Source organism: Hemisphaericaspora subhashii, assembly GCF_019202705.1.
Source record: "Hemisphaericaspora subhashii strain CBS 10753 chromosome Unknown scaffold21, whole genome shotgun sequence".
Lineage (NCBI taxonomy): Eukaryota > Fungi > Ascomycota > Pichiomycetes > Serinales > Debaryomycetaceae > Hemisphaericaspora > Hemisphaericaspora subhashii.
Genome location: NW_026057348.1, coordinates 1 through 70,663, shown reverse-complemented (window position 1 = coordinate 70,663; position 70,663 = coordinate 1). Strand labels below are relative to the sequence as shown.

Here is a 70,663-nt window from a genome sequence, read left to right as displayed (position 1 = left end):
TCTATTCTACCAAAAGATGCCATTACTACTTCTTCATCTAGATTACCATTGGCGATTGCCTTTTTCAAGGAGTCAACTGCTTCATTTTGTAGAGCAAGGTCATGACAAACCATAACCAAGTCACATCCAGCCGAAAGTGCCAATATAACACCCTGACCTAATCCAATTGAATGGTATAAAGCTTCCATTTCTAAACATTCGCTAATGACAAATCCATTAAATTTCAATTCTTGTCTTAATAATTGATTAATTACAACTGGCGATAAACATGCGTGAGTTTCGTCAGGACTGATGTTAGGAACACCACACCCAGCAGCACTAATACCATCTAAAACCCCTTCTTCTATCAACTTGGCAAATGGGACAGTATTAAAATGTTTGATTTGTTCTAATGAATCTCCAATCATGGGCAACTCCAATAAGGAATCCACTGTTGCATTACCAATACCAGGGAAATGTTTACCAACAGTGAAAAGCCCACCATCTTGTAAACCTCTTGCGCACATTAACCCATATTTTGTGACATCTTCAACTGTGGTTCCAAAACTTCTAACCCCGACTAATTGATGTGATAATTTGGTAACGACATCTAATACAGGACCCAATATTATTGAAAATCCAACTTTTTTTAGTTCGATGGCTATTGCTTTTGATATTTCATATACTAATTGTGGATCTCCAGTGGCCGATAAAGCCATTGCACCAGGATATTGAGTTAAAAAATCTGGGTCAAATAATGAATTCATCATTCCACCTTCTTCATCAATGGCAAACAAGATTGGATATTTGTAATTCCCCTGACTGAAAGCAATGTATTGTAAATCTTTAATCAATTTAGACATCTGCTCTGCACTAACTGCATTCTTACGAGATAATATCATTGATGATACCTTATGTTCCACTATCAAATGATAAGCTTGTGGAGTTACAGTTGTACCTTGGAATCCTCCACATAATAATTGGCCAACATGAAATGGCGGTGAGTTTTGTCCGGAGTTCATTTGAATCGATTGTTGCTATTTTGATTCCTTGTGTTAAATGAATCTTATATGTTAATTCGATATTCGTTGTATGTTTGACTGTTGCTTCTTCTGTCGACTTGCTATTGATGTTAAAACCTTTTTACAACCATCAATTGTTGTCAAAAAAAAAAACAACAATAAATGTCTCTTCTCACTTTTGCAAAAATGTCAAACTGATACAAAAATGGGGATTGTCGCGACATTTAGTAGTTCACGACATTCCAAATAATCACCGTTTTTACTTGCTACTTCTCATTCTCAGTTCTTGTAAGTGCTTCTTCAAGAGAGACAAAGGGCGGAGTAAATTCAAGCAACTACAACCGAACCTGAACCCTTCTTTGATTTTACTTGCTTCAGCAGTTTTAGTCAGTACTACCCTCTTGAAGTACATAAATAGTTATAGGTAAAACCCAGGGCATGAATGGGTATTCCAGCATTATGGGACGTTCTAAAACCAGGTTTTGATCAACGAATCTCCATAGATCAACTAGTAGATCATTACCTAAACCAGTATGACAGAACACCACGTATAGCTGTGGATGCTTATATGTTTATCTATGAATCTGGAAATAGCAACATTGTTAATGTTGATGATGTGGAGGGAATCATGATTCTGAATTTTATGTCCAAGATATTAGCATTGATTAGTTTGAATATTTCGGTGATTGTTGTCTTTGATGGGACATTGAAACCCAAGAAGACAAGAAATGGAGACGTGCCTACAAATGGGGCAGATTATGAACAGGAAATATCAAAATTGGAGACGTGTACTAATTTCGATGAGAGGAACCCTAAGATTTATGAATTAAAGAGAATTCTATTGGCGAATAGGATTGATTATGTTCAAGCTGCAGGCGAAGCAGAAGCACAATGTGCATTTTTACAGAATTTGGGTATAGTCGACTATGTTATATCTAACGATGTTGATACCTTAGTATTTGGTGCTACCAAGGTTTTACGAAACTTTAGTAGAATAGAACAAGAAGAGTTTCAATCACCTAAAAGGAGGAGTACTGCTAAAGCAGCAACATCTTATTATGTAACCCCAGTAGATATGAGCAAAGTAGAGAAACTAACTGGAATGACACGCGCTAGATTAGTGTTTTTGGCTACCATTAGAGGAGGTGATTATTCAACTGGTCTTGATCGAATTGGAATTAAAATGGCAACTTCCTTAGCATTATGTGGGACAAAGTTTTCAAAATATCATACCAGAACGATATATAAGCAAGAAATCAAGGAACAAAAGAAGAATGGAGGAATTGTAGTTATTCAAGAACCACCACCAGATTTTGCCAATGAATTAATTCGATGTTTTGTTTCCGAAAACACTTGTTCATTAATCAAATCATGGGAACTGAGAATTGAATCTAGCATACGACGAAATAAACTAAAAGCATTTTCACATTCCCTTAACGAAATTGTTCGTGAACAACCTCGTGATGTATTTGGAACTGCGCATAAGTTTGATTCCAACTTTATCTTTGATGAATATATTACCATGCTTTATTTGTTTCCTTTAGTCAATACAAATTGTCATATATTTCTTCCCAATACTTTGAATTTTGGTGAGTTTACCCTGGATCCGATTCTTAAGGTCCCGTCAAACGCATTTTTCAAAACTATTGTTGGCTCAGAATGTGTAAGGCGACAGAGCAATATAGAAAATCTAGATTATTTTCAAGAATTGTTCTTTTCCAACACTACTCCTATTGCGATAAGTGATATTATGAGTTGCGGGGAATTACCCAAATCCCCCGTGGAAAGTTTGCCAGTTCCCGAAACCTACCGTTTTAATATCAAACATATAATCTGCCGATTAATTGCAAATTATGCATTCGATACCAAATCCTCGTTCCTAATCAAAATTACTAATATCAAAGATGAAGATGGTATGGAAAAATGTATGTTAAAATATGATCTTAAAGCGGTCTGTGGATTATTCCCTCAATCCATCGAAGCTAAAAAGTTAAATGATCCAGAGTGTCAATCTCCCATCAAGGAAAAGGAATTGCCATATATATGGATCCCGAAATCTATTATATCGCATTATGCACCGAAAATGATTGATTCATTTATCCGTTCAAGAGAAGAATACGAATATACCAAGAAACATAAAGCGTCTCCGCAAAAGAACAAACTTGACTCGTATTTCACAATATCTCCCACCAAGCCTATTGCGCCGCCGGTACTAAAGAAGGGATCCATCCCTTATAGTATATCCAAAGGATTACCCTCACCCAAGAGGAAGAAATCAAGGCCAATTCCTCCCGGACAGAAACAGCTTGATTTTTTTATCGCAAAAACTTCTGAAGTTAAGAATAGAAAGAAGGAACTGGAGAATCCGTTTTTGGAGAAACCTGAAGTTCCGAAAATTAACTTGATCATGACGGCTCCTGATTTGCGTCATGTGGAACTGCCGAAGAAACAACAGAAAGTTATCAAACCAATCGAAGTTATTGAAATTGACAGTTGTTCTGATTTATCAGAGATAATTGAGTGATGCGCGCAATTGCTTATGTTATGAGATTGCGCTTTTCAAATCTACAACGGAAAAAAAAGACTCTGACCTCGAAGATCTAGACATTACTTTACACCTATCATCTATTCTTTCTTTCTCTTTATCTATAACTATAGACTATCTAAGTACACTATATATGGAAAATACAACAATGAAGCTTCAATGGAAGACACCTACTAAAAAGATTTATGATTCTTCAGATTTAAAGAATCTTCATAAATCAATTGCCATTCATAAATTACAAAGTCATTTAGATTTCATATGTGAAAGAGTACAAGGATGCAAGATACCCAATGATATATTGAATATGGACATTGTAACAAGACATCCTAGGAATATACTGTACATTGCTCCTCCCCCATTAGTTGAGAGCTTCGACAAAGAATCTTCACTTGAACTTAGCAATAACGTACGTGGAATAACCAAAATATTTGATAGTTTGAATAAATTGATTGATGAAACTCCTCCAGTAGTTGGACCAACTAGATTTGGAAATATTGCATGTAGATCATGGCATGATAAAATAGAACCACAACTAAACACCTTAATAAAGCAAAGCCTCCAATTCCCGAAGTCATTAGATACCGATGGCTTCTTATCTGAATCAACTTACTATCTTCAAAACGCATTTGGATCCAAGATTAGGCTAGACTATGGTACTGGCCACGAATTATCATTCCTCGCATTTGTGGGATCCTTGCTCGAGTTCAAAATCATCGTTGACCCCAAAGGTCAAGAGGTCTTGATAATGTTTGCGAAATACTACGATCTAGTCCGGAGATTAATCGTCGAATATAACCTAGAACCAGCCGGGTCTCATGGCGTTTGGGGATTAGATGATCATTTTCATTTAATATATATTCTTGGAGCATCACAGTTCGTCACAGATAAATTAGCCCCCGTTGTTTCAAGGGCCCTATCTCATCAAGTAATCAATTCTCATAAGATGGATAATTTATATATCAATGCTGTATCATTTATATTCAAATTGAAGAAAGGACCCTTTAATGAACATTCCCCGATTATTTATGATATCCACAACAGCGTGTTGCTGTGGGTGAAAGTAAGACAAGGATTGTTAAAGATGTATCAAGTGGAAGTATTAAATAAATTCCCCGTGGTTCAACATTTCTGGTTTGGTGAAGTGTTGTACCCTTGGAAAGACGCCAAGACTAACGAACCCCTACCAGTATTTCAAAAAGAAGAAACGCACACTGCCCTGGAGATTCCAACAAAGATTCCAAGTCGATCTACAGGTACCGCAGCATCATCGAGAGCAGGTATCCCGATGACAGCGGCTCCTTGGGCTAATCAATCGAGAGGACTTCCCCCAAATATTCCTCAAACTGGTTGGCCATCACGCAAATAGTGATTGTATTTAGATAAATAATAAGAAAATAGTCTAACTGTGATTACTACCTATACATGTAAATATTGTCTACGATCTAGAAACTCTGAAATTGAATGCAGAACGACAAAGTGGACAAGTACTACTACCTGAACTCTTAAACCATTTATAAAGACATGCAGCATGGAACTTATTATTACAAGTAGAACATGTCTTTGACGGCAATGATAAATCAGAATGTAAAATTGAGTAACAAATTGCACAATCTTCAAAACCGGAGAAATGCAATTTGACATTCTTACAAAACAATTCAATCGATTCGATAATGGATCCATTTGTCAATGATATGATTCGTTGAGAAGCCAATAGCCATGATTTCCATTGGGTTTCTTTGACACCTAGACGGAGAGGACCTTCTACTGATACATTTTCCAATGGGTAGTTTTTGGGGATCTTGATTATCATTTCCATTTTCTGGTCGTCAATTACAAATGAAGTTTTAATCTCAGACGTAATCGTGTTGATTTTGATATTCATGTTTTCTTCTTGGTTTTGGATTTTATCTTTTTGATCAGTGACTTGGGTGAGAATTTTGGTTATTAAAATAGGTGAAATGTACGTTGAAGTTAATTTTTCAATTTTAGTTTTGAGCTGTTTATCTCTAATTTCTTTAAACCAATACTGAACCTGAGATCCACAATAACGTAAACATTTATAATAAGTATGAACACATAAAAACCTAATTTCATAATCCAAATCTTCCTTCTTTGGCAATTCAACTAAATCATAATCGGGAATAGTATTAGTTTTAATATCATCATTAGTTATTAAAGTCTTGAAAAATTTGTCCGAAAGTTGTTCAATATGTTCAAATATAAATTCAAATAATCCATTCAATTCATTCTTGTCGGTTGTAATTTGTGAAACATATTCTCCACGCATTTTGAATGTTATATCTTCAAAATAAGTGAAAATCAAATACCAACTCCATAAATACTTGACAATATCCGCTTCCTTTTCAACATGGGTAGTATGATACTTCGAATCACGAGCAACCCGTAATAATTCATCAGGTAAGATTGCACGAATCACATCATCTTCTTGTTCATCTTCACTCAACTTGGATTTTTGTAATTGATAATCCACCACGAAATCTTCTTGCTGTCTTAATATAATATTTCTTAAATAAAAACTCGAAATTCGCAATATCGGTACCAAATCAGTCTCGACAAACACCAGCAACAATTTCTCTTTTTCTTGAATGATATTTCCTGTAGATATCTTAGTCTGTTCAAGTGCTCTTGATAAAACTTGTTGATTCAATACTGAAGCTTGGTTCTCAATCCCAACACTAACATTATCATCACTCAAGAAAATCTCAAGCAATTCCTCATCATAGTTCTCCAATAATTGTTGCTCTAGTCTATGCAATAAGCCATAAACCTTCAAGGAATAATATTTCAAATCAATACGATCAGAAGTTCCAACCATGCCTAAGTTATCACGTAAAATAGTATTCGTCACTTCCCAGAAATTATCAGGAATTGTTGCCTGGTGTTGGGCGAGCAATCCCAAGAATCTCCCTGCTTGGATTCTAACATCGGTGAACTCAGGATCATAGGCTATAGAAGATTCAAACCAGGACGATATTTGATTTAATGCCATGGTTAATTTGTGTACCGGGAAGAGGTCTTTTCGTTGTTCAGCATCGTCGAAATTCAAGAATAAGATCGTGAATGTCACCCATTTTAATCCGGCCAGTATGATATCGGATTCTTTTCTGACTCCTAAGATTTCTGAAAAGACATAATTCCTAATCCGGTCAAGTGTCTTTGAATGAAGGAATTTGGATAAACCAGAAATTACACCTATGAATAATAATGGGGTCTTGACTAATTTGGTATAATTGATATTGTGTGCTTCAAAGGATTGGAAACTTTCTTGTTCGATTGAAGTCTCGATCAACTTTTTGATAATTCTAGAAGCATAGAATGCAACCGTATCATTCCCGTTAGACAATTCAACTAATTTCGTAAATACTGGAGAAGTAGCGGTTCCATTAATACAACTTGCAATAGTATCAAAATCTATCCTCAATCTAGCGGAAATACTGCTCTCTAATTCAGAAAGAGCATTGGAAACTTTCTCAAAATCGAACTTCTGAGAGTCTTGAACAAAGACGTAGTCGGAAACATATTCCCTTATTAATGCCGCTTGGACAATTATATCCTCATCAATATCTACATTCAGATTTTGGATTAATTCCAGTAAGAATTTCGCGAATATTGGACCGATTGGAAATACTTCTGGCGTTGATCTTGCTGTGCATAAATATGCTGCCAGTTCTAATGGATTTGACATTGATATGGAGTATATATCCATATGATTCACAATGTGTTTAACTCTTTCGGACAAAGCCGCCGAAATTGGAGTTCCCTTGGCGATGTTGGAAACTTGGGTGAAATTATCATCAATATTTGCTTCTCCTAAATATTCAATCAATGACTCTATAAATACATCTTGTTTCTCGTTCTTAATAAACTGCAAAAACTCACCGCAGGACGATCTCGATTCCACATTCTTCCAAGCACTTACTAAGAACTTCTTCAATTGTATCTCAGAACATCCTTCTCCGTTTATTAAACGATCCGCACATCCATCAGTCATACAAAGCTCAATGAAATCCAATCTAGATGTCTCATTCTTAGCAGCTGTTCCAATCACATTTGTTAAGATTTCTGAAGAATCAGTCAACCCTAATAACAATTCAATTTCACTCTTTGATACCTCCGGTTTTGTTGAAATGGTCAATAAATGGGCATAAATATCTCCAAAATGAGTTTGATCGATTTTAACTACTCCCTTTAAAGTTTCGAGGAATTTGTTGATGCTTGTTGGCTTGACCATTGAGAGTTTCAAGTAGACGTCGTTTATGACTTCCAGAGGATCTTCAACGATGCTCTTGGCAACAGCGGTCGATAAAAGATTGATGGGTTGGGAAACGAAGTCAGGTTCAATGTAGCTTGGTAATTCAGAAATAAACTCGGCAAGCTCTGGAATTGGAGTAGTAGTTGAATCTAAATAGATAGATATGATCTTGAATGGGAGTTCTGCCAGTGCTGGGTCGAATAACTGTTGAAGATTGACGATCGTTTCCTTGACGATATGTTCTATCAATTTGACAAGGTCTAGCTTTTGAAGTAGTTGGAAGTAGGATTGAATGAATTTCTCTTCCGGAACTTTAAGTTCAAGACTTGTTTTTAAAGTTGAAATAGTGATATATTCCAAAATGTCATCATTTACCTTTTCAAACACTTCATGGGAAACGCCAGCTTTATGTATAGTTGCCACAATGTCATCGGATATGCTCTTAATTCTACTTGCCAGTATTTCTTTCAACACGTCTATCACAACTCCTTCCATTGTTGACTCTTTGACAGTACTATCCACTTGGAAATATATCGTTATTGAGAATAAGCAATCTAAACAAGCTGGTTTGAATCGTCCCTGGTTTGAATTGAATTGTTTTAAGAACAAGTTGGTAATATATTTATATTCCTCGTCACTTGAAAAATCAACTAAATTTGATTCTGGATCTTGGTTGTCTTTAGATAACCTGAATAAAACTTGGAAAAAACTGGAGATGATATTATAATAACTTGGATCCAGATTACAATGACCAATCTTCAAATATTCATAAAACCTAGATTGAGCTTTATTTCCCGCCAATTCCCAAAAGTTTTTCTTTGTCTTTAAACCGGAACTACCTGCTTGTTGACTAAAATCAGTCAAGACGATAATGGTGCTCCAGAATTGTAAGACAACGTTTGAATATACGATACTCCCAACTGATGATTTTGAACTTTGTTTTAATTTTGTCTTCATGAATTTTTTAGATATGGTTTTGTATAATCCATTTGGATCTTCAAGTTGGGTGATGAACTTGTTATCTTGTTTCATATCAAATATTCTTAAGATGAGGGTTAAAACTGTCTTAAACAAAGCTAAATTCATGGTATCCTCCTTAACGCAACTACTCAATTTCTCCCAAACGACATCTTGATTCAATATTCTTTCAATTATCTTAATAGAAGAACTTTCCAATTTCAATTTTTCACAATTGACCAATGAAATGATCTTCATCAACATATTCACAGCACCCATCAATACTCTCTCATATTTCATTCCAACTTCAGATTCATTAGTGTATCGTTTATCAGACAAAGTCTCCGGAGTTTCAATTATAACAATTGTGGCAATAAAATTCACAATTTGTTCAATAAAGATAATCCAAACCGATTCATCAACTTTTTGTCGATCTCCTTGAAACGATTGGACAAGATTCAGATATGTCGAATTTGAAACCGAACGATCGGGATCAAAGAGTCCTAATAACCATACGGGTATTGAACTTTTCAAATATTTTGAATAGGATTTCCCACCTACGATTTCTAAGAATTTGGTTTGGACTAAATGTGCCATAGATCTTGTATTTCTAGAATTATCAATTGCTAATTTTGGATAGATTTGGATCCAAGCCATGATCGTTAAATCATTACATATGTCGTTCTTATTATTGTCTAATAATGAAAGGAGATCTGTTAATGCTTTTTCTTTCGTTTTGGGATCTTTCTTAAGAAGAGATTTGAGGATGACTGTTAATTCGGGTGAATGGATTGTGGTGATATCAGGTAAGGATGTGAAATAGTTTAATGAGACTGAGAATCCATTGTATCCTAAATCACCTGTAAGTTCTTGTTCTTCTGTTGCCATTGTTAGCTGGTGTATCTTTCTATTAAATTGTCTATCAACAGTCCTTGCTGTCTATGCGTTGAGAGATAGAAAGAGCAAAAAGAGAAGAATTTTTCAGCACCAATTTTTTTTCTGTTGACTTTTGTGCTGGGTACTTATTAGTCATTCAGTCTTCCTTTTAATAACAATGGTTTGGTCTGTACAAGAGAAGTTTACTTATTGAACGATAGCTTGACTAAGTAGGCAGAATGCATCCATCGATTCCAGTCGGACACTTCCAATTTGATTTCGTAAAGATATGCCACGAAATAGTCCGCCATAATTTTGTCCAGAATGAGACTTATTTTCTACGATTAATATGATGACTAGCTATATACAAACACACTACAACTTGATCCTAATCAACAAAGGCAAACCCTCTTTAGCAATTCCCCCTAGCTCCTGTTAATCACCCAACAGTTCATAAAACTGCTTAACAACATCACTAGTCATAACTTTATTCGGATGAAAATTCCTAATCTCAAGATGTTCTTTACATACCGCTCTTGATAATGCAACATATACTTGCCCTTTTTCAAAACTTCTCCCCAAATCAATTCGTAACCGATCAATAGTCTGTCCTTGAGCTTTATGAATCGACATGGCCCAAGATAACAATAATGGCAATTGTTCCCGGATTAATACATCCGGCACACCCTGCATGGCCGCCATGGCGGATCTTTGACGAGCCCCGAGTTCGATTTTGAATTCTTCACGTTGGACTAATGTGAGATAATCTTGTCCGCTGGTGGTTTTGAAATTGATCAAGGGAAGGAGGTTGGCGGTAGATTCTTGGACGGCGATATGACAGAGTTGTTGAAATATGGATTTCCGTTCTTCCGGGATTTGATCGAAAAAGGCGGAATCGGTGGCAGTATAGCTGTCGGAATTGGCAATACGTGAAGATAAGAATCTTAATTCGGATAAGATTTGATGATCGGTGGTGGGGTCGATTTCTTTGCCGTAATGTTCAAGGAATTGCATATGTAATCTTGGAGTGAGGAAGGTTAGGACGGTTCCGATTGATCCATTTACAAGGTCATCATCAATATTTTTCAAGTTCATGACTTGGGCACCTTCCTTGAGGGTAAGGGTTTGTTCACACATGAGATTATCTAATTGCTTTTTGTAATCGGGACTGGAAACATTATCTAATGCTGGAAAGATTATTGGTTTTCCTTTTAATTGGTTTAAACGAGAGAAATTTGCAGTCTTAACTTGATCTCTTGTGGGGAATAATTCAGTTGGTTCAATTCCATCTTCATAAGTTACTGATCGAGAAAGTTTGGAAAATTTAGCAATTAGTTCTGGAGTTAATGTACCTGATCTTAATGCATTAAGCATATCAATAAGTTCATTATCCCCCTTTTGTCTAAATACTTGTTTAAGTAATATGGTTCTTTTAATAACAGCTGTCCAACAATTTGCTTGAAAACAAAATTTTGATTTACCATCTTTTGAAACTGGAGGTAATTGAAAGAAATCTCCAGTACATACAATTTGAATTCCACCAAAAGGTTTAGTATTACCTCTAACAATTTTAGCAATTTGTTCTAATTTTTCAAATAAAAGTCCATCAATCATGGAAATTTCATCAATAATTAATACTTTTAACATTTGCCATTTTCTTAATAACATTGGATTTCTTTTAATTCTTTTAGACAATTCAAATGCACTACCTAAACCTAACCCAATACCTAAAAATTTATGAAGAGTTTGACCTTGAATATTACAAGCAGCCATACCAGTAGATGCAGTTATCCCGACTTGATCTCGATATATTTCTCGTAATTTTTTAACAAGTTCACGTAAAACAACCGATTTACCAGTACCGGCACTACCAGTATAAAATACATTTTGTTTTTGATAGACAACTGCTTGTATAACTGTTTCTTGTTCAATACTTAATTTGGTTGAATTGGTAATGTTGGAACCTGAATTTTCAGAAAGTATAGATGAAGTTCTAGATAATAATTTTGGAACTTTTTTAGGTTGACCATTTAAGATATCTAAGAAATCTGAATTTGCTCTTTTCAAGGTTGGTTGTTGTGATTGTGCATGCAATTTAGGTTTAGGATTATAATATCTAATAACATCTAAGTCATCTTCATCATCACTAAGAATAATTGGATTCTTTTTCGTATTAACTTTGGGAGCAGCAGTAGTAGTAGTTTTCCTTTGTGAAATAGTTTGAGATAATATTGGATTACGAAAGTTATTAATCTCTATACTTGTATCAAAAGAAGTATCAGGACTTGATAAATCTTCAAATCCAGTATTTGAATTAATTGTTTTATTTAAAAATGAATCTTGTCTTACTAATGATACTTTCTCAGGAGTTGTTATTGATTTAATTGGTTTAGTAGAAGTAAAGAAATTGGATAATGTCAGTTGTTTTGATCTAGTANAAATCTTCAAATCCAGTATTTGAATTAATTGTTTTATTTAAAAATGAATCTTGTCTTACTAATGATACTTTCTCAGGAGTTGTTATTGATTTAATTGGTTTAGTAGAAGTAAAGAAATTGGATAATGTCAGTTGTTTTGATCTAGTAGTATTAGTACTGTTGTTTAGTATTGGTTTCTTCTTATTGTTATTATTATTAAATGGTTTCATATTTCAGATGATTTGTACTTGTGATGAATATGTAATAGTAGTAATAGTAGTAGTAGTGTACTGTGTCTATAAAATAATACCGTACTATACAAATGTAGTAACAATATCTCTACTATACTTTAAATCCCACCCAATAGAGAAGAATAATTATTTTTGCAACAAATTTTTATTTAGTTAGAAGAAGTTAAGTAAAGAAAAGAGACAAGAGTTAAAATGTAAACAAATCAAGACGCGTTTTTCTTTTAATGGTAGAAAATTTATTAGGGTCGTGTATAATTAATCAATAGAAAAAATGATTTTTTCACATGAATACTTACTCACATATACAACAAAGAAATGGCTGAGATTTTTATTATTTATTTTTTTTTTAATGTATGAAATGAAAAAGATTTTTGATCCAAAAAATAAATCCCTTGACAAGATCTCACATTACAACTGTACTACACTACCACAACCACTACTGTATCTCGTATTAAAAATGTACCATTCCCCCCCTTTCAATTAGTTGTTCTAGATTACATAGCATTTGTAGAAACTAAAAGTAACGCGCTTGTCATATTACTAATTACAGTTTAACATCGTACAATCTAGTCTACTCTCTCCTTTGTTATAGAATTGAATTTTATACGAAACAATTTTTATTTTTTTATTTCTTTCTGATCTCTCTCTCTTTTATTTACAATTTCAGAACAACAATAAGATCAAACACACCGTTTAATAAATCAAATAATTTCAATATATATTTATAATCACACCCGTTTCTCAAAAACATCCCATAGATAGTTATACGACAACCTCAAAACTGTGATAAATACGAGTGGGCATTTTAGTAGTTTTTTTTTTTAACACACCCAACACTTTTATTTATAATATTTGGCAACAACGTTTTTACCATCGTCTAACTTGTAACCCATACAAAAATATTATGAGTGTTGTAAATTCACATGAAGATTTATATCATCAATCATCACAACAACAACAATTAACGACTGCTTTACCAACATCCAAAGAATCATCATCTCCATTGGAAAGACGACCTAGTCTATTTACTCAACGGATAAAGAAATTAACTAAATCTAAATCTTATCTTAATTTCCATCAATATTTAGATACCAATAAATCATTAGATTCAACCACTTCTTCTTCAACTGAAGATCATAAACAACAATCACCAGTATCTCAATCGACATCACAGATGCTATTTAAGAAATTGACAAGAAATCCAACCAAGAAAGATGTAGATCAAAATCAACAACAACAACAATCAACTACTACAACTTACCCGGAAGAATATTTATTATACGGAAGATCAAGTAGTGGTACTTCATTAGATCCAAGAAACAGACATATCAAAGATGATTCAATAGATATACATTCAATATCAACTCAAGATGTGTTATTACCCCCACCAAAAGGATTCTTAGAAAAACTGAAAACCTTCCCACAACCAGAAGTATCTAATATTAATACTACTTCTACTACTACAAGATATCCACTACGACATTCACCTACAATGTATTCTCCTTCAAAATTAGATACAATTGATTCCTTTTCTGCAGTTACTAGTTTTAAAGCACAAATACCAAGACCAGAAATTGTTGATGAATTATTTGAAAAATTATTATCTATTAGAGTATTCCCATCTGAAGCTATTGAATCATTAAGAAATCAACCAACTCAAAGAAAATGGGAATTACTCTTAAGTGAAAATGATACAAATGAAAATTTTGACTTGAAATCTTTATCCCATAAGGCAAATCAATATTTTTCAAATAGAGAAACATCAACTCCATCAGCCAACCCTAGCATTGATAGAGATACAATCCCCCCTCTTCTATCCGAACAACAAGTGGATCTTAATGAAGATTTATACAATGGTGATCCAGTCACTCTTCGACGTCTGAAATCAAGAACAGTAACTATAACTAAAATATTCCCTCAAGCAGAAAATTTACGTAAAGCATCAAGTGGATCGACTTTCTCATTAGTATCTTCTGAAACAACATCCACAACAACAACTTCAACTCCACCAATAGGAACCAGTACCATCAGTACCCATGCTAATGGCAAGAAAATACGAATAAAAGATGGAAGTCCAGAATGGTTTGTTACTCGTATAATGTCAAATAAAATGTCAATTAAAGAATTCAAAAAACTTGAAAAGAAATTAGCTGAAAATCATAAATCTTCAAAAACTTCATTAAGTTGGATTCATCGATTTTGTAATGCTCAAGGAGAATTGGCCCTCGCGGTTACATTATCTCAAATTAATCGGAAAAATTTCAAATCAAATGAAGAATTCGATAAGGAATACATAATTGTCAAATGTTTAAAACATGTTTTGAAAGAAGATTTCCTTGATGATCCAGACTACTCATCAACTACCAAGGATAAACCCCATGTTCTTAAATCATTAACTCATTCCTTAATCTCCCCAAGATTATCCACTAGAATATTAGTAACTGAAGTCATGGTAATGTTGATGCTTTTACGAGATCGAAGTTTATTAGATAGTGCAATAACCGCTCTCTCAGGTCTTAATATCCAAGCTAATGAATATAATTTCAAATTTCAAAGATGGTTGAATTCATTTGAAGAATGTATAGATAAACAATCGTGGGAAATCTTGGGTAAACATAAAGGAGAATCAAACAATATGAAGAATTATTTCTTAATTACATTAATGTTAATCAATTCAATGGTTGAATTATGTGGGAGTCTAAAACGAAGAATCTTAATTCGTCGAGATTTTGGTGAATCAAGAATAATGGAAATTTTGGAAAAATTGAAATATGTCCAAGATGATAGAATTAATGATGAAATTGAGAAATATGAAGGATATGCTGAAGAAGATTATCATTTATATCTTGAATCCAAAAGTGGAAGTGCTAGTAGTAGTGTGGTTACGAAATATAAACCATTACCAACCGTTCCGATGGTGCAACAACAACAACAAGTGGATGGGAATTTTGTTGATAAACTGGAAGTATCTTCAGATACCTTTTCAACAAGGAATTTAACGGATCAGAGTACATCTTCGTTTACACAGGAAGATGGAGATGAAAGAGAGAGTTTTAGATCGAAATATCTGATTACAGTGGAATCACAAAAGGGAGAAGGAGAAGTGAAGGAAGGGATTCATAATGAGAATAAATCCTTCTCCACAACACTGTTACCTAGAGTTGATGAAATTGATCCTGATGAAAAGATAAAGAATATCTTGAACAAATTGGTTGAACTTAATCAAAGTGATAGAACACCACAAGAACTTAATAACATGTATAACATAATTGAATCAATCTTAATTGACATTTCTACCGGTGATGATGAAGATTTAGCAACTGATAATAATGAAACCGAAGGAGCAAAACCAATGTTTCACAGATTTTTCGATAGGCTAGCAACTGAAGATATCGCCAGACAAGCCATTTCGGAAGCTAGGACTCTCGCTCATGAAATCAAGCTTTTAAAAGCCCAAAATTCAAAACTTGAAGATCTAGTCAAGCTGGAAAATGTCCTCACAGTGGAGAAATTACAAGAAGAAAATGAAATACAACGGGATAAAATTGAGACTCAAGAGCGTCAGATATCTTTATTACAACATCAGATTAAACAATTAGAAAAGAAATCACAAACTTCTGGTCAACAAGTTCAATTCCAATCACCACAAAATTCATTGGATTCAGGTGGGAAAAATGATACAATTTGTTCAAGTTCATTTGTGAATGAATTAAATACCATTATTTCAAATTCTTCATCAACTAAAAAGAGTATTCCACATGCTTTCAGAGAGTTGAGACAGGAACGAATGAAGAATAATTCGCCGGAGCGGAGTACACCTAGCAGTCCTACGAAGTCTAGAGGATCTCCAAAGAAGAAAGCTGCAGAATTAGTTGCACCAGCTCCCCCACCGCCGCCTCCTCCACCACCACCACCTCCACCTCCAATGCCAGGATTTTTGAATGCTGCTGCTGGATCAGCTCCTCCACCACCAGCTCCTCCACCACCACCTCCACCACCAATGCCAGAGTTTATGGAAAGGTCGCAACTGACACCACTGGGTCCACCACCGCCACCTCCACCTCCAATGCCAGGATTCATGCAGAAATCTGTGTCAGCTGCACTGGGTGGGGCTCCACCACCTCCACCACCGCCACCTCCTCCACCTCCATTGATGTCAACAAGTGGTCCACAAGATATTGGGAAATTAATAGCTCAGCATAAAGCACTCGCCCACCATGACACTGGCTCTGCTCTCGATTTTGCCCCTTCAGTTCGACCAAAAACAAAATTAAAACAAATGCATTGGGAGAAATTAGAAAGTATCCAAAGCACCTTCTGGAATGACATTGAACATGAAGAGCTCTCGGAAAGATTGATTAAAGAAGGGGTATTGAATGAGGTTGAAAAAGTATTCGTGGCCAAGCCTTCGACTATCAAAAAACGACGTGATGTGGAACAAGATCTGGAGGGAGAAGATAATGAGAAAAAGAAGGCAATTAAGAAGGTTTCATTTTTGTCTCAGGATTTGGCACAACAGTTTGGAATCAATTTGCATATGTTTGGAAACCTTAGTGAACAACAATTGATCTTGAAGGTGTTGAGATGTAATTCGGATATATTGGAGAATATTAATGTTTTGGAGTTTTTCAATAGTGATAGTTTGGTGGAAATTAGTGATAATTTGTTTAGAAATTTGGCACCTTATTCGATTGACTTGAGACATCCTAAACATTTACCAAAGAAAAACCCTGATGAATTGGAAAGAGCTGATCGGATCTTTTTGGAATTGTGTTATAATTTGAGACATTATTGGAAAGCTAGGTCTAAGGCATTGTTATTCAGTCAAACTTATAGACGTGATTATACTGATTTAGTCGGGAAATTGAATACTTTAGATGAAGCTACTGATTGTTTAAGAAATTCGGAAAGTTTACGTAATGTATTTGGGATAATTCGATCATTGGGGAATTTTATGAATGATAGTTCCAAGCAAGCCCAGGGTTTCAAATTAGAAACATTACAACGATTGAAATTTGTCAAAGATGAACTGAATACCATGAATTTCTTGCATTATATTGAAAAAATCATTAGAAATTCGTTTCCTGAATATGGAACTTTTGTTGATGAGTTAGATGGATTGAATATGGTTCAGAATTTATGTCTTGATCAATTAGAGGCTGGATGTCAAGAAATTTCAAAATCGATAAAGATCACTAGTGATGCAATTGAATTGGGAAGATTGAGTAAAGTTGAAGAATTACATCCTGAAGATCGGATCTTGACTACCATTAGTGCTCCATTGCAAAATGCCAAGAATAAGAATAAATCATTACAAGAACATTTAAAGAAATCAATGGACGAATTAAACTCTTTGATGGTGTATTTTGGTGAAAATCCTAATAATGCAAATAGTAAGAACTTATTCTTTCAAAAGATTTTAAATTTTGTTAATGATTTCAAAAGGGCTCATTTTGAAAATGTCCAACGAGAGGAAGAACAAAGGGTATATATGGCCAGGAAGAAAGCACTCGAGGAAAGGAAAGAAAAGCGAAAGAGAAAACAACAAGAAGCCGAAGAAGCAGCAGCTCACGCTGCCGAATCAAGTAAGGAACCTAAATCCGACAGTGCTGACATTGATACTGCTGAAGAATCTCTAGCTGTTATTGATTCATTATTGGCTAAATTAAAAGCAACCTCGCATGTGCATGTTAGTGGGAGAACAAAGGGAAGAGTTAGGAGAGATAGACGAAGCAAAGCATTGTCGTTCTATTCCACAATGGCACCAGCGACAGAAGAAGAGGATGTGGTTAATGCTACCGTACCGCCAGTGGTTGAAAAAGAATATGAGAGTGTTAATAATTTAAAACGAAGGTTGACTACTAGAAGGAAATTATTGGATTCTGAAACTGTTTCGAACAAATCTGATGAAACATTGCTGAGAGCACAAGCTATGCTCTATAGATTACGGAATGAGGATAGTAATGACACTAATAGTGACCCAAGTAAGGTGTCCACTGCTGAGACCAACAAGGATAGGATATCAGATGTAGAATCGAATCCTAAATTTGTTGAAATTGCATAATTATAATAATATATAGACTAGACGTTTTGGTTAGGCTTTTGCTTTTATATAAATAGCTAATTTGATTAATTAATAGCATTTTCTTAATAAGAACCTAAACTCTGTAGATAATAGTCAATCTATACCTTACAGGCGAAAATTTAGCACGTGACAACAGGGTCGGGTAACAGTTTTTCAAATAATGAATTTTACAACAAAAATATGGACGATTGTCATAAAACTGAATTGCCTATAGTCTTATATCGTTAGCTATAAGAATTGATACAGTCAATAAACCAGATTTATAATATTTTTTAAATCTACATTAGATTAACCACCGTCTCAACATTTTCTTACTGTTTTTAAAATTTCAAACAATGTTGCGAAAAAAATTGCAAAAATTTGTGAGTGAAGGTTTTTACAATGCTTCTTATAAAATTACTAAAAACTTCTATAAAATTTGAGCTCGAGCACCGGCGACAATTGCTCCAATAGTTCTAGTAACTGTTGAGCTAGCTGTGACTTCCCTAAGAATAGCTCCCATGGTAATGGTGGATATACTAACGATGTCAGTAGTTGCCGCAGTTTGAAAAGTGGAAACACAGTCGTTATGTCAGCCTGTTACGAGCGATCACACGGAAGAGTTCACTGTGGTCGGCGAGAAGAGCTCTTCCGCCGTGGAAGACTGATAGCCAAGAGGAGGTCTTCCATGGCGTTTGTGCAGATTGTAGAAATATTGTTTCAGTGGACGTGCTATCTAAAATTATTTCTTCTGGTATAGCCCCATACTTGCTCATCCAACCTAAAATTGTTTCTTATGAAATAGCCTCAGATGTGCTTGTCAGTCCGAGAAGTATGGATAGGTCATAGTTGGAAGCTTCCACAAAACTAGAAGTGTTAGCCAAAGCATACATTTCAGTAATCTCTCATTAGCCACATCAGGTCTTTCATGAGGGATTCTTATGCTTGTTTAATATACCATTTGAGTCTTGGCAAAATTTAGAAGATCCTTCCTCAATAGAAAGATGAATTCAATTTCCTTGAGTTTTCAAGTTAGGCTCTTAATTTTTGATATTTTTATTCTTGAACGATAGGTTAGAATAGACTAGGTTGGTGGCTAATTTTCGGTCAAATGGTAATCAATTACCGTAAATAAAGTTTCAGATTGGATAGTGATTTTGGCCGCTGCTATACATTTAATTTACCTTTATATTCTTTTTTATCTGAATTTTGAAGATGACTGGTTTGATTCCAAGTCTAAAGTACCACACGCTGCCTACCAATTCCTTGTAATTATTCATAACAATTTGGTTGCAAAAAGGTACACAAATTCGTACAACTGACTCGTATATTTACTGAAAAAAAGAAATAAAAAATAAAATCGAAGTCAAAACTAAAAACTGAAAAATATGACTTCTCCTATAATTTCACATGTACCATAATATTCAAGAAGAGTCAAATTATAATTAAGAAGCATTAAATCTATTTGACTTCTTAATTAATTTATTAATAAAACAGGATCTAACATTTTGCTACAGCCGTCTGTTTCTTACTTTTATCTTTAAATCATTTTTCTTGCTAGCATTTCATATATATTCATTATATATATTAGTAAATACTAGGATAGTACTGACCAATCATATTGTAGACATATATGACTCATAGTTTTTGTTAACACAAAAAGAGTGAAGAAAAAAATTCCATCGGATTCTATTGCCTACTAAAATTTAACCACGCCACAACAACAACAGAGGAGAAGAGAAGAGAACAGCAGAAGACAAAAAACTGTCAAACAAAATTTTTTTTCCCGCCGATGACGGTGTACTGCATATAATGCCCCTCTCTTCTTTGTCTTTTATGAATCATCACAATTTCCATTCCATCCATCACTCATTCACTCGAATTGAGATTTTTCACTTTTCCACTTCCGCATCTCTTTTTCGTTTCTTCTTCTTCTTCTCTTTCAATCTGTCTTTCCTATTAGTCAGTAAGTTATAGAAATATAGAAGTATAGACAAACACAACTAAACCTACTTTTTCATTCTAAAAAATTGAAGTTAAGTTGTTAAATTAATTTTTTTAATTGCAAAAAACCAGTCGCTACTTCAATCGCATAACTAAAATTTTGCAAACGTTAATATCCCCAATTCCAAAGAATGCTAAAGTATAGGACTAATTCCCAAATGCTTAGATTGGCATTGCTTCAATCTACTACTACAGCAAGATCCTTCCATTGTTCTTCTATCAATTTAGAAGCTACTCTTATATCAGGTACAAAATTAGCGAAAAATATAAGACAAAATATTGCTCAAAAAGTAATTGATTATAATCAACAACATTTCAATATTGGTAAAGATGAAACAAGTTTTGACAAATTAAGGTATAAACCAAGTTTAACTATTATTCAAGTTGGTTCAAGACCAGATTCTTCTGCTTATGTTAGATCAAAATTAAAGGCTGCTCAAGCTTCAAATATTAAATCTAATCTTATTAAATTACCTGAAAACATCCCACAAGATGAATTATTGGAAAAAATTGATTGTTTAAATAAAGATCCAAAAGTCCATGGAATCTTAATTCAATTACCTTTACCTAAACATATTGACGAAACTTTAATCACCAATTCAGTAATTACTGATAAAGATGTTGATGGATTTGATCATTATAATGTCGGTCAATTATCTAAACGTGGTGGATCCCCACACTTCAAACCATGTACTCCAAATGGTATTATAGAATTAATTAAAACCACCGGAATCCCATTAAGAGGTAAGAATGCCGTTGTTATTGGAAGATCTGATATTGTTGGTGCACCTGTTGCTACCATGTTAAGAAATGAAGATTGTACTGTTACAATTTGTCATAGATATACTCAAGACTTACCAAAATTGGTATCTCAAGCCGATATTGTTGTTGCTGCTGTTGGGATCGCAGAATTTGTTAAGGGGCATTGGGTCAAAGAAGGTGCAATTGTAATTGATGTTGGTATAAATTATAAACCAGATCCAAATTCTAAAACCGGAACTAAATTAGTTGGTGATGTTGATTTTGAACAAGTTGTACAGAAAGCATCCTTTATCACTCCAGTTCCAGGTGGGGTTGGACCAATGACTGTAGCAATGTTATGTTCAAATGTATATGACGCCTCATTAATTCATGCCAAGAAAGCTCATGAACACGCTTTTAAACCATTACCATTACATTTACTTGAACCTGTTCCTTCAGATATTGAAATTTCAAGAGCTCAAAAACCTAAGAAAATCACTAGAGTTGCACAAGAATTAGGGATTTTGGATAAAGAATTAGAACCATTTGGACATTACAAAGCAAAAGTTAATCCAAAGGCTGTTATTGAAAGATTGGATGAACAAGTTGAAGGGTCACCCGAAGAAAAAGGTCATTATGTCTTAGTTGCCGGTATCACTCCTACTCCGTTAGGTGAAGGTAAATCAACTACTACCATGGGTTTAACTCAAGCTCTTGGTGCTCATTTGGGTTATAACTCAATTGCAAATGTTAGACAACCTTCCATGGGACCTACTTTTGGTGTTAAGGGTGGTGCTGCAGGTGGAGGATATGCCCAAGTTATTCCAATGGATGAATTCAATATGCATTTAACTGGTGATATTCATGCTATTTCTGCTGCTCAGAATTTATTATGTGCTGCTGTCGATACAAGAATGTTCCATGAAGCTACTTCTAAAACAATCTCTGGATTCTATAAGAGACTTGTACCAGAAAAGAAAGGAATCAGAACTTTTACTCCATCAATGTTGACCAGATTAGCAAAATTAGGTATTACAAAAGCCAATCCTGATGATTTAACTGAAGATGAAATTGTAGAATTTGCAAAATTAGATATTGATCCCGAATCAATCACAATCAAAAGAGTCGTAGATTGTAATGATAGATTCGTAAGAGAAATCACTGTTGGTGAAGGTAAGAATGAATCCTCCAAATTCCCTCCCCGTAAATCAGGAATGGATATCACCGTTGCCTCTGAATTAATGGCAATCTTGGCCCTTTCAACCTCATTGAAAGATTTAAGACAACGTGTTGGTAAGATTGTTGTCGGTACTCAACGTAATACTGGTATCGCCATTACTGCTGAAGATATTGGATGTGCAGGTGCTATAACTGCATTATTAAAGGATGCTATTAAACCAAACTTAATGCAAACTATTGAAGGTACTCCAGTTTTCGTCCATGCTGGTCCATTTGCCAATATTTCCATTGGTGCCTCATCAGTAATTGCCGATCAATTGGCACTTAAGTTAACATCTCCATCTAATCCAATTAACAACGGTCAGAAGGGTTTCGTGGTGACTGAAGCTGGGTTTGATTTTACAATGGGTGGTGAAAGATTCTTTAATATTAAATGTAGAACTTCTGGTTTGAAACCAGATACAGTTGTTTTAGTTGCGACTTCCCGTGCATTGAAATTACATGGTGGTGCACCTGATGTTAAACCTGGTCAACCATTACCAGAAGCCTATACTACTGAAAATTTGGAATTTTTGGAAGCTGGTTGTTCTAATTTAGCCAAGCAAATTGCCAATATCAAACAATATAATGTTCCTGTTGTTGTTGCCATTAATCAATTTGAAACTGATACCCATGAAGAAATCAAATTGATCCAACATCAAGCACTCCAAGCTGGTGCTGATTTCGCCGTCCCTTCTAATCATTGGGCAAAAGGTGGGGTTGGAGCTACCAAGTTGGCCGAAGCTGTAGTTGAATCAGTTAAATTATCAAATCAATTAGAAAAGCAACAATATTTATATGATGTTAATGAAACTGTTGAAAATAAATTATTGGCAATTACAACCAAGATGTATGGAGCTTCTGGAATTGAATTATCACCATTGGCAAAACAACAGATTGAAACTTATACTCAACAAGGTTATGATAAATTACCAATTTGTATTGCCAAGACTCAATATTCATTATCCCATGATCCTGCCTTAAAGGGTGTCCCAACTGGATTCACAGTACCAATTAGAGAAGTTAGATGTTCTGCTGGTGCTGGATATTTATATGCTTTAGCAGCTGAGATTATGACTATACCTGGTTTACCAACACATGCTGGGTTTATGAATGTGGAAGTAAATGACGAAGGTGAAATTGAAGGATTGTTTTAATCAAACTTTTGTAAATTTGTATAATACTTATATTTAAGATTAATAGACGACTTTTTTGTATTTTTTTACTGTAATAATTATCATTATACTATAATACATATTATTAAAAATTTGTCCAAAGAGAGACTATAAACTCTATTTCATCAAAAAAATGAAAACTCCCTTCGAGAGAGTTATCATCCGCGTAGTATACAAAATAAGGATTGGAAAGTATGAAATACACACAACAAGAAATGAAGACCCCCCTGACATGACATGATTAACCCACCGGATTGGCTTCTTTTGGAGTAGCAATTGGTATTTTTCTATTTGTCAAATTATTATTATTAACCGAATGAGGACGAGTTGAATTTGAACTGGTTTGAGATGGTGTTTGACTGACTGAAGGAGATGATTTATTTGGACCATTATTGGAAACTGGTCTGGATGCACTTGGAGATATTGGTCGTTGTTTTTGTCCCAGACGAGGGGTTTGATTATTCAGCTTCTGTTTAACTGGTCCCTGTGGCAGTGGTTGTTGATCTTTTTGTTGTTGCAATTGTTGAATTTGAGCTTGTTGTTCAGCTTGAGCTTGTTGTTTATTTGCCAATTGTTGCTGTTGTAAAGCTCTCATTCTGGCTTGTTGCATATATAGTTGTTGCTTTTGTTGTACAGATTCTTTCAATAAACCATAAGATTTAGACAATAACATAGAACCAAAGCGTATTGATTGAGTCTCATCACTTATGCAATTAAGTTTTGAAGGATCTAAACTGAATGGTTCAATAGCACCATTTTGATAATCGGATAAATCATTATCAAACAGCCAATTGGAATCCAATCTCTTGACAACATCTCTTCTACAATCATAAACATTTGGGATTTTTGATTTCCCTTCTTCATTTTCTTCATCGGAAAAACTCATAAATTCATCTAAAACATCATCAGGTCTAGAAATCAATCCTCTTCTATCAATGAAAACTCGATTATTTCTTGAAGCTCTCTTACGCAACCTTGCAATTGGATCTGATAATTTGTCTTCTTCATCAAATTCATTAGTACGTTGTCGTCTTTGTTGATATCCATATCCATTATTATAAGCATTAAAATTATTAGTTTCTATATTTTGTAATAGCTGAGCAATATAACTTGATGAGTTATATTTACTACTATCAATACTCTCTTGTAATAATGTCAGAAGATGGGGGAATGCTTTAGTTGGAATTAATTCACCATTGGAACCTCTGAATGTTCGAACACCAGGTAATGGTTTTCCTTCTTCTAATAATTTCTTCAAATGTTCACCAATATAATTTGAGGTATTGATTTGATGGAAATTAGTGGCAGCAATAGATGAATAAGGAATATGACTTAATTCGGTAGCATTATTATTTGTAGAAATATCAAAATGAGGTTCATATGGGTCATTAGTAAGATTAACAAATCCTTTGTCTTGTTCTTTTCTTTTCCGTAATTTTTCCAATACTGCTCGTTTAATAGTTTCATTCTTTTCTTTCAATACCAATGAAACAGTAACAAGTTCCATATCTGGAATCTTAGAAGGTGGTAATTTGACATATGCTTGACTGGTAGAAGTAGCATCTTGAGCTTGTTGTTGTACAGATTGTGGTTTGTCTTTGGAAACAGCAGCAGGAGCAGCAGCTGCAGCAGCCGCATTGGCTTCTTGCTTTCTCCTTTCCTTTCTTTTGATTTCCTTTTCTTCTTCGTCTTCTTTTGGTTTGACAATCTTCTTTCTTTTGTGAGGATAATATAAATAATCATCACCTTTAATACCAACAGCACGTTTCAAATTCTTACCTTCACAACGTAATTTAAAGATTTCAATTTCTGATTCCAAATTTTCCAACTTTAAAAGTTCACGTTTATTTACACACATGACTAAATCACGAGCTCTATGCAATGATTTTTGAAGCATTCTTATACGTTCTGCACCCAAAGTATCTGCACGTCTTGTTTTACGAGCTTGTCTAAATTCACGTCTTCTGAAACAAACATATGGATCACTATCGTTATCTTTTTCATTAGCATTAGGATCTTCAAATTTAAGCATTGGTTGAATTGATTTCCCCTTTCGTTCAATCTTTCTTTCTTTCCAATGCTCATAGATTGGTTTACCAAACAATTCAAATAATTTCGGTATTGGTCTTACTGAAGTTGTTGGGGATTCACCTGCCAATGGGTTTTTATCAAATAATGTGACAAATGGTTCATAATTCAATTCTTTGGATAATCGTTCTTTCAAGGTAGTTGTAGAAAGATATTCAATATTACCACCATTAGAAACAACATATGGATTACTTGTCTTTGCTGAATTTTTAAATTGATCTATTATATATGTGGATAATTCTTCATAAGACAAAATATTGGTTGGATCCATCGATAAGAATGGTTGTCTCGATTCTATAGTTTTTTCCAATCGATCACAAATAGTTTCAAATTCTAGTTCTGTACATTTCCTGGTATTTTCATCCAGTTTATTCTTTTTTGCATTGGGAACTTTTGGATAAGATTTCGTCAATACATCTTTAAAGAATTCTTCATCTATTTCATCCATATTATATTCAACACCAACAGTATCCTCTACTGTTGCACTGAACTTTATATTAGATTTTGGTTCTTTAAATTTCTGATCATTATAATATTTATGAGCTTCTGGCCATAATCTTGATGCATCTGGTGTTGGGATATATACATTCACGGGTATATCTTCTTTTTTAGAAGAAGAATCATCACCTGAAGTCTTTGAGCCCATTAATGCTTTCTGGGCAGCATTGATGACTTGTTGTAAATGGACTTCATCTTCTTCATTTTTATCAACCCCAGTTTCTATAGAATGTAAATCTCGTGGTGGTTGTGTTCCGTTTGAAGATGCACTTAAATGATGTACTTGACTTGGTTCCAATTCATTGTCTAGGGAAGGTAAATCGCGTTGTTTATATATTGTCAATGGTTGTTTAACTGATATTTTCCGCTGTCGGAATCGTGCACCGGTAGCATGTTGTTTGGCAGCTTTACTTTGGGTTTTTGCTGGTAGTATTGCCATTATATTATGATTTGTGTATATTCACCCTGACAACTTAATGGAGGAAGAATAACCCTATTTTATCTACAGGAATGATGCTCTTATTTATTTGATGCAAACTGAAAAATCAAACAGTTGTTGTTGTTGTTGTTGATAGTTGGATGGGAATGTGAAGAAAATTTTTTTTTCGGTGCTCTTAACTATTGCAGGATGGATGTAAATTTGTATGAGTAAAAATTTGATGGATGAACAAAATTTGAAGTGAAATAGGGGGTGGATTTTTTGGGAAATTCTTAATAATTTGTAATGATGAAATTCATGTAAATTATTTTAAGCTTTAGAACAGCTTAGTTGAATGTAATATGATCAATATGATACAATGGAAATATAATAAGATGATGAATATCTTATTTATTTAGATTGATTAAGTGTTGTAGATACCTAATCAACTTGATCAATTAAGTTAATTGGATGATTGTTATTCTAATAGGAGTATTAATAAAAAAATGTCCAACAAAAAGTTTTTTTTTTTCTGTTCGCTTTTGCCTTCCAATTTATTAAGTGACAACGAACTAACAACAACAACAACAAACCTTCCTTAATTTTGTTAGTGGCAAAAAAAAAAAAATTCATATTTATCACGTGAGTAGTCACGTGAGGATAAAATTCCCCCATTTATAGGAGTCACGATGGGAGTGGTTAGTAGACCATCTTAAAAGTATGGATTCAACTATAATCCATATTGCTAAGATCCAATGACGGAACCACTATGAACTCAGGTAAGCTTAGATAATAATTTTTAGTTCTGAATTGCTTGGGGAAATTCAAATCAGTGGGGGCAATACTTACAACCATACTGTTGTAAAAATGCTGTTGGTGTAGCAGCCGTTAAAAATTCACTTACATCAAGCTACAAACTGTCTCCAGACATTCATCTATATTGAATTCATAATAATGAATGTTGTTATACTTGGTATCTGTCTGTGGGGTATAGTTAGTAACTATAACCAGATGTGTTGCAAAGTAGAACACTTAGTAGTTATTGGTTTTAGATTGTATTTGTTTCCCAATGATTTGTAGTTGGAAGAAGGTGATGATGTTCCAGAACCATTAGCACATGATTATATGTGTCTGAATGACCTATTCATTGTATGTAGTAGTAGTAGTATAACATTGTAATAAAAAGAAGAAAGAATTTAAAATTAAATTGAAAAAAAAACTTTAAAAAAGAAAAATCCTAAAAAGAAAAAATTAACAAAAATGTAAGAGAGTATTGTATGCAGGAACTGACAATTTAATAAGCGATTTTATATCTCGGTGTTTATGTTTCTCTCTCCGTGGCTATTGATTTCTAAATACCTTTTTTTGGGGAGTTCAATACTACTTTTAGATCTATAAGGTATTTATCAAGCCAGGAAATTGAATTAAATGTATCAATCCATAAAGTGTATGCTCTATTCTATCCACAGCAGTGTGTATTTCTATTTACTAAGCTTTTAGTTTAATGAGTCTAAATCAATTTAGGAGGGAGAAATTCCCATGTTCATTGTTTTTTTTTCTCTCGACGTAATTTATAATTCAACTTAGAGTCTCCACCCCACCCATCCGCTTGACATCCTCGTGCCAATAGCTATTCCTGAGGGTTGACTCTGTTGTTCATCGGCACATAGAATTATTCACTCACTGCCAAATACGCAATCAGTTCATTCAGGCATACTTACATAAACACATCCACCCCCATAAAAACTTATAGACTTATACATAAATAGACATTTGCAACACATTTTACGAATATGACTCTGATTACAATACCAAAGGAGAAATTACCTTCAACAACTCCATTTTTAAATTCAGTATGTCCAGGATTTAATCAATTAGATGATAATATTCATTTCACATTACAAGAAGAACAAAGTGATTTACCAACTGGATTACTTAAATTTAATTGGCCAATAACAAATACAAGAAATAATCTTATTGCAAAATTAGATGATAATTATTTAAATATTTCAAGACCTCCTTTCACGAATAATAATGAATCAACTACTTATGTCAATTTACCTTATCATATTACTAATCTATTTAAACGAGTAGTTGAACATAATGATAAATCAAAAGATGGGGATATTCATATTGGTTCAAATGTTAATCCATTAATTCATGATCCATTTAAATTTACAAATTTAAATCCTGGTTGTATTTCAAGAATCATTCAATTGGAAAATGATTTAGATGAAGAGGATGACGTTGAAGATCCAATCAAGAACAAGCATAAACTCAATAAATTCGCATCAAATTTCAATCGATTATTAAATTTAAAAAGAACAACCCATCAACAAAATCAATTAGTTTATAAAAGTTTATTAAGTGAAAAGCCGAGTATAATTGAAAAGATATTAATATTCGATGAAGATAAATATCAGTCGGAAATTAAGTCTTCAACTACTCATAAACTATTAATATCAACTCATGTTAACATATTAAATATATTTGCATTAGATCAAAATTCAAATTATAAAAATACAAAATCATTCATCAGTGAGAAACCAATTGTTTACTTTCCTGATGATTCACCAGATACCCAACAGCAACAACAGCAACCACATAATCCACATCAACAACCTCACCCAATAGCAAAATCAATGTCTACTCAACATTTACGTCAATCTACTACTCCTACACCCTCAGCGACATTTGAAAAATATCAAAAAGTGATTGAAGAACCAATCTTACGGATTCAATTCCGTCAAACTTCAATAATCACTTCAGTTACAACATTTATGACTCAACTGCAACCACATTTATTACTTGGATTAGATACTGGAGAAATCATCTTAATTAAATTATTCGAATTAACTTATCAAATATTTGATAATTTAGGAATTAATGATAATGATATCATTATAAATAATTCTGCGGTAACTACTATGGAAATTATTCATCATCCAAATTATGAATATTTGATTATGGTTGGATTTTCAAATGGAGAAGTTATGATTATTGATCCAAATGCTTCGGAATCATCTAATATCAATGTCTCGCTGGATGAGAAAATATCAAAGAGAGCAACATCACCCACTCCACAACCAAAATATACCAAACAAATAGTAGGGAAGGATTCATTTGTCACTTATTTCAAGAAATTCGATCTAAGTCCATTATCTACTTCCCCATCATCCCCCACCAAGAAAACTACACAAACTAGTCACATCTACTACCCACCCTACTTAGTAGGTCATTTTAAACTAAGTCAAAAGCCAATCACGGCAATCACATCCACCCTACAAAATAACCCACATCATCACCACCACCACCATAACAATCCACACCATCATTCGGAACTTCTCCCGCCATTGATCCTCGCCATCGCAGCGGATGACGGCCTAGTCCGTATCTTTGACCTTTTATTTACATATGGATACAATTATGCCAATGACGATCCTAATTGTAATACAGTCGTCACAGATATACTCTCCAATTATTTCAATGATGGAATCTATGATGTTGAATTCAGTCCCGATTATAAGTTTTTATGTATAGTCGGTAAAGGAGACTTAATTGAAATATTCAAGATGAATTATTATAATATGAATGGATTACTTGCCAAGAATGCTGCTGGGATTAACACTGGACCCACCAGTCATCATAATCTCCCTTCAACTAGCAATATTGATTCTATTACTGGCAGAGGAGCAGGGGGCAGATCAAGATCTCGTAGTGGGACGGTAAATAGTATGAATTCAGGGAATAATGGGTTTTCATTAGGGATGCTCCTATCTCCGACTCCTGCCGATCCTAACAACCGACCTGACCCTTCTTCTACCGCAGCCCTTCCAGGTCCAAAGAAAGATCAATATCCACCTATGATTAAAGATATTCAAATCATTGGCAGATTTAAGGGTCATTCAAATACTGTTAAATCAATCCAATTCGTAAAACAAGATGATAGCAGTAATCTGCTGGGAGTTGTATATAAATTAATCAGTTGTGGGAATGATAGTAAAATAATCATATGGGAATTTGATTATAAGGCATTACCAAAAGTTAAAAAACCAAAACCGGTAATCACAACAACAATGGGTACAATGGGAAGACGGGATAGTTCGAGACGGAGATCGTTTTATGATAGGAAGAAACATATGCTGGTGGGACATACTCCAAGTCCTGCGACTCGAAGAGCTGGTAGTGTGACTGGCGCAGGTGGAGGCGCCGCGGGTGCGGGTGCGGGTACGGCCTCGCGTCGTCTTTCAGTTGCTGCTGCTGATGAAGTACATTCTACTTCATTGACTAATTTGAATCATAGTACGAGTATGAATATGGCAAGTATTTTGACTATAAATGATAGTGGATCAGAAATAAATCATACCCCGAAACAAAACACTCATGATCAAATTGAGATTGTATTGTCGTTGTATAAATCGTTATTTGATATACGTACAAAGAGACATTATAAACGATTAGGGAAGAAACAAGGTCCAAAATATAAAACGATTATCTCACCTATTGTGAATGATAAATTAGTTCCACTGATTGATATTCCATTATGTGTGGTTGATTTTTCTAGATTTGTAAATAATGGAAAGATTGATTCGGTTTATTTTGATGATGTTACATTTTGGTGTTTTGCTAAGAATGGAGATATTTTTAGATATTCAATTTGTTAGATAAAACTAGTAGATAAAATAAGATATATATATAATAACTATACAAATAAATGACCTAATAATGAAAAACAAAAGAAAAGGAATCAAAGAATTTATTGATAATTATTGAATACTGGATTCATATCCAATCCAAATCCTAATTCCTCATCTAATCGTAAATATTCATTTCCAGAAGGTGTAGTTTGAGTAATGTCTTGATATAATTGTTCATTTATAAAATCATTTGATGCAATAGACGTAGTTGCCGTTGTAGTAGAACCAGCTGTAGCGGCACCTTGTCCTTGTCCTTGAAATGAAAATTCATTAATCTCTTGAGGTTTTGGAATTTGATAATATTGTTGTTGATTTTCCATCAATTGTTGTGGATTAGTATTTACCATTGCAGTATTTTGATTATGAGACATATATTCATAATGAGGATGTTGAGTGATTGGAGTTTGAGAAATATCCATTGGTTCATATTGGTCCAAAAGGGCTTGAGCTTCAACATGTGCTTGTTGTTGTCTTTGGCTTTCGAGTTGCTGTCTTTGTCTTTCTTGCTCTTGTTGTTGTTGTTGACGTAATTGTTGCAGTTGTTGTTGTTGTTGTTCTCTTTGTAATTCTTGTTGACGTTGTCTTGCTTCCTCTTCTTCTTGTTGACGCTTTTGTTGGATTTGTAATTGTAATTGAATTTGTTGTTGCTCATCAATTGGTTTTCTAACAAATTCTCGGAAATTCTTAACTTCTTCAATTATTAATTGTTTCATATCTTTTATATCATCAACTGTTTCAAACGATTTAAAATCAAATTTAACTTGACATTCAGGTTCATCTCTTTCATCATGCCATATTTCCAAATATTTATGATTTAATGCTTCTTCTACTGAAATTCTTTTTGAAGGATCTAAAGTTAACATTTTTTCTAATAAATCAAGGGCCAATGGACTAGCATCAGGATATAATTGTTTATAATGAACCTTTCTCATAATAGGTAAAGATCTAACATAATTTTGAGCTCTAGTTGAACCAATTCTAGTTAAAGTAGATTCAGGTGGAGTACCCAAGATTAATAAGATTTGATTTAATTGATCAACATAATCTTTTCCTCTAAATATGGGTTTCCCACCTAATAATTCTGCTAATATACATCCAACAGACCAAATATCAATTGCTTTAGTATAATTAGTAAAACTTAACATGATTTCAGGGGCGCGATACCATCTAGTAGCAACATATTCAGTCATAAATCCGGCATTTTGTTCTACATCTTCCAGAAATCCTCTAGCTAATCCGAAATCACAGATTTTTAATTCACAATCAGCATTGACTAATAAATTGCCTGGTTTTAAATCACGATGTAAAACATCTGCTGAATGAATATATTTTAATCCGCATAGTATTTGATATATGAAGGATTGATAATGAGAATCTGTTAATGGTTGACCCGATCTAATGATTTGATGCATATCACATTCCATTAATTCTTCATAAAGATAAACTTCATTGAAATCTCCAGTCAATGGATTAGGAATGATATCTAAATCATATAAACAAGTAATATTCTTATGACCTCTAAAGAATTGTAATAATTTTAATTCACGAAGTGATCTTTTACAAAGAATTTTCTTACTGAAAATATTGGTAATTTTTTTAATTGCAACATAAGAACCATCAGATGAAGATGAAGTATTGGCTGAATCAGGACTGGTTGTAGTTGAAGAACCATCATCATATTTAGCTGATACAACTATACCATAAGCACCATGACCTAATTCTTTAACTATTTTGAATCTTTTATCAATTATGAATTCTTGGTTGTAAACTTTATTAACAGTTCTTCCATAATAGACTGGACCAGCATCAGTTCCATCAGGATTAGTATTACTTGGGCGAGATGCCATTGTGTTAAATGTATAAGTTGAAGCAGTAATAATAAGTAACGGAGGGGTGTGTATATAAAATAGGGAAGTGTTTGATTAACAAATCAATTATGTAGTAATACAAGGGAGGTTTATATATAAATAGGGTGGAAGTGTGTGTATGTGGATATACTTTATACTTCTTCAATTGACCTTTGGCTATTCAATTGAGGTGGTGTCTATAATATTGATTGATTGTAGTAGTAGTAGTAGTAGTGATGGATAGGTAGTGTAAAAATGAGCACCCTTTTTATTGGGAGAACTGGGGGATTTGCAAATATACTGTGAACAAAAAAAAAGATCAAACAATTGCAACAAACTGTATAAATGTGTTGTTGTTGTTGTTGTTGTTGGGAGGAGGAGGAGATTGAATTGAAAAACCAAAGGGCAGCAAGTCAAAGGGATAAAAATGGCTTGAAAAAAAAAGTGATGGATAGGATGACGTTATTTATTTTCCTGTGTAAGAGATTCCCTATCAAATGAGAATGTGGAGGAACCAAAAAAATTTTTAAGGGGGGGAGATCACAAGGTTAATTAATTTGTTATTGTTGTTGGCTTGAACTTAATTTATAATAACCAAAAGGGTTGCACTTTTATTGATGTTCTTCCAAAATTGGTGGTGTGATTTGAATGACATTGGGATCATATTAACTTATATTTATAACCTCTATTCTTAATAACCTTAAGATTATTAAACTTAAACTTATAAAATTAAGAAATTTAGATTGCAAAAAAAAAAGAGAGAAAGTTATTTTTAGAAATTTATTCACAAAATCATTTTGAATCAAAGTTTTCCAACAACCCATCTTCAAAAATAGCTTTTTGGCACGGCTCTTTTCTAATTATAAAAAAATAAATAACAAGCGCAAGCGCATTTACACCATTTCTAGAAGAGTAATGTTTGTGATATCTGCATCTTTCTCTGTAGCACGGGTTCTCGAAAACCCATTCTCTCAGAATAGTTCAACCTCGCTGCCAAATCAAGTGAATAAAATATTAAAATGTTGCAGCCAAGTAAGCTGATTATATCCATTAGGAAAACCTATTTATAACTAATTCCCCTCCTTCTTTCATTTTGATTACTATATCCAACCACTGCCAATTATACTTCAAATATAATTGAATTATAATTCAATTGCGTAAGCCGCTATTGTCTTCTCCTTTCAATGGGATATGCACGCGCAGATTTATTATTAACTTAAGGATGGTGAGTTTAAAGTTAAAGTCAAAATCAAAAAATATCGTGCTGCATTTCGTAATTCCAATTATCTTATATGAATCACAAAATCGAAAATCACAAAATAAATCTATTTTAAGAAACATCCAAATTTTATACCGAGACTTTTTGGCATTTTATCACTTGACCCATTGCTCTTTCTAGATAAGGGGCCAATTAGATTTAGAATTACATTAAACTCTGATGCTTTCAGACTTTCGACAGATTCATTAAAAAGAAATAATATGAGCAGGAATAATAATAATCGCTTGTTGCCAATTCTCAGATTGGCGACCTTCGAGAAGCTAGTCTTTTACGAATAATTATCCTCGTAACCCCTTCGCGAATCGCTAACGACCCTACGTAATTGTGCCTGATCGGACTTCTTTGTTGCAAAAAAGTATTTCACAAAAACGACAATAAAGTTGAAGTTGGTTATATTAGTAGCCCTTGCATTAATTGTACTAAAAATAAACCAACTCTCTCTCTATCTCTATAAATAGACTCAACTTAAAAACAACAAACTATTTATAATTAACAATCTGATTGGATGATATAAACATATGTCGAATTTTGTGTATTCTAGGCATATCCTTTATCCTTTAAGTATAAAGTTAATCGCTTTAACCCATCAACTATGTCTTCAGTTTTATTACCAAATCCGACTCGGAGGTACCCCTTTCGGTTATCAAATACCTCCCCTGGAACAATCAATGTCTTGTATTTTTCAACCAATTCTACACACATCTCATAAGTATCAATATTATCAATATTCACTTTGATAAAACAAGTTGAACCACCTTTCGGTTTAACCCAGGAAAATATTCCTCGAGATTGGTTGATATACTGTTGCAAAATCTCCAAATTCTTCAAACAAATTTCATATCCTCTTTTAACAATAACTTTATAGTTTTCAAGAGCAATTGTTGCCAATTTATCATCAATTGTACTTATCGAAATCATATTGTAGTCACGTTTAGCATATAATTCTTCAATAATTTCTTGGTCCCTAGTTACAATCCAACCTAATCTTAATCCTGCCAAAGAGAATGCCTTTGACGTTGAACAAGTCAGAATGGTTTTATTATAACCATAATTAACAATCGATTTGGGTTGCTTCGCATCAATCGAATGATATAATGGACGATAAACTTCATCACACAAAACGTAAATGTCATACTTCTTTACCAATTCCACAATCTGCTTCATAATATCGTCTCCCCAGACTACCCCAGTTGGATTGTTAGGATTATTAATAACTAAAAGCTTTGGAGAATGAGTCTTAATCAAGCCTTCCAACTCTTCAAGGTTTGGTAAATATCCATCCTCGTATTTCAAATGCCATGGAATAACATTTCCTCTATTTCCAGAAAACATTCCTGAAACAGAAGCTAATTGCTGATATGTAGGATCAACCACGATTACTTTATCATCCTTATCTACCAAACTATACAATGTCAAAAAATTAGCCCCAATTGCTCCATTCGTAATGACAATATCATTTGGAACGATCTTATGTTCAGGATCATCTAATTCATTATAAACATTAGCAATTGCTGATTTTAACTCTGGAGATCCACGAATATGTCCATAGGTTAAGCATGTATTTAAAATATCGTCACTGATTGATTTGGCAAGTTTTTGGTCGGGGATTAATGCAAATAATTCATTGAAACTGATTGATGCTGTACATGTTTCTGCCATGTTGTAATCAATCTTGGTTTCATATTTATCCATGAATTGCTCAACTGCGAATTTCTCTTGTTTGACCATGATTGGGTACTTGTCTTATAAAGTGGTGGTTGCTGATGGTGGATTGGGTGGCGGTGGTGGAATCGGAAAATTTCAGTTCAGAGTAAAATTGGTTGGATTTTGTGCCAACTAAAGACCCTGCATTTTTTTAGATAAAGCCGCTAAGGTTTCAACATCATCCATTGTTGTGGCTCGGTAGTTCGAGATTGATGCTATTTATTGGAAATTGAGCTTCTTTAAAAAGACTAACTCTATATAACCTAGTAGGTCATTACTATGTACTATTCCTCTCATTTTTAAGATAGAACTTGGAAATCCTTTCTTACCTCTTGTTGCAATAAACTATTTTTATGTGTAATTATTGCAAAATTTAGTAAAAAAAATAATCAAGCCACAACACCAAAATTTTTTTGTGATTATTCTGAAGATACAACAACGTATACAAACTGTTCGAGCTCGAGAATTATGGAACAAAGGGTCAATTCGTTCACATCCAAAGACTCCCTTTCTCAAAAATAATTGTATAACTCTTATAGCTGTTTGTACTATACCTACATGAAACAGCAATAAGTCTGCAATGGATCTCATCCTTCATGACGTAAGATTGATTCGCTAATTCTTCCAACGAATGGTTCCAGGCGTGGATCGAACGTGGGGAGAAAACAAGACACAGCAAGATAATCTAAATTCGGGGAGCTTCGGACTAAGTATTACATAAGTGCCTCGCAGAATGCATATGTCACAAAGAACTCGTCCTATAAGAAATTCACAATTAATGTCTAGTGATATTTTTATGCAACCTGAATCCTTTGTTCCATGGTTGCGAAAAAAGTCACGTTACATTTTTGATGTTGTACAGATATTCTAGAAGACTCGAATAGAAAGGGGTTCCAAACAAAAGAGCTATCTGCATGAAGATGATAAACGAGGCAGCTAGCCGAGTACATGCTCAACGATCCTCCCATAATGGGCCGTTGTTATTATATAATGCAATTTCGATCGTATAGAGTGTGTGTAGGTTTTCGGAACATTTAGTGTCTGAATTCTAGGTTCAAGGGGGCGAAGTTCTAGATTCAGTTCCTGTTTCAAGTGGTCGATTTCAAGTATCCTGTTTCACTCTATAATCCGTCATTTCACTTCCACGGAGGTTTGAAATGGCGGACAGATAAGGGGAATGTCCAGAAAAAGTTCGGAGTCCGATAATGGGGTTCTCCTACTATAAAAAAATGAAACGCGAATTATATCAGACAGAGGTTACATTTTTCCTGTTGTAATGTAAAATTCACAATAATGCGCGTCTAGATAATATTTTTTAGATGTCCCAAATAATACGATTTCAGTCTCGCTTAAAACTACTTTGATTAGACAGATTAATATTTTTTTTATGCAAGACTTCCAAATCAGCTGTCAATTTATAAAGCATATTCGCGGATAGAAACGAACCCTCTATTGAACAATATAGCTGTGACATCATAGATAGGAACCGGACATGACCCCCCTTGAAAACGTATATTCAGCTATGGAACAACAAAGCCTCTTCTTGTCTCCAAGCCCTGAAATATACTAACACAAACATTGAATATTATCAGCTGTTGCTTGAATTTCATCTTGCATTGCGCTAAAGCCTTGCCCACCGTCAGCTGAAATCTCTAAATAAGAAGTCCACACCTTGAAATTGCTGGGAATCAATTATACCCAGAGTTGGGGAAAGATTATAGATAGATAATCACTGTAAAGTAAAACGCGGGGATAGTGGTTCATAATGTTTTCTATAAACGAATCTCCTATTCTTAGGATGTTTGTTTTTCTTTGGTTCTTGTTAATGGAAACCCCAATTCGATATTCTCTATTCTACTCCTGCGAAAGGTGGCCCGTAGCATCACAGTCGCCGCCTCAAATAGACGAACCGTTGATGCTGCATCTTTACGCCATTATTGGTAAGAATCATCCTTAGTAATGATTCAGTCATACCATTCGCATGAGATATTTCCTGTAAGCAGTCTATATTAGTGTGGTTTAAAAAATATGACAAGAATTCTCAGTTGTCGCTAAAATTTCTTGCGCATTTCATGCAAGTCCCAAAAAAAATCACCATGAAACTTCTCTCTTGGTATTATTTCTTGAAACCAATTTTTGGATGATTAGCAAGGTCTACGCCAACTCGGTAATTAGTAATCACTTGATATTACTTTCTTGTTAACCCTTTCAAGGCATAGAAGTGGAGTAATTGTGGGCCAATTAGTTTACAAGCTTGGGACATGGTAGATCACTCATTTTTTCATACAATCCTGTGTATCCAAGCTTCATAAACGTTAGGAGGTAAAGAAAATAATCGATCAAAAGAAAATCTGATACATAGGGGGTCGCCTTCATTGGGAAACGAAGTTTTTATTCTCTGTGTCGTTGTTTCCTGTTTCTTGGCAATTGTTTTCTTGGAAACCTGGAGTGGGATTATACGTTTGTGTTTGTTTGGATTAGTGGCGACACGGATCTGAAAATAATAATTTCCGTATGGGCATCAAATGATTCACCGGAATTCAGTTTCAGAACATAATTATGGAGTACTCATTGACATTTTTAACCCTTGATTGATTAAAAATGCTTAGTCCAATACAGAAACCAGGGATAAATTTAGCCACCACGTTCAAATCATACCAGGAAGGTAATAACCAAGGAAATTTGGCTTTTCTTAGTCCTAGGTTAATGAACATCATCGAAGGTTTTTGGGGGTGTAGGCAATCCCAAAAATTCCAAGAATCTGGTGATTTAATAAAATCTTTAGATCTTTTTCTTAGATCTTGAGGTCATGGAGAATTACACACACAATAACACAAAAAAGCGAACCACAAATGCTAAGAAAATTAGAACTTTCTTGGTTGTTTAATTTGGCTAAGAGAAAAAGTCAAGCCATAGATAATATTCGCTACGAATTTTTTTCTTGTGAGAGAATGATTCGGGACGGGCATGACATATTATTATTATTTTATCAAGAATAACATTTGGTGGAGTTAATCTAAGAAAATTGTTCAACGAATGAAATCAGAGGACATTGGTAGGGCATTGGTCAATAGCCTAGCACGTTGGATGCAATTTCGAAACATACTTATTATCAATTTTGTTTCAGGTACGCCAGATTGACTTCAAATTTGCCAATGCTCTCAGTATTGTAGTTTGAAGAGGTAAAACGAACCAACGATGATGTTGCATTTCGATTAAAAATATTTTTTATGCGTCAAGGAATAAATATTTTTTTAGCTTCAGGCAAAATATAATATTTTTTTAGATCTTAAAAAATAATGTTTGCCAATCAAGTCAGGTTGAGAGCCTATTTCATATAAATTGTGTCATGTGCGAAGCTGAAACGCTTCTGAATGACATATACAGACTCCAACATCATGGAAAAGACCAGAAAAAAGGCTAATGATGCCACCACGCCCCTACAATTTATGATTTTCTTTAATATATATCCAGTTGCAAACGTCCTTTTTGTTTCTAATTATTCTCTTTTACTTCTAAGTACTCTAATCATAACCTACATATTTTAGGATTACTTTGAACTAACCTTAGTTACTGATCCTATTCTAATATACTACTCACTTTTTCCAACTAATACATTAATCTAAAAGTTGGAGTTTTCAAGTTTTCAAATAAGAGTTTTGAGCTATCTCGAACCCTTAAACAAGAAACATTCGACAATACCCGTGGGAATACCCGAGAACGTTTGAGTTTTAAGCTTCTTCAAATAAAGGATTAAACCTTAATCATATCGTGCTGTTCCGTTTACTTCACCACATAAACTGTGAAAAGAGGCGAAACTAATAAAACCTTGTTTGACTTCTCCAACCTGCACTTGATTTCGCAATCTTGTTACAATTTAAGGAGATCATTCAGAAGTATAATTAAATCACTGATACAGACAAAAATTGGAGAAGAATTTCAAAGATTGTTTAATTTTAAATTTCAAGTATAATATTGATCTTTTATCCTTTTGCAACTAGTGAATATCATCACATAGAAAACAACCCAACCACACTTAAAATAAATTTATTTTTTAAGATCTAAATAATATTTTTCTTGTGGAAACTATTCGCAGCGAAAAAAGAAAATTTAGAGTTCAGACATTAAACTTCAAAGTCACAAAGTTTCAGACAGACAGACAATAAATTATTTTTTTTTCTAATATTTATATAAAGAGAGACCAACAATCTTTTTACAAAGAAAAAAAAAAAGGTCAAGTGTTTTTTTATTTATTTAATTACCACAATTTCAGACAATTATCCAAAAATAAAGAAAGTCCTTTGACTGATTGATTGTCAAAAAAAAGAGAAGATCATCAAAGTACTAGCTTAACTACCAATCAGTGGCTTTTTTAATAACAACAATTAAAGAAGCAGCAAATTCAAACCTCGTATACTTAACCTTATTGGGGGGAAATACAACAAGAAAAAAAAATATACATAGAAGAAGAGAAGAGAGAAGAGATGAACGACACTTCAAATAAAGATAGATTGGAGGATCTTGCCTCACTTTTCCTACCGGATATTTTGCATCCTATGCAATCGGGTGGGAACACCCCATCCAATAACCCCACGAATGCAAGTACTACCAACCCATCATTGAAACAAGAAGAATATGAAGGCATTAGTTCTGACTTTAATTTATTAGCTAGAGATTCTTTATCAAGAAATACCAACACCCCACCAACTACCGCACCAAATACAAGTAACTTTCAAGATTTCTTAAGCAACAACAATTTCATTAATAGATCGAATAATTCTATGATGGCCTACAATTCAATGTCAATGGTTCAGAATGATGCAATGAATGCCAATCAACAGGGCCAGGAACAACAACAATACTCCCATATCAGCCATTATGCACCTTACATACCGTATGAGGCAAATGCAGGTATGGCCCTGCATCATCATATGTCAATGTTCAACCCAGCCTTTCAACTGATGTTGCCAGCTGGGAGTCAAATGTCACCACTGCCAATGCCTCAAGGTCAACTTCAACAACAACAGCAACAACAACAACAGCCACCAGCATATGGTGCATATCAGTATCCATCTGCCCTACCTACATCATTATCATCTGCCTACCTCAATACACTAGGAACCAATTGGTTTCCAAGTAACAACAGTAGTAATGCCAACTTAGAGAATCTTATGACTAGTGGTGGCTACCCACAATCTGATCTTCAAGCACAACAACTGCTGGCAGTTGACGAAATCCCTCTGACCACTGGAAATCAAGGCGACCTTTCCATAACAGCCTCACCTAAGAAGAAAAAGGCCAAGACAAGAAGACAACGTGACTTGAAAGCCTGTGAAGTACAAATTGATTACAAGCCAACTAAATTGAAAAGATTATTGGACTTTAAACAATCAGGTAGCACAAGCATTAATGATTATAAGTTAGTGGATAAGGATAATCACGAGATATCTATAGATTTCAATGGGTTCTTGAATGGAAGATTCTTAACAAACGACACTGATAACAACAACTACATCTTTACCAAAAATGAATTGCAACGAAATAGTGGTGATACAACTCCCCAGATATCCAATCAAAAGGAAGATCCTAAAGTCATTTCATGTTATAGAAGAAACTACATTCAAATATCTCTTAATATGAACATTCATGGTTTTAATGGAGATTCAAAATTGTTAAAGTTACAAACTAGTGAGTATGGATATACTGTATCCCGAGTCATCAAATATTTCAAAGTTGAGATCTTAGCAACCACTAATATAGCAAATAGTAAGAATGTTCCAATCTTAATCAAGAATGATCCAAAGGATGTCGAGAAGGAGAAAGAAAAGGAAAGCAAGAAACAGACACAACAACAATCTTCATATGAGTATAAAGATGACTTAGTGCAACCAAGCTCAATTACTTCCCATGAACATATTATAATTCTTAACAATGACACCCCTATTGAAAATGGTCAAATCGATAAATTCTTTGTTGTTAAGAAATTACAATTCAAGAATGCAACTCCAAATAATGGTAACCTTACATTTCAAAACTATTATCATTTAAAGATTAAATTGAGTTGTATTGTTGCTGATCTTTATTATGATGATTATGTTGAAGATGAAGGTACGATAGGTAACAATGCATCTACTACTGCTAATAATGGAGGTAATAATGAAGTGGTTTTAGCTGAATTAATAAGTGAACCAATTATTGTCCGTGGACGTAATCCAAGTTTCTATGCTGAAAGAAAAGATATTCTTATTAAAGGGAGATACTCTACTTCAAAGCGTTCATTCAAGATTGCTGCTCAATCTGCTCAAGCTCATTTACAAAGTGGTGAAGAACAAGACACTGACTATCATAATGAAGATGAGGATGAAGAAGAAGATGCCAATGTTGTTGATACCATGAACGTGGATGAAGAAGACGAACAACAATTTCCACGAAGGATTTCTTCAATTGATGAAAATGCAAATGGTGCTGATGAAGATGGATCTCCAATTTCATCGATTACAGATGAAGCGAGACCTGGCCTGCTAAATCAATTGGTGCTTTCCAGTAATCAACAAGTACCTCCATTGGCATATTCTACCAATCAGCTGGCACTTGATTTGAAATCGGTAAAGGGATATAAGTATTATCCTATATCCAACGTATATTACCTACCACCTATTAATGTTGTATATTTCCCACATAGAGCACATCAAGCACAGAAGGAAGATGTGGAAGTTCCAATAGAGCCAGTGGTTAATCAAAATAGAAAAAGTTCCAACGTTTACTTCAAGTGAAAGAAAGTTCAAGAGATTTCTCGGTAAGTTTCCTTTCACTATTACCTTTGCCTTGTTCAATTTAGAATGTTTGTTTATTAATTATGGGATACCTTGAGGTTGCTTGCTATTTTTGGTGAAAGCCAATGGTAGGTTATTTGGTTTTATTATTGTCATTTTTTTTTTCAATTTGGTTTGTATTAAAGTTTATAATATTTGTTATTGTTATTATTATTATTATAATTGCTATGATTGTTAATAGGTTCATGAATTATATAGTTATATCGATGTTTATTTTAATGTACAATTAACACGTACGTATATTACTCTGTGTTAGTCGTAGCTTGATATTATACTACTTTGCCGCAAATATAGTGGCTGAAAATAATATTTTTTATGTAAGATTTACTTTCAAGAACAAAGATACGCAATTACATTCAAAAAAATATATTTTAGATCCGACACAACTCTTGTTGATTAAACTTTTTAGAAGATGATAATTTGTTGCAAAAAGCATTCTATGCCGACACTTTTCTGACAAACAGGTACATTTAAACCAGAAACTAAGACCCAACAGATTCCCCCTTGTGCATGAAACTAAATTCATTTTGACGCTCGTGCAGCATTAGCGAGTGATGTCTAGCACATTGTTCTATCTGTAGCTAATATAACATTCCATTAGGTTGTCTAGCTGCCGTCACCATGCCATTCGGGAATTATTTACCACTTAATTAACAATTGATGACATGTTGATTACGAATGTTTCTCATCAGACACAAAATTCTATTTGCTACACTATAACTTTTTCTTTTATAGATAGGGGGAGAGAGATAAACGTATGACCAGGGGCACACTGTATTGAACAAAGGTTTTAAGGAGCAAAACGCAAAACCCTAAACTGGGTGTAAAACCTTAATTAATGCGAAGTTATATATTAAGTTTGAGTGACTATTATTTTCTTCCCCGCTTAGCCTTACCTATTGCACTAACCACAACTCCATCCACAGGGGTTTATCGTCAACAATAAGAGAGGGTTTAGTTGCAGCAGAAAGAAAAGTTTGATAATTATTCCTTCTCTTAAACCTGAAAGCTCTGGTTCTATTTATAATTGGGGGGACCTTACTCTAGCCACGGCCAATTCTCCGTGTCTTCCTTTTAACCTTATTCTTGCTTCCAGTGAACAAGTAGTCTATCTGCTGCGGTTTGTTAACTATCATATGATCACGTCACACCACCGGAAGTTTAAACCCGCTAGATTCGCCATGTAAAAAAAAGCTTAGTTTTGATATCTTAATCTTAATTGAAAAGTATACTTACAACATTTTAAGAACCCAACAAACGTTTCTAGAAATATGGTAATTAAAGTTCCGATAATGGCGTATTAAATTAAGAGGGAATTTTTAAGCTTCAAGAAAATGAAAATAAAAGTTTATTCTTCCTCAGGTATTGTACTTTTAGTTTATTGTCGACAAATAAGGTTTTGCCAAAACTTTCATCGGCAAGTGCAAGCTATGCTAGGAGTTAATACGATAACCAATTGGCTGGGGAAAGGCAAATGTTCTTGTGATAAATGGGGACGTCAACTAGCTAACATTGCTGTACACTAGCAGCCACTTCAAGGATGCTAGGATAGTTCTGGAGAGGAGGTTGAGAGTGCAAGCTCCTCATTAAGTAGGCGACGGTATAAGAAACAAGGCTAAACACAGGTAAAACATGCAAGCAAGACCATTAAATCTCTCCTATTTATTGTGAGATATGTCCAGGGTTGAATCCAGAGCTCCAAGGGAGCTAAATTGTCGGTAGATACCATGCCAGAGTCAAGGCTCCAGAAGTCCCTATCGATCTACACAACTGGTGAACCACCGTCTGGCCAATTTAGAATGGAATTTTCTGATAAAATTACTAGCCAGAGAGCTGTAGGTACATCTGTAACCAAGCAGCCTATCGTAGAGAGTACAAACAAGGGAAGCACACCAGAAGAAGCAAAATCTATTCTAAACGAAGTGGGTTGAGAGATTGATTTGAAACGACGTCACTACATACAATAACTCTGAAGGCTAAACAAATAAAGGATGGAAGAGCAACTCTCCCTGGCGACTCAAGTATTCTGATTTATAGCACAGTAAGCAGCAGCTGGGATTGTGGTTGCCGGATTTGCTTTTCTTGTGTAAGGCATTACTTTTCAAAGAACGATTCGAAGTTAGCATATACTGTAATAGAGGATTTAAGGATTGTTAAACTACAACACAAAAATAATCGAACTTCCCATGTTCATTTATTAAGAAAAAGCCAGTTTTCTTGCTTAGTATAAACATATAAACAAAATAAATAAAACTACTACTCAAATGATCTATTCTCTAATAACAATGGAAGCAGCACCCATACCGGTACCGATACACATAGAGGTTAAACCAATTTCACCCTTGTTTAATAATCTTAAGATGGTAGCATATTGTCTAGCACCAGTAACACCTAATGGATGACCAATGGCAATGGCACCACCATTCTTGTTAACCTTTTCTTTTGGAATATTACAAGCTTCAACGGAATAAAGAGCTTGAGCGGCAAAAGCTTCATTAACTTCATAAGCAGTGATATCATCAATGGTTAAACCAGTTCTCTTTAAAACTTCAGGAATGGCATAAGCTGGACCAACACCCATAATTTCAGGTGGGACACCAACAACGGAACATGCAACGAATTTAGCTTGAATTTCGTAACCTCTTGCTTCAGCAACAGATCTTCTCATTAATAAGACAGCAGCAGCACCATCGGAAATTTGAGAAGCATTACCGGCATGGGTACAACCACCAAAAGCTGGTTTAATTTTAGATAAAGATTCAGGAGTAACATTTGGTCTTGGACCTTCGTCAGTATCAACAATGATTTCCTTTTCAACGACATTACCGTTGCTGTCTTTGTTTCTTAAAACGGATTTGATTGGTAAGATTTCATCCTTGAAAGCACCAGTTCTGACAGCCTTTTCAGCCTTTTGGTAAGAAACGGCAGAGAATTCATCTTGTCTTTCTCTTGAAATGTTATATTTGTTGGCAACATTTTCGTTAGTGTAACCCATTGGAACTAAACATTTAGCCATTTCCGGATCGTTAACTAAATGAGGATCAACCAGAGGAATAATCAGGGCACCGTAATTCTTGGACATAGATTCAACACCACCAGCTAAACCACAATCAATTTCACCGCATCTAATCTTGTTGGCGACATCAGAGATGGCCATTAAACCAGAAGAACAGAATCTGTTGATGGCAATGAAACCAGCAGTGTATGGAATACCAGCGGCTAAAGCAGCACCTCTATGTTCAGTGGCACCAGCGGCTGGGTTTAAGACGTTACCCATAACAACATCTTCAATTAAGGATGGGTCAACACCAGTTTTTTTAATGAATTCTTTTAAGAAGTTGGTTAAAATGTATTCAGAACCAACATCCTTGAAACTACCTTTGAAACCTTTGGCAATAGCAGTTCTATAAGCACCAACAATGACAACATCATCTGGATTCTTTTGTAAAAGAGCTTGCTTTGAAGATGGGTTTAATTGTCCACTTAATTGGTTGAGTCTATCCATTTTTTATTTATTTGTTTATTTGTTTCTGTTAGTTATCAAAAAGGTTTTGCTTGATGATTAATGATGATATTAAGAATGAAAAATGAATAAATGCAAATAAGGGTAATATTAAGATGAATTTATATAATTTTAATTTTGCCTGTGAATTCGAAAAGTCTCCGCAATTTTCAAAGTTTTAATCCGCTGAGAAATTAAAAAAAAAATTAAAAAAAAAAAAGTTAATCCGAGGAAACAGAAAAATGATTTATCCCGAGGTTAATATATTTGACATCATTACACTACACCGAAGTACTACTACTAATACAAGATATATCTTTAACAGGCGAAACAAGAATCAACGGCCGATGGCTCATCTCCTCAACTGATTAGTAACAAAACTATTCATCTCTCTCGGCCGTAAGAAAGTAATGATGTAGAGTTTACCCATAGTAATAGGCATTACACGAGTCTTCCGATATGCTCGTTTACTTTCAAGTTTACGTTTTTAGTATTAGATATTCTTTGCATACTATTCAACCCTACAGTTACCCATGACAGCAAGCCATGACTATTGAATAGATCTATACTCTGTAGACATCATAGAAGCAAATCTATTGTCTTGTCTTCTCGGCAAGTAGAGCTACTCATACCAAAGCCGAACAATAAAGTAGGAACAAGTCAGAGGGCTGAATTACGTATTGATTTAATGGTTGAGAGAATTAGACTAATCCACGGGAAGCAAGCCCAAAAGAGAAAGCCCGGAAACTGTTTATTCGGTATAAGTATCTAACAATCGTGGGGTTTATTAAGATCTTTTACAATGGAATTGATATCCGAGATAAACTTACACTTTATACATTTTCGTGGGGAAAACAAAAAAAGAAATCCCGACGCAAATTTTAAATTACCGAAATTAAACTTCTTGTTTTAGCGCGGGTCCATTTCTAAATAGAAATTAAACCGACGTTTTGATTCGGACAAGAATATTGTGAAATAAAACAGTTTTGCGCTAAGAATTATTTACCCCTCCATTCCATTCTCACTTTTAATTACTCATCGCAATACTTAAAAAAAGCGTTGATACATAAAATTATGAAAAACTCTGGTAATATCAAAACAGTTGTATAAAATTACTTTTGATTATAAATAATACATAAACCATAAAATATAAAAACTCAGGTTTCTCTTTCAAACAGGAATATTCCAATAAATGGTTCGATATCATCCGGTCTTCCTTCTGGACATTTGCCTTGAAATATTAATGTAGGTACTTCTTCTTCTTTATATTTTTCATCTTCTATTGAACCACCAACCGCTTTATCGGTATCTTGTTTACCATTACCAATATCACCATGCCCACTGTCAGGATTATCTCCATCATCATCTTCTCCATTCTTAATACCAAATATTTTAGTGAAATCTATCCTCAACATCCCTTCTTTATCAACTACTACATATAGTTTATATTTTTGATCAATTAAATCATTTGAATCATTATAATGAATTAATCCTTTAGTGGAACCAGTAATTAATCCCATAGTAGAACCTATTCCCATAATATTTGTTCCATTAATCTTGATATATAATCCACTTAATCCAAATGGTGAACAATGTAATTCTAAATCACATTCATTGGCATATTGAAACGACATTTGTTTTTCTGTTACCATAACTGCATGGTCTATTGGTGTCACTGGTGTTGTCATGATTTGTATACAATTTCTTTATCTTCGGAGATGGTTATTTCAGTCCTTATATTTTAACTGCTGTTCTTTCATTTTCAGTGCGGCGAGATTTGTACCATTGACAGAAAAAAAAAAGAAAGAGGTTCCCCCTCAAATTGAACAACAGTACACGACTCATTGCAAATATATTAAAAGATTCTCTTTCCAAGTATTGAATTCCTTCTCTGAAAGGCAAAATGATCCAATATTATTAGATAACCAATTCAATACAATCAACAAACTGTTAGTATCAAATTTAAACTTTGAAAAATTATTCATTAAATTCTTTTCATAACCACGATATTGTTTTGTTATTTGAACTAATTTGAATTGATCATCTTGACAATAATTCAAAATCAAATTAGAACTAAAGTTATTTGCCATAGATATACTTAGTTGACCTTCTGGATAATTGATTGGAATTGAAAGCATGACATCTATAGATTTATTTCTTCTCCAAAGTTCAGGAATAAGTTCAGAATTGATATTAAGAACTGGTAATGTAACCTTGTAATAATTCTCTTGAGATGATTTCTTGAATAGTTTGACGGACTCACCCAATTTACTACACATTTGGTCAATAAGTTGATTTCTCATGTCTAATACTTCACGGGGGACTTGTTTCACTTGTTTATTTATCGTAACTTGTTTTGGTTTCGGTTCGGGCTTCTTCGCCAGTTCCTTCTTCACCGGTTCAGGTTTCTTTATAGTCTTAACGAACTTAATAGTCTCTTTCTTCTCTTGTTTCAAAAATAATTCTAAATATTTATCCAATGTCAATATCATCGATAATAATCCCGGGCCATCCACTAATTCAATCTCTTCGTCAACTAATTGTCCTTGTGCAATTGTCACAATTCTTTTAAATCCAAGTTCTACATTCACGGCAAATCCTCTTGGAATATCGTCATTCAAAACAACAATTTTTGGCCGTTGGGTCTTATCTTTAGGATAATTGGCAGGAATACTTATATTCAATTGTAATCTATCTAACTCAAATGGAAATTCGGGATCTGATGGTTTTAAACACATTGATATATAAATAGTTGAATCTGGTTGATTCTTCATAAATTCCAATAAATATTTTTGTAGATTGGATAATCTGGCATGATTCTTATATTGATTCTTAAAATAATCAGGTTCATTGGTTTCTTTCTCTTTGATTTGATTGATTAATGTTTTAATTGGAGTGCCATTTAATGTGACTGGTTTAAATGCTCTTATTAATTTAGAAATTTGTAGGAATCGAATATTGGTTGTAAGATCTTTAGTACCTTCTGGTTGACCAGATTTCTTACCTCCTCTTTGTTTATTTCTTTGAGGTTTCCGTTTCCGTTTGTCTTTTATTTGATTGTCCTCGCCACCTCTAGGCTCATTGGAATGAGCTTGCTTTGGAGGATTGTCTTGTTGTTCCATACTTTCTTACTGTTTCTAATAAACACCAAAAAGAATGGAAGCAAGAAAATCCTATTTATATTTTCTGGTGACTGACTCATAGAAGCTGAAAAATTTCTGTAGCAGCCAGAGATAGAGAGATCATCTCGCAAAAGAAGAATGAATTATTCCACTTAAGAAGTGCAATCAAATGAGGTACTTTCGAAATGAGATAGAACTTGTGAAATGGACTTTCAACTATGTGATAGTTAACAAACCTTCTGGTATAGTGTGTCAAGGTACTGAATCCAATACTTTATTAGCTGGATTGTTAGAAAAATTTAAACATCTTAATCCAAATCCATCTCAATTTAGAATATCCCAAAGACTTGATAGATTTACAACTGGAGGATTAATTGTGGCTAGAAATGGGAAATGGGCTAATAAGATCAGAAAATCATTTGCTGATGAACCCCTGGATTTAAGTCTTATGAGAAGATATGTTGGTTTATTGGCTATACCTAAAAATAAATCAATTCAAGACTTGGGATTGGAATATTATGTTGGAACCAATCCTGAAGAATCATATAAAGGATTGAAGTTTAATGATGAGACCTTATCTGCGGGAACTATTGATTTTGATATAGATGCTTTGGAAAAGGATTATCGTGGACCAAAGAGACAACGTCAATTATTAAAGTATGATGCTGTCACTAAGTTTCAAATACTTGAACATTTGGGTAGAATCCCCAGTACTAAAATGACTTCAAAATATCCGGATCTCTTTATGAATAGAAAGATTATTCCCCTTGTATTCGAATTAAAAACCGGAAGAAAGAATCAAATCCGTGATCATGTTTTACAAGCTTTTAAGATACCTTTGTTAAATGATGACAATTTCGCAACTTTCAAAACTCATTCGGTTGACAATTATACTGATATTAATAGTTCAGTTTTTAAATCAAATCAAATTGGTTTACATTCCGGACTTTTAAGGATGAAGAATAAAGACAATGAAGAACAGAGTTTTGTTTTCCCCATATGTGCAGAATCTGATCGAGAGTTATGGGATGGATTCATCGACCAGAATGGTACATTAATTCCTGAAATATCAAAAGAATTATTAAATTGGAAGTGTTAGCCTTTCACTTATTTGCCTTCTGAATCAGTTAGCCAACGTGTAGAAAAATTAATTCCAAAGCAAAAATACATGTACATAATAAATAATAACATTCGGTGACGATGGTGTTAGAAAACTTGAGATTACTACAAGAGATTGTTGTTTAAATCGTTAACAAATCTATTCTAATACCTAATACATACATTTACATCGTTATCTATAACTTTTGTCCCTAATTTTATAAGAAACCAATCAAACAAAGGAGCAACATCCCAGTGCCGATTCTTATTTTAGTTGATCCACCTTCTACAACAGTCGTATCATCTCTCTTTTGTAATCCAGTTGGTTGGGGAACACGGACAGTTGTAGTCATCGTTTGATATACAACTTTCAAGACTACTTTTGGACCCAAAGAAGGTTGAACGGTTGTGAATTGGGGTTGTGGTGTAGAAGTAGATGAAGGGCCATATGTCGAAGTAAATGTTGCAACTGTTGTCAATGTAGTCACTTGATCGTCATCATAACTTGCCGATGGGGTATCAGAATATACTGGAGCTGGGCTTGATACTGCCGAGTATACTGGAGCTGGGCTGGATGTAGGCGTGTTTGCAGGAGCAGAACTGACTGGAGCCGGTTGAGATCCAACAGAACCCAAAAGATTGGAAAGACCATCAAGGAATCCATCGTTTTCAGCAGAAGAAATATCCCAAACAGAAATACCACCAAAAGCAGGGTCTTGACTAATGGCAGATAAAGCATTTTGAATTTGAGATAAACCAACAAATCCAGAACCAGCAGAAGCAACAGATCCAGGTAAACCTAAATATAACTTAACATTCTTATTTGGAGAAGTTGACTGGGCATAGTCACTCCAAGTTTGCCAGTTAAATTGACCATCTAAAGAACAGTAATTGTTGTAGAACTGAATAAAACAAAAATCAATTTCTGTTTGCAGTAAAAGATCACCAACAGATTCATCTGGATATGGACATTGTGGGGCTGCAGATAAGTAATATTGCTTGGAGGAATCCCCATTAAAGTATTGACGTAATTGATTAGCAAGGGCAACATAACCAGTTTGATCCTTATTCTCAATATCAAAATCAAACCCATCGACAATAGCGTCATCGAATGGTCTTTCATTATCTTGACCACCTCCAAATTTGTTCCACATGGTAGTTGCAAATTGTTCTGCGTCAGAGTCAGATGTGAAACCATATTGTCCTGTAGCACCACCTAATGATAACAACACTATTTTGCCTTGGGATTGACAAGATTTAATATCTTGTCCAATATTGGAGCAATGTAAAAGACCACTACTAAACAGTTGAGTGCATTGGTTAGCAAAGTTTAACTCTAAATTGGGGAATCCATTCATAAATGACACTATGATAATCTGAGCGGGTGTTGAAGAACAATAATCTCCTAAAGATTGTTGGGATCCACCAGCATTCTGTCCCCAATAAGCAGCGATATTATTGTTAGCATTCAAGTTAAAAGCTGAAGCTATTGAAACAATAAGGGTAAATGTTGCTATTATTTGTGAAAGCATACTTAGATATTGTATAGTAAAGGAATGTAAATTAGTTGGAATTATAGAAAGAACTCATAAACTTGGTCTTTTCTCAACCAAGAGGAAATTTGGCAACTTAAATAAGATTTGATTCTAATTTGCAAAAGATTAGTTTCAAAGTGTTGAAAAGAGGTTGAAATCAAGCCCCCCGTCAAAGGGGTGTTTTCAATAAATTAATAAGTCATCAAAACATCACCTGAAACAAATAACTAATAAGATCTCATATCTATTCCTAAATCAGTTATGTTTATAAATTTATACTGAAAGGGGTAAAAAAATTGCAAACTGTTTAGTTGTTGCAAAATATTCGTAAACTTCATGCAATTAAATTTTTTAGTCTCAGAAAAAAAAAAGCTGAAACGCGTATAAATTAAGAATCGTTGTTGTGTTTTTTTCGCCGACAGGGAATCTTCATTATTGTTTCAAAATAATGAAACAATGAAACCACGCATCATTTTTTCGTGCGACAATTCACCAAATACGATTTACTTCATTTCCAAATTAGGAGATTTTACTTCAAACGTGATCTCATTTCAGGTTTAAAAGTATTGTTTTACTTATTTAAGTTAACTAACACAAAACAAAACAAACATATTATACCGCATCGAAGACAGGGGTCGAAACAATAGGTAAGCTTATTGACTTTTCTAAAGGAGAAAATGATGGGGATTGTGTTTTAAGTTCGGTGCGTGATTGTGGTTCGTCGTCTATTTTTCTTTACAATCTGAAACATTGGTAACATAGAGAGATATCAATAACGTACAACTTTCAACCACGTTTGAAGACCTCTTGTATTTGGTTTTCCGGGAATCTGTACCTTGTTTCCTTTACCAACGCTTTTTTCACGAAGGAGGAAACCAAAACAATTAACATATTGAAAAAGTTCTACGGAGAAGTTTCACCCTTGCATCCATTTAATTAAACTACGCTGACGAAATATTGAAGAATGAAATAGAAACAAAATAAAAGAGTTACAGAACATACATAATACGGAATTGAAATGATTGAAATGCAAGCGGAAATAACAACAATGGCACCACCCGTCTAAAGCATAAGAAGTGCCAAGGCGTAAATGATACCACCAATACTTAAAGTAGTCGCCAAGTTCTCAGAACCATTTGAGGTAGACAGATCAGTGGAGCTTGCGGTACCTGAAGATCTGGCACTAGAACTGCCGTCGCCGGATGTGCCACTTGAGTTATTATCATCATCACCTGTGTTGGTAGATGGGGCTCCTCTGCCACTAGCAGTATCTGAATCTCCTCCTCTTCCTGTAGCACTAGCAGAGTCGTCGTCAGACTTGTTGGAATCATTTGTAGTTTTTGAGTCTTTATCAGTAACAGAACCAGTTTTGGAATCGTTGTCGTCGGTAGAAGATTTACCATTGCTACTCTTTTCATCTTTATCACTACTAGCTGATTTATTATCCGATGATGAAGTTTTCTTGTCGTCGGCCTTTGATTCTGATGTATTCTTATCATCCTTCTTTGTTTCAGACGAGTCTTTGTCATCGTCTTTAGTTTCAGTTGGGATTGGGACGTCTGAGTATACACTTAAATTTTGGCAGAATGTTCTTTGCAAAGCACCAGGTTCGTTGTCACCAGCATCATAGGCAAAGTCAGGACAATTTTTAATACAGTCACTTAAGGTTTCCCAATATTTCAGATCTAATTTACAAACGCAAGCCATAACTGCAACAGCACTGTTTTCATCATAAGCATCTTCGCAATGCTCCATTTGGTAAGTTCCAGCTTCGACGCAACTTCCAGTACATGCCGTATTATCAGCTCTTTTTAAATTATGAATTTGCTTTAAGTCAAATGCTGTTGCAACAGCAGCTAAAAATATTATGTTCAAAAATTTCATTGATTTTTGGAATTTGATTCTTTTAGGAAGAGATTACCATTTGACTAGGAAATGGAATGGAAGTGAATAACCAAACTATATATACAAAATTAAGGGGGGTGTGCCTTTCCATTTTCGTCTGCGTCTTGTTTACAATTTTTATTTGAAAGTGGTCTTACATAACCACATTTTTACCGCCAAAAATAAAATAACTTTAAATTGATAATGCTTACTTTGTAGGATGATCATAGATCCTAACAGGAATTTCGGTAAGTTGCTGCATGGATCAGCCCGTACATTAGAATATATGTTGAACAGATATAAGGTTTTACTTAAGCCTCGTCACGGTTTGGTTTGCAAAAAGATTTACAAACATAATATTGCTGTTACCCACTGGAAAACTCGTTCGCGATTCAGAAATTTCAATTTCCGCGTTCAATACCTTATTCTGGAAAAATATAAATAATTTTAATAGAAGAATTTCTTGTTGAAACTAATCAAGTGATTCAATTATTATATATAGGTAAAATTTTATCAGTATTTGCATTCTCGTGATATTCTATAAACAAAGAAGTATCTTCCATGTGGCTGAAACCCACAAAATCAGAGCATAAAAGAAGAATATTTTATTCGTTTTGTGTTTAGTTTTATTTTCGATTAGTTCTCGCTTATTTTTCTCCCCCCACATATTTTTTCACCTCGGAGCCAAATCACGAACAAAGGATTTATTTAGTGGGGGCCATAATAAACTTTCTAAGCAAGATGAGTTAATGTGATAAAAGGAAAAGAATATTCTTACATGTAAAAGCGGTTTCAGGTAATGTTCAGAGCTCTTTCCTGTTGAAGTAGGCTATGTTTGCGTTAGAAATATTACGTACCACCGTCAGAAGAAAAATCTGCTGAAAATCTAACCAAATCGGAAGTAAATTTACCAAATTGAGTTCAACCAAAGAAACAGTTTGGGATTTTACAAGCGATATGCTAGATTACATATGTTCAACAAAGTCATACTCGTTAACATCTTATGGATTTACTAAATACTTGTTTTCACAAAGTCGCAATTACATCAGTACCTTGTCGATCAATTATGAGATCTTTCTGTATTGTTGATTCCCATTCCGTAATTCACAAATTAAAGAGAAGAGTTCAATGAAGACTTTGACCAAATTCTACTGTATAACCCAACACATTATATAATAGCCGGGGAATCTAGCTTTTGCAGGGTCATATCTAATTGTTGATACTACTTGCACTTGACACTAAACAAGCCAATTTAGGCTCCTTCCCTGTATAACATGTAGCGTCAATGTCGCAAAAAAAAATATAGCAAAATGCTTAGAAATCTTCGGAATTCAAGTAACATGTTGAATTTTGAGGTCAAAGCTAAAAAGTCGCCATTTCCGAAGGTGTATTTTTATTTGGACTCCTGCAAATTGCCATTTCGCAGCTAAGCTTGTGGAAAGAATACTTCATTTAAAAAGGATATTAAACGCAAAAAAAGGTAAATCAAGAATTCAAATGTGCATTGTTTTATATATGTACATTGCTCGAAAGATACTGGGAAATTACTTTGATTGATTTAAACTATAAACTAAAAGGAATTCTTCAAGTAGGACAGAATATCATCTATGGATTTCGATACAACTTGTTTCTCATCCTCATTGGAACTAAACTTATTAAATTTCATCACATGCAAACTCAATACACTAAGTTTGACAACTGTGCGGTAAATCAATTTAATTCCAAATCCATTTGGATTGACGTTTATGGAAAGTAGCTTTTTAGCTTCTTGAGAAAAATCATCCTTATCCAAGATCGAACCACCCATGGGAAGAAAATTCATTGGATTCTAATTTCTCATAAAGTATATTTGATTGCACACCTTTCAACGTAAATCAAGAGCGCCCATTTCGCCTTAATTAGATTCGAAAGACAAATTTCATTGACAAAGACAGCCACCAAGACGATTCAATATATCAAAAGTCAAAGTTCCCATATTTGGTTTTGCACATCAAGGGAATGAGACACGTTCAACTGGATTGAGATGTCGTAATATTTTCGATAGCGAAAAGCTGTAATATGTAGAAATTTAATTTCGGCTCCCAAAATATAGCACCTAAGGGATTCTAGTTCTGTCCAACTAGTCAGAAATTGTTGCAAATGTCAGGACACCGTTACTGCGGTTTACCGACCCAAATTTCCTTCTTGAGTTGATTTACCAGAATTTAACATAACATGGATCTAAGCCTCGTAATTAATATGCATCTAGGATTCACCCATAATCCAAACATGTGCCATTTTATGGGAATTTCTTACAGTAACCCAATTATCAGCTTTCTGGATTGCAATAAATCGATCTCGCATTCCTTTTATATTCCCGGAAACCAGCTATTCAGGGATGAAACCGATTGGTCTCGAATTACCCAGCAGTGACGTAATCACACTCCCACATTTCTCACCACCACATGTGTAAATTTAAGAACAAATGGATACACCAAAAAATGCTTTAAAGTGTTAACTAGTATGCTGGAATGGTGAGTAACCAAAATCTATCTGTTTAATCTCGTTCTTCTTCCACCAATAAACATTACTAATCGAGTTCCCTGCAAGATTCTCATTTGTTTCAAATTTGCAAGCAATAATTTAGGATTCGGAACATTCTTATTATAACATATGGAAATTTAAGCCTCCTTATCCCTAGAAAGTTGTTCGCAATTTGAAGTTGCGTTATTTATAAATAAAGGAGTTAAATAATAATGAACAATGCGGATTCCAAAAATAGAAATCAAATTACAAAAAATAATTGCCTCGAGGAAAATCCACTTTTTGATTCATCCCCGCTACTCGATCTATATTCAGGGGTTGTTTCCAGCAAAATAGTTTATACCAGCCTGGCTTCTGGGCGGGAGCGAGCTATTTCCAATCGTGTTCATCTTCAACGCAAAGAAATCAAATTTATCTAAGGAATTGCAAACGGATATTCAAAATTGTTAAGCTTAACTTTTCTCTCAAATGGTTGAACTTTAATCCTCTTACTTTATAGGATCACCTTCTCAATTACAGGGGTGGTTCATAGGCGGATGTCTCATTTCTGAATGAATAAATATTCAATATGAAATATTTATTATTAAATGACCTTATTGTTATGCACATTCTTTTAATTTAAGCTCAATTGTGTGAATGTTGCGGAAGAAAGTTCGGATGATTGATTTCCAATCGCCTTAGTAAATTAAATTAAGAATCGTGGGGCTAGATAGGAGCTATACATAATGAAAAATTTCATGTTTTGATTTTTCCTAGTTAAGATCAACGGAACAATAAAAACAAAGTTTTTTTCATCTCATATTTTTCTCATTAAATTTGCCACTTGACATACCTTAATTTATCCGGGATTTGTTGTCTAATATCTAATAAACTGAAAGAAAGTCTGAATTTGCTACAGTCAATTGAAATAGCATCAAGCTGATATCCATCGCCTTAGCAATCGAAATGGATGCTTAGTCCTTAAGATCCCGTATTTAGAATTATCCAGAGGATCGTAAAAATAATTAAAGATCCCATTGTTCTTTGAAAAATTAAAATGTGTATGCCATTAGCCCTATTCGGAAATCGAACAAGCATTGAACAATGAAAATACAAAGCCCTGGTACCCCATTTTGTGTTAATTTACCCATTTGATTATGGAGCATAACAATTGTGTCACATTGACCCTTCTATTATTAGAACAGGGGATGCTTAACCAGCAAGGAATGGCTATTTAAAGAGCTAAACTCTCCCCTGATTTTCAAAGTTGGAAAGTTTTTCATTTCCTTTCTCCTTTTCTTTTGTCAATTATCTTGAATTATATCAATTGAAATATCCACTAAACACAATGAAGGTCTTATCCGTCTTATTATTATCCGCTATTGCATCTGCTGCTGAAACTTCCTCATCCCTTGCTCCAGCTTGTTCTGGTAGTTGTGTGGTTGCTCAAAATCTTCAAATGGCTTCCTGTCGTGAAGAAAACATCTCCGAAGATTCTTTGAAGATTTTAGAATGTACCTGTAACTTATCAAGTGAATATTGGATTCAATTGAGTGACTGTGTTATAAACTGTCCAACTTTCGCTTCTGGTGCTCCAAAGACTGACCCAACTAGTTTAAGAGAATACAGCTGTAACGCTATCAAGCCATACACTACCTTCTCTGAAGAACCAATCCTCACCACTGATGACAGCAATGCTAAGGCAGTCACCTCTGCTGCTAACACCACCGAAAGTTCCACCCATAAGACAACTTCCAATGGTACCAGTATCACCACCCACGCTACAAGTTCTGAAACTTCCGCTACTACCAGTGGATCAGAAACCACTTCTCACACTTCTTCTACTGAAAAGGCTGCTGCTGCTGCCTTAGGTGTTGGTTCTTTAGTTTACTTAGTTGGTGCTGTTTTGCTTTAAATTGCCTAAATGAAGGTTAAGGTTTTCGCAGGACGATGGTTTTTAACTAATTATTCTTAATTCGATTGACTTTTTTTAATATAACTACGTAGCCGTTTTATATAAACACTTTTTAATTAACATTTTATATTGACTTTGTATTGTAATCCACGTAATTCTTAACTTACTTTAAAGTTTCACTCGAAATTGATCAAATATTAAACTTATCGTTGGTGTAAGAAGATACTTTGAGTAGCAAAAGCTGAAAAGAATGTCCCTTCATTTTGACTTGTACAATCTTACTTGAAGAGTCTGACAATTTAAGAAATGTTTCACATCGTTGGGAAATGGAAAGTGAATTCGGAATGTTTTGAAGATCGCCGAATATCTTGGAAAAATTCTCCACGTACTTTTTAGGCAATGTTTTGCGCGCCGCTTCTGTAACATGAAGTTTAAATCGGGGTACTATCTAATGTGGCTAATGTTTAACATTCATGGAGTAGTATCGGGTGCCTTTCGGTAGAGGTGAATTTAGACAAATATGAACAATATATTAAAATAAATATCGAGGGGTCCAACCACTTATATAAAGAAAACAACAACTGTACATACATAAAATTAATCTTCATTTACTATAACAAAGCTGCCAAAAACGCATAAAGAATAGTCCCTGGTTCCAATTTTAGAGCCAAGTTTCCGCTACCTTGTGTTATGGATGGATTTATTGTCTGAGAAGCTTGTGATTCCGAATTCTTAAACTGAAAAAATTCAGGACTATTGGATGTTGATTTTTTGCTGTTGATTATTAGGGTGCTAGAAGGTGTTGCAGCTTTGATGGATGAAGTGGAAAGACTACTAGAAAGTTTTCGATTCACTGAAGTTAATGTCTCGGAGATACTTTCGACAGTGCTTGTTTCGGTAGTTTTCAAAATATTATGTGTTGCTTTTGCATTGCTGAGGGCTTTCGTCTTCAAATTTGTCTCCAATGTAGTAGTGGCCTCAATGTTGGTTCCTGGTTCGACTTGACCTTCTGCACTTGCAACACCAAATCCCATTCCTTCCATAGCTTCTTGAATTGACCATGGAATTGTTCCGGAATATTCTTCAAGAACAGAGGAGTAGGTATCCGCTGCTCGACAAAATCCGTTATGTAATCCTTGTGGACTGGTATCACCGTTTAACCCTTCATAATATGGACAGAATCTTACACAATTACTTAGCGACTTCCAAAAGGGGTCTTGCATATTACACATGCACGTGAGAAGCTTTGTAGTGCTTTCAAAATCAACATCAATTTCCAGCCCACATTGATCGTCCATGAGGTCTGCGGCTGACATACAGGCTGTGTCGCAAGAGTCCCTTTTAAATAAGCCCCCTTTACCCAAAAACGAACCTGTAGCCGTACCTGAAACAATGCTTGCGAAAGTTAAACTTTGAGTGAAGTATTGCATTAATGTAAATGCTGACTAATTGAGGCAATCAACAATGAATTCTCAAGGAAGCATAATTCAACTACCAAAACGATAAACTCAGAGCATATTTATACAAACTTCCTCCATTGTTCAAGTTATAATTAGAAAGAAACAACCAGAAGATCAACAAATATTCATTTGGCGAAGCTTGATACTACAATTCTTGGGGCATTCTTATTTCTTTTGACTTACTTATGGTTAGAGTATCAAAGGCAGCATTCCAGAGAGATTATCATGATAAGAAGCAACGTAACGGATCGAAGCAGGCTTAGTAGGTTCAGCCCCAACCAACAAAGATTCAAGATTGTTTACGCGAAAAGGCTTTTATCTCTAAATTACTGTAACTTAAATTTTCTACAATCTGGACAGTATATACTGCCATTAGACCAAGGATGTGTTTTTAAAGATAGTAAGCAAGCAATGCTTTTTCTGTTGCTAAAAATAACCAATCGAATTCCAATGACTTTAAAAGTAGGAGGCGGGGAAAGCTGCTGGCCAATGATATACGTTTGTTTCAACTTTATCGCGTAAGTTACTAGTGGGCAAAGCTATATCTTCCAAATTTCAAAGTCATTCTTAATGAACTAACATGCAGGGTAATCCTTCAGATGAAACTTCACGGTGCTATGCATGGAAATAAGGTACGGCTATAACACTAAAAAAATATAAACGGCTGAAATCTTATTTTTCTATTCTTGGAAGAGATCGGTAGTTTTCTGATCCGAAAGAAGTTTCTACGAGGGTGTGTAAAATTTCAATGAAAGCATAATATGGTTTAGCCCAATCTTCAGTGCAAAGGCTACTAGTACTCAGTACTCATTGGTAATCTGAAAGTGATTCACCAGGGTTGCTTAAAATTTCTGGTATACTCACTCGTCAGAAATCTAATTTAGAAGCAAAACAGCAATTGGAGGTTAATATTTACTTAGGAGAATTTCAGCTCAATGCACCCGCAGATATTAACAGAATATAAAATATTTATTATGATACATACTGTAAAGAAAGCATTAGAGCTGGTCAGAATTAAAATAATAAACACAGAATCTTTGATTGTTTTATTTTTTTGGGATTTTCTAAGGATTAAAGTAAAGCAACTGCCATCAAATAAAGGAAGGAACCCACACCCATAGACATTGCATCATTCTTAGTTCCAGATGTTGTTTCTGAAGAAGTCTTAGACTCAGATGTAGTCTTACTTTCTGAAGCCTTTGATTCGGAAGATGTTTCAGAAGTAGTAGTTTTTCCATTGGTTGCACTTCCGTTTGTGGTTTCTTTAGTGGTTGCACTTCCATTTGTAGTTTCTTTAGTGGTTGTAGCTTCAAGTGTACTAGGAGAAGTTTCGGTCTCACCAGTGGCAGAACCAGCTGCATTTGCAAAACCTAATCCTTGATTCCCAACATTGTTGAAAGCAGAAGGGATTGAACCTGAAAATTCTTCAAGGAGTGAAGAAAATTCTTGTGCTGTTTGACAATATAAACTTTGTAAACCCAGTGGACTTGTGTCGATACCTTGAGTATCAATATCACTACAATCTTTGACACATGTACTTAAGTCATCCCAAAAACTTCCACCAAGATGACAAAGACAATTAAAAAATTTAGTGGTAGTTTCAAAATTTTGGCCTGAGACATCACCACATTCCTTAGTTATGGTATCACTGGCAGAAGGACAACCATTTGAACAGGTAGAACTTGCTCTTTTAGATAGTCCTTGTAGATCCTCATTTAAGAACATTAGATCGAATGCAGAGGCAAAAGTAGCAAGACTTAAGATTTGAATATATGATTTCATGGTGGTCGTTGAATTAAATTGATGAAATTAATTGAAAAAGAACTGAAAACGTAAGTAGAATTGATGACTTATTTATAATCTTTTTAGACGGAAGATCGTCATCTAAATTAGCCATTGTTTTTTTCATTGGTCAACAATCAATCTAGTTACGATGGATTTTTTTTGGTTTGCAACAATGGAAGTTTGAAATATTTTTTTACATGCAGTTTTGATGCACAAAAAATGCGGAGAGATTAAATAATAAAAATAAATTAAATTGGGCTTAAGAATTGCAAATATATTAGAAAAAAACCCTCAAAATCATTTTAAAACAATAGGGCTTAAGATTTAAATCAATAAACTAGAATGACTTTAATATAATAAAATGACGCACGAAAGCCCTCATTGCAATACGATATAACGCAGCCCTATTGTCTGATTGCTTAAACCTCAAGGTATAACAAAAGTTGATCTTATGCTGTTCGCCAACAAGGTGGTTGAAGATCTCTCTAAAATGTGAGAAGTAAAAGGGTATTTTGGTCAATTGGTTTTCGTTGAATTGGTTGAAAAGATGATCATGCAAGTATCAATCGATCAGATAAAAAATATAAATCGTAGATTGTAATCGAATTTCGTAACTGCAGAAATGGTACAGCCGCCTCAATTGACCGCTGTTTCATGAGAGAATTGATATTATAACCATTTCTCAAATAGGAAGGTGATACTTTTGGGAACATCTACACGTTGAACATCAGAACATACATAGTACTGGCGAAACAGGGACAGAAATTGTAAGGAGCCCCTGTTTGCCCCCTTACTATATACGTTTTGATGTTCAACGTGTAGCTTTTCCCAAAAGTATCACATTCCTATTTGAGAAATGGTTATAATATCAATTTTTTCCTGTTTCATAGCCCAATTGTCAATTTATTTTACATGACAGATTTTAAAAAATCTAAAGAAACTTCGCAAGATTACTTTATTCATATAAGCCGATTATTGGATATTGCTTACGAAAATGACTTAATAAATCATACATTCAAAGGCTCAGCCGTTTCAGCCATTGATTTTCCATTTTCCCCAAAAAGCAAGCCATTGATTGTGATTTCCACGCATGAATGATAGATGATCTTGAAAGATAACGATGAGCTTAAGTCTTCCGAGGGGATACATTATAAGATTTTCCACGTTCTCTGGTTGAAAATTTTATAATGACGAAATAAAGAATATTCTTTAAATAGAATGGGGCTTATTTAAATTCAGAGAGGTTGGGGTGACCGTTATTGAATTGGGGGACAATATGTCCCCTTACATTAAATTAAATTATTTCATAAGAAAAAAATGATGGTAATAGTTGAAAATACTCTTGTTTGACTTGTAATAAAATGCTTTATCATATGAATGAATAATGGAAATTGAAGATTTTAAAAGTGTGCAAGTGTTTGACATATGTTATCGTCTGTGTAGTGTTTCTTGGAATCAGATTTAGTACAAGAGAGTTTCCCTGAGAAGCGATATACTGTTCGTTTGCTGGAACTATTGTATATTTGCAATGCATCAATACTGCATTGAGTGTAATTACAGAAATAGCCGGTTACATTCGAAACTTGGATGTATTTCTTTCAATTGTACTAAAAACATCAATACATAAAATACAAAGTGTTTGGTCTTTCAATTGGATAAATTTGCAGTCAATTTGGACCCGGACAAAAATTGATAAAGTGCATATTGTTTTTCTGATACAACCATGACAAGAGTTTCTAAATACGTCATATGAATTTGGTTGAATATTTATTAATTTCTTACTTATAATTGGATGTACCTTTACCATCATTCATATCGGGCATAATATCTTCAGGAATCAATCAATTTCAATGTATTGGTTGCTTTAGAACCATTCATATTTATCTCAGTAACTTATAAAGAAGGTCTATTTTGCAATCAATTGCAATGCTATCGCAACAAGAGTCAGATAAAGAGAATATTAGTTGCGTTGTTCAAGCTTACCATCGCCAACAAAAAGAATTCGCAACCTCTTCACAAAGGAACCTAAATATAGTAATTTTTAGCGAGATAATATTTTGCCATTGTTCCCTCATCTCCAGATTTCATATTTTTGTGGGTGTGGTTTTACTTTAATACAACTTAAAATTGAAACTGAATTAATTAACTTTTCTTACTAACAATTTCAATCTGAGAATTCCAAAGATTGACATGTTCCATTTGATGAATAATGATAAAATATGAAGTGATATAAGTAGTTAAGTAATGTCTTTGAATTTATAAAATTGTAACCAAGTAACAAAAATCCCACTACAAAAGTCACGTGTCGCGTGTATTTAAATTCAAATTGCTTATCGCATTGTGAAGTTAAAATTTTGTTTTTGTTAGGTTGCTATAACCCCCTCCTCTACTAAATCCCCTCCTTTATCAATTTAACCAAAATTTATAGTGGCAATTATCCCAATTCAAATTTGTTTTCATTTTTATAATACAAATATTACATCTCTCTTCAGTTGTTGGTGTTTTTAAGAGTAGGGTGTTTTACATCATCAACAGAATTCCTGTCTTTTTATATTATTAGGTTGTTATCAAGTTACTTACGCGTGTTAACTTTCGATATCCTTATCATACCCCGCTCATAACCAATAACTAAACAACATCGACATCATTATAATTATGAACGAATCATCAACTCCATCTCCTAGACTGAAACCATCGTCAGAGGATCCACATAATATGACAGACGAAGAAGAACAAGAAAATAACCAACATGGCAAAGAATTGACACCTTTACCACAATTAAAGAAACTATTAAGTTCTCATCTGTCAATTTATAATGCTTTAAATAATCCCGATTTAGATACTTCATTAGCAATAGAAACACCAAGACTATTAACCCCTGATTTGTTTACTCAACAGCAATTCTCAATAACTTCCTGGCAATCCATTCCTAGTGAATTTCAGAATTCCCCAATCTATTCTCATGCTGCTTTATCTACTATGAAACCAATTGCTAAAACCTCCAGTATACTTTCAATTACTTCGGATGAAGAAATAATTACTGATTCTACCGTTGTTGTACCATCACCTGATTCTGTAATGGTATTTGAGACTGATGAAGAAGAAGAAGATGCTAATGAAGATGAATTGCCAGCCAATTCAGCCAATTCAGCCAATTTGAATTCGTTTATAATGCCTAAAATGTCAGTTTCAGCAAGTTCTGAAACTACTCAAACTAATAATAACAAACTATTTACAATTGTTGTTATTTCAAATTCATATAAATCAGAAATTGATCAATTAATTAAATCATTGCATAATCAATTCAATACTACAATTAAAATATTACATTTTAATATGAGTGAAGTAAATAACGATGAGAAATCAATATTGGAAGATTCAGATTTAATATTTATAATTAATGATGGTTCTACTAAAATTGTAGAATTTGTCAATTCAACAATATCAGATCCTATTCAAGAAATTTATCCGAAAATAACAATTGTTAATTTAATTACTGTCAATTATTTTATTAATTTATTTGAATTAATAAATCGTTTACATCCCTATCAGATTTGGAAAGCGTCATCATTGAATCAAGATAATTTGCTTCATAAATTTACCAGTTTTATCGAATTAGAATCTGATAAAGTACTAACCCCTAAAAATTCCCAACAACTTATCCCTAGAACCATGTATTCAAGTTTGGTATCTACTAAAAAACCTGATTATAAAATTATAGAAAAGCAATTCAAGGTTGATTTACAAACTTCTACCACTTTTAATGATCCATTAAAATTATCTAAAAGTTGTGGCCAAATTGAATTATTTTTCACCAATTTGAGGAATTTTTTCATATTGGATGATGGACTTGGAAGTAATAATAATACTGGTTGGATAATAATTAGCTTTACATTAGGAATAGGGTTTGGAATAGGTATAACTAGTGGAGCTATTTCTTTGATTGGGCATTATATATCCAATGGGCTTTGGGGACCTCCTCAAGATTCAAAACTATTGCAACCACAGGTGGTACGAATAGACTCAAATACAGTAACAATTGGGAATGATATGTCAACAAAGTTCAAATTAATGTTTGAAAAATTCATTGATCAAATGTTACAAACTTCATTTGTTTTATATACTCGAGAATTTTGTGAATGTTATTTGTTTGACTTTAGTTCTACTGTTATTGATTGTATTAGAGGCGGGTTAGAAAAAGTGTTCTATTATACAGCAATCATTAGTTAGGGTTTTATTATTTTCTATGTGCTTTTGTTTCTGGGCGTGTTTGTTTCTATTAATGTTATTACAGGTGTTTTATAGTAATAAGAAATCTTCTATTTACAAATTTGGATTGGTGGTGGGGGGTTCAACTAACCATAAAGCTAACATTTCTATAAAAGTCTAACATTGGATTCTCTCCTGTTTTAGTGGTAGTTGCTTCAGTATCAGCCCATTGATCAAGGAATTCACGATGTGATTCAACACGAGGTACTTTCCCAGTAACTTGTTTATATAATTCAGATGCAATGTTAAAATCGGTAGCAAACATAATATCAAAAAATCCTTGATGAACCATATATGTTGTTACATCTACAGTTCTATCTTTTAATACTGTTTGTACAACTGGTCCATTATAAACACCGGGTATAGTTTTTGGTAAATAATTAAAGTCAGAACATAATAAAGAATGATTTGGGAATCTATGTTTTAAAATATGGAAAAAGTGTAATAATCTTGTTGGAATAAATTCACCAGGAGTTAAATTATCTTTAAAAGGAAGTATTGAATTTTTCATTTTTAATTTAGTTGAAGAATGTAATAATGGATGTATCTTATCCTTATCGGTTAAAAAGGGAATTACACTCTTTATAGTCTCCATCTTTCCTCGAATTGAATTAGATTCATCTAAAATTGAAAGGGATCCACTTTCTCTTAAATTAAGATAGGCATTGGAATAATATGATAATTCTGGAGTAAAGAATTCATAAAAATCTCCATGTTCATCAATTAACACTTTTCCTTCAAATGGTTGACCAGTCAAATTATCATAACGAATTAAATCATGAGCAAAATTATCGAAAACTTCAAGAGCTATAAAGAAACAAGGTTCAGTCACAACTTTATCCCATTTAAATATCGATTTATTATAAATCTCTAGTTTTGAAGAATCCAATCCATGACTTGCAAGTTTGTTATTAAGGGCTTGCTTCATTTGTTTTGCAGCCAATTGACTTGAAATTTCAATAATTTTATATTTAGTTCTAGCATAAATATCTGGTTGATTTTTACGAATATAATTTAAGATATTACACATCAATGTACCATTTCCTCCACCCATTTCATAAATTATTAAATCTTCATATGGATAATTTCCATTTAATTTATAATTGACAAGAATATACCTTGCAAGAGCTTCTCCATAATGAGGTTGGAATAATTCTGTAGGGGTATGCCATAATTGTAATGATTTTTTAGTAGTTTGGATTTGACCTTTAGTAGCTTCTAAATCCATCTTATGAATTTGTAAAGCACGGTTAGCAAGTTTAGATCCCAGTGATTTTTGTTCAAGTAATTGAGGTGGAGCTGATTGTTGTTGTTGTTGCTGCTGAGATTGATGATCTTTTTGATCATATTTTGAATATGATTTCTGCCAATTGTCAATAAATTGATCAATATCTTTAATATTCTTATAATCAAATGGAGTATCAGGTTGATAGATTTCAACTTCTTTTGAGAAATAACCATAATTTGGATTATATAAAGAATCTTCAATAAAGTCAGAAGTAGACATTTTCACTCTTGTAGGACGATTGGTAAGTCTAGCTAGTTTATCTGAATTTGTCAATGGGTAACTATCAAAGACTTGTTGTGGTGTTTTATTTCCAAATGGATAATTGGTACTTTTCCTATAAATATATTCAATTGCATTGAATCCAGGATTCAGATTATCATCCTGTTGTTGTAATGGATGTGGTGCTCCTAGATCAGGGAAGGCAACCTTCTTTGGTTTACTTGTAATTGAACGTAAGGAATCATTTGAACCTGATACTTTAAATGCATAAGTATCCGGTCTAATTGAATATTCATGATGGAATCCTTCATTATCATCTTTCTTTCTATATATTTGAAGTCCTGTTGTTACATTCTTAAGTCCTTTGAATAAATACCGACGTTGTAGTATCAATCGACATGAATTGTTAGCAGGTTTACGTATAACAATCATCGTTACTTCTTTTTAATAAATATGGTCTTCAATTGGGTTGGCCGTCTTTACATTCAATCATGAGAAAACTTTTTTTATATTTTTTGTCTTGCGTCTTACTTCTTACTTCTTCTGGGTACATCTTATTTCCTAATTAGGAAGTCTAATAGAGAGGTTACTTGCATTAATACTATACTCCTGTTAACCTCTTTAGTTATTCTGTTAATAAGGATCAAATAAAAATGAATTCTTAGATCTAATGATTCATCTTATGGAGCATTCACAATCTATTGATTTATTCAAATGTAGGTTCAATCCATTTCCAATGTCGAATCTATAATGTGTTCACTACATGTCACAGGAAGAGAATGACAATATAATTCAGAAGAACATATACTGTCAACTCAAAATAGATATGGATTATTTATGAATTTTGACTAGAGAATCATTCTTTAAAGAAATTAGTATAATGGATTCAAGAAAAACATTGAGTATATATAACTAAAAAAAATCAAACGATAACACTAAGAATGAGCAAAAGTAAACCACTCCAAACAGCAAAGTGCCTATACTTAGAAGCAGAACCATCATAAGTAATTACAGGTACTATTGTCAGCTCTGAAGGTTTAGATGAAACTGATTTCTCAGAATGTGAAGCATCAATGCTTGACCCCAAAGCTTCGTTACTAGAACCTCCCAAAATCGTAGATCTATGAAATTCACCAATTGCAGTTCGACTTTTTGGAATTGTATGGTATTCTGTAATGGTCCCAAGCAATGTGACCGTTTTAGTCTTCAAATTATTGGGAATTTCTCCAGAATTTGGTTCAGGGAAGGTCGTTGTCTCAACAGCTATAATACGAGTGTCAATTACTTCGGTATTGAAATCTTTAGTAGATCCATGAGATTCCTGATTGCATGTAAGACAAGATGAATATTCGTGGCTACAGCTAGCACAACTATTTGAGTGTTTAGTCCTTCTGTCTGTTTCAACCTGTGATATCTCTCTTGAAGTTAACAAAGAAGACGAAGTCTTTAACGTGGTTGACGTGACAGGAATGGAAGAATTGACAAATGGTGGAATAGGTATAGTACATGTCGGACAGTACGCAGATGGCAAAACAACCACTGTTACCGATGTATATCCTTCAGCAATTCTTGAACTCAACATGTACGTGTGTGAGTCTGGACTGTTTGGAAGTTGGTCAGTCAGTGTTACAAGTGGGGACCCAGCTGATATTGATAGGATATTAGAGGACTCATTTAATGAAGATTGTGGGAGTGAATGTGGAGACTCTGCGGATGACGTACATGTTGGACAGCTTGTGGATTCTGTTTCAGATGATTCTGTTTTATGAGAAGATTCCAATGCTGTAGATGAAATATCACTTAGCCTTGCTAACGATGAACTAGTGGACATATTACTGGATGGTACCCCAGTCGACAGCATCCCTCGTATTGATTGATGTTCCGATTGACTAGATGAAGGTTCTGTAGAAATATCAGGCGAAGTTTGACTTTCATGACTTGTAGAAGGCTCTGTTGAAGTTTCCGTGAAACCTTCAGAAGACGATTCTCCGTTTCCTTCGCTAGCTGATGATTCCTCCTTCGAAGTTGTAGAAGATTGATCACTTTCCTCTCTAGATGACGATTCTTCTTTTTCACTTGTGGAAGATTCTTCAGTAGTAGCAATAGATGATGATTGTTCAGTTTCACTAGTGGTGGATTCCATAGATGATTCCTCTCCTTCACTTGTAGAAGATTGTTCAGTAGTAACAATAGACGATGATTGTTGCGTCTCACTAGTGGATGGTTCGATAGATGACGATTCTTCTTCTTCACTTGTGGACGATTCTTCAGTAGTAACAATAGACGATGACTGTTCACTTTCACTTGTGGATGATTCGCTAGATGATGATTCCTCTTCTTCACTTGTGGACGATTCTTCAGTAGTAACAATAGACGATGGTTGTTCAGTTTCACTAGTGGGCGATTCGATAGATGACGATTCTTCCTCTTCACTTGTGGAAGATTGTTCAGTGGTAACAGTAGATGATGATTGTTCAGTTTCACTAGTGGACGATTCGATAGATGACGATTCTTCCTCTTCACTTGTGGAAGATTGTTCAGTGGTAACAGTAGATGATGATTGTTCAGTTTCACTAGTGGACGATTCGATAGATGACGATTCTTCCTCTTCACTTGTGGAAGATTGTTCAGTGGTAACAGTAGATGATGATTGTTCAGTTTCACTAGTGGACGATTCGATAGATGACGATTCTTCGGTACTCAGCGAGAAATTGGTACTTTCGTCAGTAATTGTAGAAGAGTCTTGATCTTCAGTGCTGGATGGTAATTCCGTCGATTCCACGGAGCTACTGGTAGGAGTTTCCTCTGGTATCAAATCGATTACACTTGCCGTTTCTCCTGGTGGCGCCGTAACAGTAATCGTCGTATGGGGACCATTCCTGGTGCTTGTAGTCGTAACGGTCGGGATAGGCACCTGAACAACAATAGTAATTGTTCCAATACCTGTATCAATTGGCATAGTTGTAAGTTGAGTAGTAGATCCAGTGTAAGTTTGAGTCACCACTACTACTTGTTGACCATTGCCACCAGGGGAATCATTCTTGTACGGACTCCAGAGTATATCTTGCAGGTTGTTTGTTACATAATAGCTGCCAACACATTGGTATTGGTCAAGATATCTCACTCTATTCTGAACACCATTACGTACGTCCATAAATACCTCTGCAAAGGGAACAAACCCAGCTGGAACATTTGTAA

General features: G+C 34.2%; 23 protein-coding genes across 23 annotated transcripts in view; 9 read left to right on the top strand and 14 right to left on the bottom strand. All coding sequences in view use genetic code 12, as the record gives it.

Annotated features, from left to right (window-relative positions):
- Positions 1–1,001, bottom strand: part of NGS1 (Ngs1p) — a gene marked incomplete at both ends in the record, with an annotated part of 3,051 nt that extends 2,050 nt beyond the window's left edge. Inside the window, one exon of the mRNA XM_049408388.1 lies at positions 1–1,001. This exon is cut by the window's left edge and continues 2,050 nt beyond it. Within this exon, the coding sequence (XP_049262275.1) occupies positions 1–1,001 (1,001 nt within the window).
- Positions 1,002–1,443: 442 nt separating this feature from the next.
- J8A68_004429 (crossover junction endodeoxyribonuclease) lies at positions 1,444–3,525 on the top strand (the record flags this gene model as incomplete). The annotated part of the gene is made up of 1 exon (XM_049408387.1): positions 1,444–3,525. One exon carries the CDS (start codon positions 1,444–1,446, stop codon positions 3,523–3,525), a length of 2,082 nt encoding a protein of 693 aa, XP_049262274.1.
- A 169-nt stretch (positions 3,526–3,694) lies between these two features.
- Positions 3,695–4,912, top strand: RRD1 (peptidylprolyl isomerase; the record flags this gene model as incomplete). The annotated part of the gene is made up of 1 exon (XM_049408386.1): positions 3,695–4,912. The coding sequence occupies one exon, from the start codon at positions 3,695–3,697 to the stop codon at positions 4,910–4,912; it is 1,218 nt and encodes a 405-aa protein (XP_049262273.1).
- A 69-nt stretch (positions 4,913–4,981) lies between these two features.
- On the bottom strand, positions 4,982–9,664 carry J8A68_004427 (ubiquitin-protein ligase; the record flags this gene model as incomplete). The annotated part of the gene is made up of 1 exon (XM_049408385.1): positions 4,982–9,664. The coding sequence occupies one exon, from the start codon at positions 9,662–9,664 to the stop codon at positions 4,982–4,984; it is 4,683 nt and encodes a 1,560-aa protein (XP_049262272.1).
- A 423-nt stretch (positions 9,665–10,087) lies between these two features.
- J8A68_004426 (uncharacterized protein) lies at positions 10,088–12,299 on the bottom strand (the record flags this gene model as incomplete). Its single annotated transcript, XM_049408384.1, has 2 exons — positions 10,088–12,094; positions 12,159–12,299. The coding sequence occupies 2 exons, from the start codon at positions 12,297–12,299 to the stop codon at positions 10,088–10,090; spliced, it is 2,148 nt and encodes a 715-aa protein (XP_049262271.1).
- A 925-nt stretch (positions 12,300–13,224) lies between these two features.
- Positions 13,225–18,384, top strand: BNR1 (Bnr1p; the record flags this gene model as incomplete). The annotated part of the gene is made up of 1 exon (XM_049408383.1): positions 13,225–18,384. One exon carries the CDS (start codon positions 13,225–13,227, stop codon positions 18,382–18,384), a length of 5,160 nt encoding a protein of 1,719 aa, XP_049262270.1.
- A 2,135-nt stretch (positions 18,385–20,519) lies between these two features.
- Positions 20,520–23,504, top strand: MIS12 (Mis12p; the record flags this gene model as incomplete). The annotated part of the gene is made up of 1 exon (XM_049408381.1): positions 20,520–23,504. One exon carries the CDS (start codon positions 20,520–20,522, stop codon positions 23,502–23,504), a length of 2,985 nt encoding a protein of 994 aa, XP_049262269.1.
- A 259-nt stretch (positions 23,505–23,763) lies between these two features.
- On the bottom strand, positions 23,764–26,547 carry EPL1 (Epl1p; the record flags this gene model as incomplete). Its single annotated transcript, XM_049408380.1, has 1 exon — positions 23,764–26,547. One exon carries the CDS (start codon positions 26,545–26,547, stop codon positions 23,764–23,766), a length of 2,784 nt encoding a protein of 927 aa, XP_049262268.1.
- Positions 26,548–28,319: 1,772 nt separating this feature from the next.
- Positions 28,320–31,190, top strand: J8A68_004422 (uncharacterized protein; the record flags this gene model as incomplete). The annotated part of the gene is made up of 1 exon (XM_049408379.1): positions 28,320–31,190. One exon carries the CDS (start codon positions 28,320–28,322, stop codon positions 31,188–31,190), a length of 2,871 nt encoding a protein of 956 aa, XP_049262267.1.
- Positions 31,191–31,282: 92 nt separating this feature from the next.
- On the bottom strand, positions 31,283–33,070 carry MKC1 (mitogen-activated serine/threonine-protein kinase; the record flags this gene model as incomplete). Its single annotated transcript, XM_049408378.1, has 1 exon — positions 31,283–33,070. The coding sequence occupies one exon, from the start codon at positions 33,068–33,070 to the stop codon at positions 31,283–31,285; it is 1,788 nt and encodes a 595-aa protein (XP_049262266.1).
- Positions 33,071–34,886: 1,816 nt separating this feature from the next.
- On the bottom strand, positions 34,887–36,077 carry J8A68_004420 (uncharacterized protein; the record flags this gene model as incomplete). Its single annotated transcript, XM_049408377.1, has 1 exon — positions 34,887–36,077. One exon carries the CDS (start codon positions 36,075–36,077, stop codon positions 34,887–34,889), a length of 1,191 nt encoding a protein of 396 aa, XP_049262265.1.
- A 4,460-nt stretch (positions 36,078–40,537) lies between these two features.
- Positions 40,538–42,826, top strand: REP1 (Rep1p; the record flags this gene model as incomplete). The annotated part of the gene is made up of 1 exon (XM_049408376.1): positions 40,538–42,826. The coding sequence occupies one exon, from the start codon at positions 40,538–40,540 to the stop codon at positions 42,824–42,826; it is 2,289 nt and encodes a 762-aa protein (XP_049262264.1).
- A 2,329-nt stretch (positions 42,827–45,155) lies between these two features.
- On the bottom strand, positions 45,156–46,391 carry POT1 (acetyl-CoA C-acyltransferase; the record flags this gene model as incomplete). The annotated part of the gene is made up of 1 exon (XM_049408375.1): positions 45,156–46,391. The coding sequence occupies one exon, from the start codon at positions 46,389–46,391 to the stop codon at positions 45,156–45,158; it is 1,236 nt and encodes a 411-aa protein (XP_049262263.1).
- A 1,154-nt stretch (positions 46,392–47,545) lies between these two features.
- On the bottom strand, positions 47,546–48,076 carry J8A68_004417 (uncharacterized protein; the record flags this gene model as incomplete). The annotated part of the gene is made up of 1 exon (XM_049408374.1): positions 47,546–48,076. The coding sequence occupies one exon, from the start codon at positions 48,074–48,076 to the stop codon at positions 47,546–47,548; it is 531 nt and encodes a 176-aa protein (XP_049262262.1).
- Positions 48,077–48,229: 153 nt separating this feature from the next.
- On the bottom strand, positions 48,230–49,510 carry J8A68_004416 (uncharacterized protein; the record flags this gene model as incomplete). Its single annotated transcript, XM_049408373.1, has 1 exon — positions 48,230–49,510. The coding sequence occupies one exon, from the start codon at positions 49,508–49,510 to the stop codon at positions 48,230–48,232; it is 1,281 nt and encodes a 426-aa protein (XP_049262261.1).
- A 169-nt stretch (positions 49,511–49,679) lies between these two features.
- J8A68_004415 (pseudouridine synthase) lies at positions 49,680–50,609 on the top strand (the record flags this gene model as incomplete). The annotated part of the gene is made up of 1 exon (XM_049408372.1): positions 49,680–50,609. One exon carries the CDS (start codon positions 49,680–49,682, stop codon positions 50,607–50,609), a length of 930 nt encoding a protein of 309 aa, XP_049262260.1.
- Positions 50,610–50,826: 217 nt separating this feature from the next.
- Positions 50,827–52,140, bottom strand: CHT1 (Cht1p; the record flags this gene model as incomplete). The annotated part of the gene is made up of 1 exon (XM_049408370.1): positions 50,827–52,140. The coding sequence occupies one exon, from the start codon at positions 52,138–52,140 to the stop codon at positions 50,827–50,829; it is 1,314 nt and encodes a 437-aa protein (XP_049262259.1).
- A 1,065-nt stretch (positions 52,141–53,205) lies between these two features.
- J8A68_004413 (uncharacterized protein) lies at positions 53,206–54,027 on the bottom strand (the record flags this gene model as incomplete). The annotated part of the gene is made up of 1 exon (XM_049408369.1): positions 53,206–54,027. The coding sequence occupies one exon, from the start codon at positions 54,025–54,027 to the stop codon at positions 53,206–53,208; it is 822 nt and encodes a 273-aa protein (XP_049262258.1).
- A 3,850-nt stretch (positions 54,028–57,877) lies between these two features.
- Positions 57,878–58,444, top strand: J8A68_004412 (uncharacterized protein; the record flags this gene model as incomplete). Its single annotated transcript, XM_049408368.1, has 1 exon — positions 57,878–58,444. The coding sequence occupies one exon, from the start codon at positions 57,878–57,880 to the stop codon at positions 58,442–58,444; it is 567 nt and encodes a 188-aa protein (XP_049262257.1).
- Positions 58,445–59,055: 611 nt separating this feature from the next.
- J8A68_004411 (uncharacterized protein) lies at positions 59,056–59,874 on the bottom strand (the record flags this gene model as incomplete). The annotated part of the gene is made up of 1 exon (XM_049408367.1): positions 59,056–59,874. One exon carries the CDS (start codon positions 59,872–59,874, stop codon positions 59,056–59,058), a length of 819 nt encoding a protein of 272 aa, XP_049262256.1.
- A 1,101-nt stretch (positions 59,875–60,975) lies between these two features.
- On the bottom strand, positions 60,976–61,686 carry J8A68_004410 (uncharacterized protein; the record flags this gene model as incomplete). The annotated part of the gene is made up of 1 exon (XM_049408366.1): positions 60,976–61,686. The coding sequence occupies one exon, from the start codon at positions 61,684–61,686 to the stop codon at positions 60,976–60,978; it is 711 nt and encodes a 236-aa protein (XP_049262255.1).
- Positions 61,687–64,344: 2,658 nt separating this feature from the next.
- Positions 64,345–65,919, top strand: J8A68_004409 (uncharacterized protein; the record flags this gene model as incomplete). Its single annotated transcript, XM_049408365.1, has 1 exon — positions 64,345–65,919. The coding sequence occupies one exon, from the start codon at positions 64,345–64,347 to the stop codon at positions 65,917–65,919; it is 1,575 nt and encodes a 524-aa protein (XP_049262254.1).
- A 121-nt stretch (positions 65,920–66,040) lies between these two features.
- Positions 66,041–70,663, bottom strand: J8A68_004408 (uncharacterized protein; the record flags this gene model as incomplete). The annotated part of the gene is made up of 2 exons (XM_049408364.1): positions 66,041–67,905; positions 68,423–70,663. Coding segments are annotated over 2 exons (4,106 nt in total), but the record flags the coding sequence as incomplete, so codon positions are not given.